The sequence below is a fragment of the Amblyomma americanum genome, chromosome 9 (genome assembly GCF_052857255.1).
Source record: "Amblyomma americanum isolate KBUSLIRL-KWMA chromosome 9, ASM5285725v1, whole genome shotgun sequence".
Classification (NCBI taxonomy): domain Eukaryota; kingdom Metazoa; phylum Arthropoda; class Arachnida; order Ixodida; family Ixodidae; genus Amblyomma; species Amblyomma americanum.
Window position 1 is genome coordinate 10700 of NC_135505.1, and position 72089 is coordinate 82788.

Below are 72089 nucleotides of genomic sequence, written 5' to 3' on the forward strand. Positions count from 1 at the left end.
CAAGCGGTGCGCTTATGCAAGGCCGTAAAACTAGATACCCTAGGACGTGACCTAATATCCATGAATCGTTTGAGCGAAAATGTTTTGTTTTCTGCGAAAACCCCTCAAACAGGGCACCCGTTAAGTGTTACGGTGTCTGAGAAATATTGCTGGCGGAAGCCACTAGCTGTTTTCATCAAAGACAAACTAAGATTCTCTAAAATCGACGAGCCCCGACGCGGTGGCTCAGTGGTTAGGGCGCTCGACTACTGATCCGGAGTTCCCGGGTTCGAACCCGACCGCGGCGGCTGCGTTTTTATGGAGGAAAAACGATAAGGCGCCCGTGTGCTGTGCGATGTCAGTGCACGTTAAAGATCCCCAGGTGGTCGAAATTATTCCGGAGCCCTCCACTACGGCACCTCTTCTACCTTTCTTCTTTCACCCCCTCCTTTATCCCTTCCCTTACGGCGCGGTTCAGGTGTCCAACGATATATGAGACAGATACTGCGCCATTTCCTTTCCCCCCAAAAAACAATTATAATTATATATAAATCGACGACCTTGTGGTCGTAAACGGATAGTACCAGATTATCAAATGTTTAAATACTACACTAAAAAGACGATAAGGCCTTCATTGGCAGCAGTGGCAGCGCAACGAGGCAACGTTTCTCAGCTTCCCTCTTATCTGCGCAAGCATCTGCCAGAGCAAGCAAGAAGGAAATCATCAGAGTCGACGTCAGTACTTTGCTGGCTCCAGGACTGTCGAAGTGCATAAAAGGAACTGTCCACCACACGCACCATTTATTGGAAGCAGTGGCAGCGCAGCTGGCTACGTTTCTCAGCTTCTTTCTCTCTGTATTTACAGAATCGAAATATTCATTCCTGCGCAAGCCTTTCCCAGAGCAAGCAAGAAGTAAATCATCAGAGTCAACGTCAGTACCGATTGGGCTTGCGGAAACAACATTCGCTTCTGCGCAGTGGTACTTTGGTGGCGACAGGACAATCGACGTGCATAAAAGGAACAGTCCGGCACACGTACCGTTCATTGGCAGCAGTGGCACCGCCGCTGGCTACGTTTTTCAACTTTCATTTCAACTTTTTATACAGAATCCCCATATTCATTTCTGCACAAGCCTCTGACAGAGGAAGCAGGTAGGAAATTATCATGGTCGGCATCAGTACCGACTGGGCGTGCGGAAGCTTCTATCTCTTCTGCGAATTGGGACATTGGTGGCTTGAGGACCGTCGACGTGCATAAAAGTAGCAGTCCGGCACACGCACCGTTCATTGGCAGCAGTGGCAGCGCAGCTGGCTACGTTTTTCAGCTTTAATTTCAACTGTTTTGCAGAATCACCATATTCTTTCCTGCCCAACCCTCAGCCAGAGGAAGCAGGCAGGAAATCATCATGGTCATCAGTGCCGACTGGGCGTGCGGAAACTTCTTCCTCTTCTGCGAATTGGGACATTGGTGGCGCGAGGACCGTCGACGTGCATAAAAGGAGCAGTCCGGCACACGCACCGTTCATTGGCAGCAGTGGCAGCGCCGCTGGTTACGTTTTCAAGCTTTCATTTCATCTGTTTTTACAGAATCCCACTATTCATTCCTGCGCAAGCCTCTGCCAGAGCAAGCAAGAAGGAAATCATCAGAGTCGACGTCAGTACCGATTGGGCGTGCGGAAACTGCCTTCGCTTCTGCGCAGTGGTACTTTGGTGGCGCCAGGACCGTAAAAGCGCATAAAAGGATCTGTCCACCGAACGAACCGTTCATTGGCAGCAGAGGCAGCGAAGCTGGCTACGTTTCCCAGCTTCTATCTCCTCTGTATTTACAGAATACCACTATTCATTCCTGCCCAAGCCTCTGCCAGAGCAAGCAAGAAGGAAATCGTCAGAGTCGACGTCAGTACCGATTGGGCGTGCGGAAACTGCCTTCGCTTCTACGCAGTGGTACTTTGGTGGCGACAGGACAATCGATGTGCATAAAAGGAACAGTCCGGCACACGTACCGTTCATTGGCAGCAGTGGCACCGCCACTGGCTACGTTTTTCAACTTTCATTTCAACTGTTTTTACCGAATCCCCATATTCATCCCTGCCCAAGCCTCTGCTAGAGGAAGCAGGCAGAAAATCATCATGGTCGGCATCAGTACCGACTGGGTGTGCGGAAACTTCTTTCTCTTCTGCAAATTGGGGCATTGGTGGCGCCAGGACCGTCGACGTGCATAAAACGAACAGTACGGCACACGTACCGTTCATTGGCAGCAGTGGCACCTCCGCTGGCTACGTTTTTCAACTTTCATTTCAACTTTTTATACAGAATCTCCATATTCATTTCTGCACAAGCCTCTGTCAGAGGAAGCAGGTAGGAAATTATCATGGTCGGCATCAGTACCGACTGGGCGTGTGGAAACTTCATTCTCTTCTGAAAATTGCGGCATTGGTGGCGCCAGGACCGTCGACGTGCATAAAATGAACAGCCCGGCACACACACCGTCCATTGGCAGCAGTGGGAGCGCAGCTGGCTGCATTTCCAAAGTTTCATTTCAAGTGTTTTTACAGAATCCCCATATTCATTCCTGCCCAACCCTCTGCTAGAGGAAGCAGGCAGGAAATCATCATGGTCGGCATCAGTACCGACTGGGTGTGCGGAAACTTCTTTCTCTTCTGCAAATTGGGGCATTGGTGGCGCCAGGACCGTCGACGTGCATAAAACGAACAGTCCGGGACACGCACCGTTCATTGGCAGCAGTGGGAGCGTAGCTGGCTACGTTTCTCAGCTTCCATCTCCTCTGTATTTACAGAATCCCAATATTCATTCCTACGCAATCCTCTCCCAGAGCAAATAAGAAGGAAATCGTCAGAGTCGACGTCAGTACCGATTGGGCGTGCGGAAACTACCTTCGCTTCTGCGCAGCGGTACTTTGGTGGTACAAGGCCTGTCGAATTGCATAAAAGAAACTGTCCACCACACGCACCGTTCATTGGCAGCAGTGGCAGCGCAAGTGGCTACGTTTCTCAGCTTCCATCTCATCTGTATTTACAGAATCCCAATATTCATTCCTGCGCTAGCCTCTTCCAGAGCAAGCAAGAAAGAAATCATCAGAGTCGACGTCAGTACCGATTGGGCGTGCGGAAACTTCTTTCTTTTCTGCGAATTGGGACATTGGGGGCGCCAGGACCGTCGATGTGCATAAAAGGAACAGTCCGGCACACGCACCGTTCATTGGCAGAAGTTGCAGCGCCGCTGGCTACGTTTCCAAGCTTTCATTTCAACTGTTTTACAGAATCCCCATATTCTTTCCTGCCCAACCCTCAGCCAGAGGAAGCAGGCAGGAAATCATCATGGTCGGCAACAGTACCGACTGGGCGTGCGGAAAATTTTTCTGTTCTGCGACTTGGGACATTGGTGGCGCCAGGACCGTCGACGTGCATAAAAGGAACAGACCGGCACACGCACCGTTCATTGGCAGCAGTGGGAGCGCAGCTGGCTACGTTTCTCAGCTTCCATCTCCTCTGTATTTACAGAATCCCAATATTCACTCCTGCGCAAGCCTCTGCCAGAGCAAGCAAGAAGGAAATCATCAGTGTCGACGTCAGTACCGATTGGGCATCTGGAAACTTCTTTCTGTTCTGCGAATTGGGAGATTGGTGGCACCAGGACCATGGACGTGCATAAAAGGAACAGTCCGGCACACGCACCGTTCATTGGCAGCAGTAGCAGCGCCGCTGGGTACGTTTTCAAGGCTTCATTTCATCTGTTTTTACAGAATCCCCATATTCATTCCTGCGCAAGCCTCTGCCAGTGCAAGCAAGAAGCAAATCATCAGAGTTGGCGTCAGTACCGATCGGGCGTGCGGAAACTATCTTCGCAACTGCGCAGTGATACATTGGTGGCGCCAGTACCACCGAAGTGCATAAAAAGAACTGTCCATTATACGCACCGTTCATTGGAAGCAGTGGCAGCGCATGTGGCTACGTTTCTCAGCTTACATCTCCTCTGTATTTTCAGAATCCCAATATTCATTCCTGCGCAAGCCTCTGCCAGAGCAAGCAAGAAGGGAATCATCAGAGTCGACGTCAGTACCGATTGGGCGTGCGGAAACTGCCTTCGCTTTTGCGCAGTGGTATTCTGGTGGCACCAGGAGCGTCGAAGTCCATAAAAAGAACTGTCCATTATACGCACCGTTCATTGGAAGCAGTGGCTGCGCAAGTGGCTACGTTTCTCAGCTTCCATCTCATCTGTACTTACAGAATCCCACTATTCATTCCTGCGCAAGCATCTGACAGAGCAAGCAAGAAGGAAATGATCATGGTCGGCATCAGTACCGACTGGGCGTGCGGAAACTTCTTCCTCTTCTGCAAATTGGGACATTGGTGGCGCCAGGACCGTCGACGTGCATAAAAGGAACAGTCCGGCATACGCACCGTTCATTGGCAGCAGTGGGAGCGTAGCTGGCTACGTTTCTCAGCTTCCATCTCCACTGTATTTACAGAATCCCACTATTCATTCCTGCGCAAGCCTCTGCCAGAGCAAGCAAGAAGGATATCATCAGAGTCGACATCAGTACCGATTGGGCGTGCGGAACAGCCTTCGCTTCTGCGCAGTGGTACATTGGTGGCGCCAGGACCACCGAAGTGCATAAAAAAAACTGTCCATTATACGCACCGTTCATTGGAAGCAGTGGCAGCGCAAGTGGCTACGTTTCTCAGCTTCCATCTCATCTGTATTTACAGAATCCCAATATTCATTCCTGCGCAAGCCTCTGACAGAGCAAGCAAGAAGGAAATCATCATGGTCGGCATCAGTACCGACTGGGCGTGCGGAAACTTCTTCCTCTTCTGCAAATTGGGACATTGTTGGCGCCAGGACCGTCGACGTGCATAAAAGGAACAGTCCGGCATACGCACCGTTCATTGGCAGCAGTGGGAGCGTAGCTGGCTACGTTTCTCAGCTTCCATCTCCTATGTATTTACAGAATCCCAATATTCACTCCTGCGCAAGCCTCTGCCAGAGCAAGCAAGAAGGAAATCATCAGTGTCGACGTCAGTACCGATTGGGCATCTGGAAACTTCTTTCTGTTCTGCGAATTGAGAGATTGGTGGCACCAGGACCATGGACGTGCATAAAAGGAACAGTCCAGCACACGCACCGTTCATTGGCAGCAGTAGCAGCGCCACTGGGTACGTTTTCAAGGTTTCATTTCATCTGTTTTTACAGAATCCCCATATTCATTCCTGCGCAAGCCTCTGCCAGTGCAAGCAAGAAGCAAATCATCAGAGTTGGCGTCAGTACCGATCGGGCGTGCGGAAACTACCTTTGCAACTGCGAAGTGGTACTTTGGTGGCGCCAGGAGCGTCGAAGTGCATAAACGGAACTATCCACCACACGCACCGTTCATTGGCAGCAGTGGTAGCGCGAGTGGCTACGTTTCTCAGCTTTCATTTCATCTGTTTTTACAGAATCCCCATATTCATTCCTGCGCAAGCCTCTGCCAGTGCAAGCAAGAAGCAAATCATCAGAGTCGGCGTCAGTACCAATTGGGCGTGCGGAAACTATCTTCGCAACTGCGCAGTGATACATTGGTGGCGCCAGGACCACCGAAGTGCATAAAAAGAACTGTCCATTATACGCACCGTTCATTGGAAGCAGTGGCAGCGCAAGTGGCTACGTTTCTCAGCTTCCATCTCATCTGTACTTACAGAATCCCACTATTCATTCCTGCGCAAGCATCTGACAGAGCAAGCAAGAAGGAAATGATCATGGTGGGCATCAGTACCGACTGGGCGTGCGGAAACTTCTTCCTCTTCTGCAAATTGGGACATTGATGGCGCCAGGACCGTCGACGTGCATAAAAGGAACAGTCCGGCATACGCACCGTTCATTGGCAGCAGTGGGAGCGTAGCTGGCTACGTTTCTCAGCTTCCATCTCCACTGTATTTACAGAATCCCAATATTCATTCCTACGCAAGCCTCTGCCAGAGCAAGCAAGAAGGAAATCATCAGAGTCGACGTCAGTAGCGATTGGGCATCCGGAAACTTCTTTCTTTTCTGCGAATTGGGAGATTGGTGGCGCCAGGACCGTGGACGTGCATAAAAGGAACAGTCCGGCACACGCACCGTTCATTGGCAGCAGTAGCAGCGCCGCTGGGTACGTTTTCAAGCTTTCATTTCATCTGTTTTTACAGAATCCCCATATTCATTCCTGCGCAAGCCTCTGCCAGTGCAAGCAAGAAGCAAATCATCAGAGTCGGCGTCAGTACCAATTGGGCGTGCGGAAACTATCTTCGCAACTGCGCAGTGATACATTGGTGGCGCCAGGACCACCGAAGTGCATAAAAAGAACTGTCCATTATACGCACCGTTCATTGGAAGCAGTGGCAGCGCAAGTGGCTACGTTTCTCAGCTTCCATCTCCTCTGTATTTTCAGAATCCCAATATTCATTCCTGCGCAAGCCTGTGGCAGAGCAAGCAAGAAGGGAATCATCAGAGTCGACGTCAGTACCAATTGGGCGTGCGGAAACTGCCTTCGCTTCTGCGCAGTGGTACTTTGGTGGCGCCAGGACCATCGAAGTCCATAAAAAGAACTGTCTATTATACGCACCGTTCATTGGAAGCAGTGGCAGCGCAAGTGGCTACGTTTCTCAGCTTCCATCTCATCTGTACTTACAGAATCCCACTATTCATTCCTGCGCAAGCCTCTGCCAGAGCAAGCAAGAAGGAAATCATCAGAGTCGACGTCAGTACCGATTGGGCGTGCGGAAACTGCCTTCGCTTCTGCGCAGTGGTACTTTGGTGGCGCCAAGACCGTAAAAGCGCATAAAAGGAACTGTCCACCGAACGCACCGTTCATTGGCAGCAGTGGCAGCAAAGCTGGCTACGTTTCTCAGCTTCCATCTCCTCTGTATTTACAGAATCCCACTATTCATTCCTGCCCAAGCCTCTGCCAGAGCAAGCAAGAAGGAAATCGTCAGAGTCGACGTCAGTACCGATTGGGCGTGCGGAAACTGCCTTCGCTTCTACGCAGTGATACTTTGGTGGCGACAGGACAATCGATGTGCATAAAAGGAACAGTCCGGCACACGTACCGTTTATTGGCAGCAGTGGCAGCGCCGCTGGCTACGTTTTTCAACGTTCATTTCAACTTTTTATACAGAATCCCCGTATTCATTTCTGCACAAGCCTCTGACAGAGGAAGCAGGAAGGAAATTATCATGGTCGGCATCAGTACCGACTGGGCGTGCGGAAGCTTCTATCTCTTTTTCGAATTTGGACATTGGTGGCGCCAGGACCATCGACGGGCATAAAATGAACAGCCCGGCACACACACCGTCCATTGGCAGCAGTGGGAGCGCAGCTGGCTGCATTTCCAAAGTTTCATTTCAACTGTTTTTACAGAATCCCCATATTCATTCCTGCCCAACCCTCTGCCAGAGGAAGCAGGCAGGAAATCATCATGGTCGGCATCAGTACTGACTGGGTGTGCGGAAACTTCTTTCTCTTCTGCAAATTGGGGCATTGGTGGCGCCAGGACCGTCGACGTGCATAAAAGGAACAGTCCGGCACACGCACCGTTCTTTGGCAGCAGTGGGAGCGCAGCTGGCTACGTTTCTCAGCTTCCATCTCCTCTGTATTTACAGAATCCCAATATTCATTCCTACGCAATCCTCTCCCAGAGCAAGCAAGAAGGAAATCGTCAGAGTCGACGTCAGTACCGATTGGGCGTGCGGAAACTACCTTCGCGTCTGCGCAGTGGTACATTGGTGGCGCCAGGACCACCGAAGTGCATAAAAAGAACTGTCCATTATACGCACCGTTCATTGGAAGCAGTGGCAGCGCAAGTGGCTACGTTTCTCAGCTTCCATCTCATCTGTATTTACAGAATCCCAATATTCATTCCTGCGCAAGCCTCTGACAGAGCAAGCAAGAAGGAAATCATCAGAGTCGACGTCAGTAGCGATTGGGCATCCGGAAACTTCTTTCTTTTCTGCGAATTGGGAGATTGGTGGCGCCAGGACCGTGGACGTGCATAAAAGGAACAGTCCGGCACACGCACCGTTCATTGGCAGCAGTAGCAGCGCCGCTGGGTACGTTTTCAAGCTTTCATTTCATCTGTTTTTACAGAATCCCCATATTCATTCCTTCGCAAGCCTCTGCCAGTGCAAGCAAGAAGCAAATCATCAGAGTCGGCGTCAGTACCAATTGGGCGTGCGGAAACTATCTTCGCAACTGCGCAGTGATACATTGGTGGCGCCAGGACCACCGAAGTGCATAAAAAGAACTGTCCATTATACGCACCGTTCATTGGAAGCAGTGGCAGCGCAAGTGGCTACGTTTCTCAGCTTCCATCTCCTCTGTATTTTCAGAATCCCAATATTCATTCCTGCGCAAGCCTGTGGCAGAGCAAGCAAGAAGGGAATCATCAGAGTCGACGTCAGTACCGATTGGGCGTGCGGAAACTGCCTTCGCTTCTGCGCAGTGGTACTTTGGTGGCGCCAGGACCATCGAAGTCCATAAAAAGAACTGTCTATTATACGCACCGTTCATTGGAAGCAGTGGCAGCGCAAGTGGCTACGTTTCTCAGCTGCCATCTCATCTGTACTTACAGAATCCCACTATTCATTCCTGCGCAAGCCTCTGCCAGAGCAAGCAAGAAGGAAATCATCAGAGTCGACGTCAGTACCGATTGGGCGTGCGGAAACTGCCTTCGCTTCTGCGCAGTGGTACTTTGGTGGCGCCAAGACCGTAAAAGCGCATAAAAGGAACTGTCCACCGAACGCACCGTTCATTGGCAGCAGTGGCAGCAAAGCTGGCTACGTTTCTCAGCTTCCATCTCCTCTGTATTTACAGAATCCCACTATTCATTCCTGCCCAAGCCTCTGCCAGAGCAAGCAAGAAGGAAATCGTCAGAGTCGACGTCAGTACCGATTGGGCGTGCGGAAACTGCCTTCGCTTCTACGCAGTGATACTTTGGTGGCGACAGGACAATCGATGTGCATAAAAGGAACAGTCCGGCACACGTACCGTTCATTGGCAGCAGTGGCAGCGCCGCTGGCTACGTTTTTCAACGTTCATTTCAACTTTTTATACAGAATCCCCGTATTCATTTCTGCACAAGCCTCTGACAGAGGAAGCAGGAAGGAAATTATCATGGTCGGCATCAGTACCGACTGGGCGTGCGGAAGCTTCTATCTCTTCTGCGAATTGGGACATTGGTGGCGCCAGGAAAATCGATGTGCATAAAAGGAACAGTCCGGCACACGTACCGTTCATTGGCAGCAGTGGCAGCGCCGCTGGCTACGTTTTTCAACCTTCATTTCAACTTTTTATACAGAATCCCCATATTCATTTCTGCACAAGCCTCTGACAGAGGAAGCAGGTAGGAAATTATCATGGTCAGCATCAGTACCGACTGGGCGTGCGGAAGCTTCTATCTCTTTTCCGAATTTGGACATTGGTGGCGCCAGGACCATCGACGGGCATAAAATGAACAGCCCGGCACTCACACCGTCCATTGGCAGCAGTGGGAGCGCAGCTGGCTGCATTTCCAAAGTTTCATTTCAACTGTTTTTACAGAATCCCCATATTAATTCCTGCCCAACCCTCTGCCAGAGGAAGCAGGCAGGAAATCATCATGGTCGGCATCAGTACTGACTGGGTGTGCGGAAACTTCTTTCTCTTCTGCAAATTGGGGCATTGGTGGCGCCAGGACCGTCGACGTGCATAAAAGGAACAGTCCGGCACACGCACCGTTCTTTGGCAGCAGTGGGAGCGCAGCTGGCTACGTTTCTCAGCTTCCATCTCCTCTGTATTTACAGAATCCCAATATTCATTCCTACGCAATCCTCTCCCAGAGCAAGCAAGAAGGAAATCGTCAGAGTCGACGTCAGTACCGATTGGGCGTGCGGAAACTACCTTCGCTTCTGCGCGGCGGTACTTTGGTGGTAAAAGGCCTGTCGAATTGCATAAAAGAAACTGTCCACCACACGCACCGTTCATTGGCAGCAGTGGCAGCGCAAGTGGCTACGTTTCTCAGCTGCCATCTCATCTGTAATTACAGAATCCCAATATTCATTCCTGCGCAAGCCTCTTCCAGAGCAAGCAAGAAGGAAATCATCAGAGTCGACGTCAGTACCGATTGGGCGTCTGAAACTTCTTTCTTTTCTGCGAATTGGGACATTGGGGGCGCCAGGACCGTCGACGTGCATAAAAGGAACAGTCCGGCACACAGACCGTTCATTGGCAGAAGTTGCAGCGCCGCTGGCTACGTTTCCAAGCTTTCATTTCAACTGTTTTTACAGAATCCACATCTTCATTTCTGCACAAGCCTCTGCCAGAGGAAGCAGGCAGGAAATCATCATGGTCATCAGTGCCGACTGGGCGTGCGGAAACTTCTTTCTCTTCTGCGATTTGGGACATTGGTGGCGCGAGAACCGTCGATGTGCATAAAAGGAACAGTCCGGCACATGCACCGTTCATTGGCAGCAGTGGCAGCGCAGCTGGCTACGTTTCTCAGCTTTCATTTCAACTGTTTTACAGAATCCCCATATTCTTTCCTGCCCAACCCTCAGCCAGAGGAAGCAGGCAGGAAATCACCATGGTCGGCAACAGTACCGACTGGGCGTGCGGAAACATTTTTCTGTTCTGCGAATTGGGAGATTGGTGGCGCCAGGACCATGGACGTGCATAAAAGGAACAGTCCGGCACACGCACCGTTCATTGGCAGCAGTAGCAGCGCCGCTGGGTACGTTTTCAAGCTTTCATTTCATCTGTTTTTACAGAATCCCCATATTCATTCCTGCGCAAGCCTCTGCCAGTGCAAGCAAGAAGCAAATCATCAGAGTCGGCGTCAGTACCGATTGGGCGTGCGGAAACTATCTTCGCAACGGCGCAGTGGTACATTGGTGGCGCCAGGACCACCGAAGTGCATAAAAAGAACTGTCCATTATACGCACCGTTCATTGGAAGCAGTGGCAGCGCATGTGGCTACGTTTCTCAGCTTAAATCTCCTCCGTACTTTCAGAATCCCAATATTCATTCCTGCGCAAGCCTCTGCCAGAGCAAGCAAGAAGGGAATCATCAGAGTCGACGTCAGTACCGATTGGGCGTGCGGAAACTGCCTTCGCTTTTGCGCAGTGGTATTCTGGTGGCACCAGGAGCGTCGAAGTCCATAAAAAGAACTGTCCATTATACGCACCGTTCATTGGAAGCAGTGGCAGCGCAAGTGGCTACGTTTCTCAGCTTCCATCTCATCTGTACTTACAGAATCCCACTATTCATTCCTGCGCAAGCCTCTGACAGAGCAAGCAAGAAGGAAATCATCATGGTCGGCATCAGTACCGACTGGGCGTGCGGAAACTTCTTCCTCTTCTGCAAACCCCTCAAACAGGGCACCCGTTAAGTGTTACGGTGTCTGAGAAATATTGCTGGCGGAAGCCACTAGCTGTTTTCATCAAAGACAAACTAAGATTCTCTAAAATCGACGAGCCCCGACGCGGTGGCTGAGTGGTTAGGGCACTCGACTACTGATCCGGAGTTCCCGGGTTCGAACCCGACCGCGGCGGCTGCGTTTTTATGGAGGAAAAACGATAAGGCGCCCGTGTGCTGTGCGATGTCAGTGCACGGTAAAGATCCCCAGGTGGTCGAAATTATTCCGGAGCCCTCCACTACGGCACCTCTTCTTCCTTTCTTCTTTCACCCCCTCCTTTATCCCTTCACTTACGGCGCGGTTCAGGTGTCCAACGATATATGAGACAGATACTGCGCCATTTCCTTTCCCCCAAAAACCAATTATAATTATATATAAATTGACGACCTTTTGGTCGTAAACGGATAGTACCAGATTATCAAATGTTTAAATACTACACTAAAAAGACGATAAGGCCTTCATTGGCAGCAGTGGCAGCGCAACGAGGCAACGTTTCTCAGCTTCCCTCTTATCTGCGCAAGCATCTGCCAGAGCAAGCAAAAAGGAAATCATAAGAGTCGACGTCAGTACTTTGCTGGTTCCAGGACTGTCGAAGTGCATAAAAGGAACTGTCCACCACACGCACCATTTATTGGAAGCAGTGGCAGCGTAGCTGGCTACGTTTCTCAGCTTCTTTCTCTTCTGTATTTACAGAATCGCAATATTCATTCCTGCGCAAGCCTATCCCAGAGCAAGCAAGAAGTAAATCATCAGAGTCAACGTCAGTACCGATTGGGCTTGCCGAAACAACATTCGCTTCTGCGCAGTGGTACTTTGGTGGCGACAGGACAATCGACGTGCATAAAAGGAACGGTCCGGCACACGTACCGTTCATTGGCAGCAGTGGCACCGCCGCTGGCTACGTTTTTCAACTTTCATTTCAACTTTTTATACAGAATCCCCATATTCATTTCTGCACAAGCCTCTGACAGAGGAAGCAGGTAGGAATTTATCATGGTCGGCATCAGTACCGACTGGGCGTGCGGAAGCTTCTATCTCTTCTGCGAATTGGGACATTGGTGGCACCAGGACCATCGACGGGCATAAAAGGAACAGTCCGGCACACGCACCGTTCATTGCCAGCAGCAGTAGCAGCGCCGCTGGGTACGTTTCCAAGCTTTCATTTCAACTGTTTTTACAGAATCCCCATATCCATTCCAGCCCAAGCCTCTGCTAGAGGAAGCAGGAAGGAAATCATCATGGTCATCAGAACCGACTGGGCGTGCGGAAACTTCTTTCTCTTCTGCGAATTGGGACATTGGTGGCTTGAGGACCGTCGACGTGCATAAAAGTAGCAGTCCGGCACACGCACCGTTCATTGGCAGCAGTGGCAGCGCAGCTGGCTACGTTTTTCAGCTTTAATTTCAACTGTTTTGCGGAATCACCATATTCTTTCCTGCCCAACCCTCAGCCAGAGGAAGCAGGCAGGAAATCATCATGGTCGGCAACTGTACCGACTGGGCGTGTGGAAACTTCATTCTCTTCTGCGAATTGCGGCATTGGTGGCGCCAGGACCGTCGACGCGCATAAAATGAACAGCCCGGCACACACACCGTCCATTGGCAGCAGTGGGAGCGCAGCTGGCTGCATTTCCAAAGTTTCATTTAAACTGTTTTTACAGAATCACCATATTCATTCCTGCCCAACCCTCTGCCAGAGGAAGCAGGCAGGAAATCATCATGGTCGGCATCAGTACCGACTGGGCGTGCGGAAACTTCTTTCTCTTCTGCAAATTGGGACATTGGTGGCACCAGGACCATCGACGGGCATAAAAGGAATAGTCTGGCACACGCACCGTTCATTGCCAGCAGCAGTAGCAGCGCCGCTGGGTACGCTTCCAAGCTTTCATTTCAACTGTTTTTACAGAATCCCCATATTCATTCCTGCCCAACTCTCTGCAAGAGGAAGCAGGCAGGAAATCATCATGGTCATCAGAACCGACTGGGCGTGCGGAAACTTCTTTCTCTTCGGCGAATTGGGACATTGGTGGCTTGAGGACCGTCGACGTGCATAAAAGTAGCAGTCCGGCACACGCACCGTTCATTGGCAGCAGTGGCAGCGCAGCTGGCTACGTTTTTCAGCTTTCATTTCAACTGTTCTGCAGAATCACCATATTCTTTCCTGCCCAACCCTCAGCCAGAGGAAGCAGGCAGGAAATCATCATGGTCGGCAACTGTACCGACTGGGCGTGCGGAAACTTTTTTCTGTTCTGCAAATTGGGACATTGGTGGCGCCAGGACCGTCGACGTGCATAAAAGGAACAGCCCGGCATACGCACCGTTCATTGGCAGCAGTGGGAGCGTAGCTGGCTACGTTTCTCAGCTTCCATCTCCACTGTATTTACAGAATCCCAATATTCATTCCTACCCAAGCCTCTGCCAGAGCAAGCAAGAAGGAAATCATCAGAGTCGACGTCCGTACCGATTGGGCGTGCGGAAACTTCTTTCTTTTCTGCGAATTGGGACTTTGGTGGCGTCAGGACCGTCGACGTGCATAAAAGCAACAGTCCGGCACACGCACCGTTCATTGGCAGAAGTGGCACCGCCGCTGGCTACGTTTTTCAACTTTCATTTCAACTTTTTATACAGAATCCCCATATTCATTTCTGCACAAGCCTCTGCCAGAGGAAGCAGGCAGGAAATCATCATGGTCATCAGTGCCGACTGGGTGTGCGGAAACTTTTTTCTCTTCTGCGAATTGGGACATTGGTGGCGCGAGGACCGTCGACGTGCGTAAAAGGAGCAGTCCGGCACGCGCACCGTTCATTGGCAGCAGTGGCAGCGCAGCTGGCTACGTTTCTCAGCTTTCATTTCAACTGTTTTGCAGAATCCCCATATTCTTACCTGCCCAACCCTCAGCCAGAGGATTGCAGGCAGGATATCATCATGGTCGGCATCAGTCCCTACTGGGCGTGCGGAAACTTTTTTCTGTTCTGCGACTTGGGACATTGGTGGCGCCAGGACTGTCGACGTGCATAAAAAGAACAGTCCGGCACACGCACCGTTCATTGGCAGCAGTGGGAGCGTAGCTGGCTACGTTTCTCAGCTTCCATCTCCTCTGTATTTACAGAATCCCAATATTCACTCCTGCGCAAGCCTCTGCCAGAGCAAGCAAGAAGGAAATCATCAGAGTCGACGTCAGTACCGATTGGGCATCCGGAAACTTCTTTCTGTTCTGCGAATTGGGAGATTGGTGGCGCCAGGACCGTGGACGTGCATTAAAGGAACAGTCCGGCACACGCACCGTTCATTGGAAGCAGTAGCAGCGCCGCTGGGTACGTTTTCAAGCTTTCATTTCATCTGTTTTTACAGAATCCCCATATTCATTCCTGCGCAAGCCTCTGCCAGTGCAAGCAAGAAGAAATCATCAGAGTGGGCGTCAGTACCGATTGGCTGTGCGGAAACTATCTTCGCAACTGCGCAGTGGTACATTGGTGGCGCCAGGACCACCGAAGTGCATAAAAAGAACTGTCCATTATACGCACCGTTCATTGGAAGCAGTGGCAGCGCAAGTGGCTACGTTTCTCAGCTTCCATCTCCTCTGTATTTTCAGAATCCCAATATTCATTCCTGCGCAAGCCTGTGGCAGAGCAAGCAAGAAGGGAATCATCAGAGTCGACGTCAGTACCGATTGGGCGTGCGGAAACTGCCCTCGCTTCTGCGCAGTGGTACTTTGGTGGCGCCAGGACCGTCGAAGTCCATAAAAAGAACTGTCTATTATACGCACCGTTCATTGGGAGCAGGGGCAGCGCAAGTGGCTACGTTTCTCAGCTTCCATCTCATCTGTACTTACAGAATCCCACTATTCTTTCCTGCGCAAGCCTCTGCCAGAGCAAGCAAGAAGGAAATCATCAGAGTTGACGTCAGTACCGATTGGGCGTGCGGAAACTGCCTTCGCTTTTGCGCAGTGGTACTTTGGTGGCGCCAGGACCGTAAAAGCGCATAAAAGGATCTGTCCACCGAACGCACCGTTCATTGGCAGCAGTGGCAGCGAAGCTGGCTACGTTTCTCAGCTTCCATCTCCTCTGTATTTACAGAATCCCACTATTCATTCCTGCCCAAGCCTCTGCCAGAGCAAGCAAGAAGGAAATTGTCAGAGTCGACGTCAGTACCGATTGGGCGTGCGGAAACTGCCATCGCTTCTACGCAGTGGTACTTTGGTGGCGACAGGACAATCGATGTGCATAAAAGGAACAGTCCGGCACACGTACCGTTCATTGGCAGCAGTGGCACCGCCGCTGGCTACGTTTTTCAACTTTAATTTCAACTGTTTTTACCGAATCCCCATATTCATCCCTGCCCAAGCCTCTGCTAGAGGAAGCAGGCAGGAAATCATCATGGTCGGCATCAGTACCGACTGGGTGTGCGGAAACTTCTTTCTCTTCTGCAAATTGGGGCATTGGTGGCGCCAGGACCGTCGACGTGCATAAAACGAACAGTCCGGCACATGTACCGTTCATTGGCAGCAGTGGCACCGCCGCTGGCTACGTTTTTCAACTTTCATTTCAACTTTTTATACAGAATCCCCATATTCATTTCTGCACAAGCCTCTGACAGAGGAAGCAGGTAGGAAATTATCATGGTCGGCATCAGTACCGACTGGGCGTGTGGAAACTTCATTCTCTTCTGCAAATTGCGGCATTGGTGGCGCCAGGACCGTCGACGTGCATAAAATGAACAGCCCGGCACACACACCGTCCATTGGCAGCAGTGGGAGCGCAGCTGGCTGCATTTCCAAAGTTTCATTTCAACTGTTTTTACAGAATCCCCATATTCATTCCTGCCCAACCCTCTGCTAGAGGAAGCAGGCAGGAAATCATCATGGTCGGCATCAGTACCGACTGGGTGTGCGGAAACTTCTTTCTCTTCTGCAAATTGGGGCATTGGTGGCGCCAGGACCGTCGACGTGCATAAAACGAACAGTCCGGGACACGCACCGTTCATTGGCAGCAGTGGGAGCGCAGCTGGCTACGTTTCTCAGCTTCCATCTCCTCTGTATTTACAGAATCCCAATATTCATTCCTACGCAATCCTCTCCCAGAGCAAGCAAGAAGGAAATCGTCAGAGTCGACGTCAGTACCGATTGGGCGTGCGGAAACTACCTTCGCTTCTGCGCGGCGGTACTTTGGTGGTACAAGGCCTGTCGAATTGCATAAAAGAAACTGTCCACCACACGCACCGTTCATTGGCAGCAGTGGCAGCGCAAGTGGCTACGTTTCTCAGCTTCCATCTCATCTGTAATTACAGAATCCCAATATTCATTCCTGCGCAAGCCTCTTCCAGAGCAAGCGAGAAGGAAATCATTAGAGTCGACGTCAGTACCGATTGGGCGTCTGAAACTTCTTTCTTTTCTGCGAATTGGGACATTGGGGGCGCCAGGACCGTCGATGTGCATAAAAGGAACAGTCCGGCACACGCACCGTTCATTGGCAGAAGTTGCAGCGCCGCTGGCTACGTTTCCAAGCTTTCATTTCAACTGTTTTTACAGAATCCACATCTTCATTTCTGCACAAGCCTCTGCCAGAGGAAGCAGGCAGGAAATCATCATGGTCATCAGTGCCGACTGGGCGTGCGGAAACTTCTTTCTCTTCTGCGAATTGGGACATTGGTGGCGTGAGAACCGTCGATGTGCATAAAAGGAACAGTCCGGCACACGCACCGTTCATTGGCAGCAGTGGAAGCGCAGCTGGCTACATTTCTCAGCTTTCATTTCAACTGTTTTACAAAATCCCCATATTCTTTCCTGCCCAACCCTCAGCCAGAGGAAGCAGGCAGGAAATCATCATGGTCCGCAACAGTACCGACTGGGCGTGCGGAAACTTTTTTCTGTTCTGCGACTTGGGACATTGGTGGCGCCAGGACCGTCGACGTGCATAAAAGGAACAGACCGGCACACGCACCGTTCATTGGCAGCAGTGGGAGCGCAGCTGGCTACGTTTCTCAGCTTCCATCCCCTCTGTATTTACAGAATCCCAATATTCACTCCTGCGCAAGCCTCTGCCAGAGCAAGCAAGAAGGAAATCATCAGTGTCGACGTCAGTACCGATTGGGCATCCGGAAACTTCTTTCTGTTCTGCGAATTGGGAGATTGGTGGCGCCAGGACCATGGACGTGCATAAAAGGAACAGTCCGGCACACGCACCGTTCATTGGCAGCAGTAGCAGCGCCGCTGGGTACGTTTTCAAGCTTTCATTTCATCTGTTTTTACAGAATCCCCATATTCATTCCTGCGCAAGCCTCTGCCAGTGCAAGCAAGAAGCAAATCATCAGAGTTGGCGTCAGTACCGATTGGGCGTGCGGAAACTACCTTCGCTTCTGCGCAGTGGTACTTTGGTGGCGCCAGGACTGTCGAAGTCCATAAAAAGAACTGTCCATTATACGCACCGTTCATTGGAAGCAGTGACAGCGCAAGTGGCTACGTTTCTCAGCTTCCATCTCATCTGTATTTACAGAATCCCAATATTCATTCCTGCGCAAGCCTCTGACAGAGCAAGCAAGAAGGAAATCATCATGGTCGGCATCAGTACCGACTGGGCGTGCGGAAACTTCTTCCTCTTCTGCAAATTGGGACATTGGTGGCGCCAGGACCGTCGACGTGCATAAATGGAACAGTCCGGCATACGCACCGTTCATTGGCAGCAGTGGGAGCGTAGCTGGCTACGTTTCTCAGCTTCCATCTCCACTGTATTTACAGAATCCCAATATTCATTCCTACGCAAGCCTCTGCCAGAGCAAGCAAGAAGGAAATCATCAGAGTCGACGTCAGTAGCGATTGGGCATCCGGAAACGTTTTTCTTTTCTGCGAATTGGGAGATTGGTGGCGCCAGGACCGTGGACGTGCATAAAAGGAACAGTCCGGCACACGCACCGTTCATTGGCAGCAGTGGCAGCGAAGCTGGCTACGTTTCTCAGCTTCCATCTCCTCTGTATTTACAGAATCCCACTATTCATTCCTGCCCAAGCCTCTGCCAGAGCAAGCAAGAAGGAAATCGTCAGAGTCGACGTCAGTACCGATTGAGCGTGCGGAAACTGCCTTCGCTTCTACGCAGTGATACTTTGGTGGCGACAGGACAATCGTTGTGCATAAAAGGAACAGTCCGGCACACGTACCGTTCATTGGCAGCAGTGGCAGCGCCGCTGGCTACGTTTTTCAACGTTTATTTCAACTTTTTATACAGAATCCCCGTATTCATTTCTGCACAAGCCTCTGTCAGAGGAAGCAGGAAGGAAATTATCATGGTCGGCATCAGTAGCGACTGGGCGTGCGGAAGCTTCTATCTCTTCTGCGAATTGGGACATTGGTGGCGCCAGGACAATCGATGTGCATAAAAGGAACAGTCCGGCACACGTACCGTTCATTGGCAGCAGTGGCAGCGCCGCTGGCTGCGTTTTTCAACTTTCATTTCAACTTTTTATACAGAATCCCCATATTCATTTCTGCACAAGCCTCTTACAGAGGAAGCAGGTAGGAAATTATCATGGTCAGCATCAGTACCGACTGGGCGTGCGGAAGCTTCTATCTCTTCTGCGAATTGGGACATTGGTGGCGACAGGACCATCGACGGGCATAAAATGAACAGCCCGGCACACACACCGTCCATTGGCAGCAGTGGGAGCGCAGCTGGCTGCATTTCCAAAGTTTCATTTCAACTGTTTTTACAGAATCCCCATATTCATTCCTGCCCAACCCTCTGCCAGAGGAAGCAGGCAGGAAATCATCATGGTCGGCATCAGTACTGACTGGGTGTGCGGAAACTTCTTTCTCTTCTGCAAATTGGGGCATTGGTGGCGCCAGGACCGTCGACGTGCATAAAAGGAACAGTCCGGCACACGCACCGTTCTTTGGCAGCAGTGGGAGCGCAGCTGGCTACGTTTCTCAGCTTCCATCTCCTCTGTATTTACAGAATCCCAATATTCATTCCTACGCAATCCTCTCCCAGAGCAAGCAAAAAGGAAATCGTCAGAGTCGACGTCAGTACCGATTGGGCGTGCGGAAACTACCTTCGCTTCTGCGCGGCGGTACTTTGGTGGTACAAGGCCTGTCGAATTGCATAAAAGAAACTGTCCACCACACGCACCGTTCATTGGCAGCAGTGGCAGCGCAAGTGGCTACGTTTCTCAGCTTCCATCTCATCTGTAATTACAGAATGCCAATATTAATTCCTGCACAAGCCTCTTCCAGAGCAAGCAAGAAGGAAATCATCAGAGTCGACGTCAGTACCGATTGGGCGTCCGAAACTTCTTTCTTTTCTGCGAATTGGGACATTGGGGGCGCCAGGACCGTCGACGTGCATAAAAGGAACAGTCCGGCACACACACCGTTCATTGGCAGAAGTTGAAGCGCCGCTGGCTACGTTTCTAAGCTTTCATTTCAACTGTTTTTACAGAATCCACATCTTCATTTCTGCACAAGCCTCTGCCAGAGGAAGCAGGCAGGAAATCATCATGGTCATCAGTGCCGACTGGGCGTGCGGAAACTTCTTTCTCTTCTGCGATTTGGGACATTGGTGGCGCGAGAACCGTCGATGTGCATAAAAGGAACAGTCCGGCACACGCACCCTTCATTGGCAGCAGTGGCAACGCAGCTGGCTACGTTTCTCAGCTTTCATTTCAACTGTTTTACAGAATCCCCATATTCTTTCCTGCCCAACCCTCAGCCAGAGGAAGCATGCAGGAAATCATCATGGTCGGCAACAGTACCGACTGGGCGTGCGGAAACATTTTTCTGTTCTGCGACTTGGGACATTGTTGGCGCCAGGACCGTCGACGTGCATAAAAGAAACAGACCGGCACACGCACCGTTCATTGGCAGCAGTGGGAGCGCAGCTGGCTACGTTTCTCAGCTTCCACCTCCTCTGTATTTACAGAATCCCAATATTCACTTCTGCGCAAGCCTCTGCCAGAGCAAGCAAGAAGGAAATCATCAGAGTCGACGTCAGTACCGACTGGGCATCCGGAAACTTCTTTCTTTTCTGCGAATTGGGAGATTGGTGGCGCCAGGCCCATGGACGTGCATAAAAGGAACAGTCCGGCACACGCACCGTTCATTGGCAGCAGTAGCAGCGCCGCTGGGTACGTTTTCAAGCTTTCATTTCATCTGTTTTTACAGAATCCCCATATTCATTCCAGCGCAAGCCTCTGCCAGTGCAAGCAAGAAGCAAATCATCAGAGTCGGCGTCAGTACCGATTGGGCGTGCGGAAACTATCTTCGCAACTGCGCAGTGGTACATTGGTGGCGCCAGGACCACCGAAGTGCATAAAAAGAACTGTCCATTATACGCACCGTTCATTGGAAGCAGTGGCAGCGCATGTGGCTACGTTTCTCAGCTTACATCTCCTCTGTACTTTCAGAATCCCAATATTCATTCCTGCGCAAGCCTCTGCCAGAGCAAGCAAGAAGAAAATCATTAGAGTCGACGTCAGTACCGATTGGGCGTGCGGAAACTGCCTTCGCTTTTGCGCAGTGGTAGTTTGGTGGCACCAGGAGCGTCGAAGTGCCTAAACGGAACTATCCACCACACGCACCGTTCATTGGCAGCTGTGGTAGCGCTAGTGGCTACGTTTCTCAGCTTCAATCTCATCTGCACTTACAGAATCCCACTATTCATTCCTGCGCAAGCCTCTGCCAGAGCAAGCAAGAAGGAAATCGTCAGAGTCGACGTCAGTACCGCATGGGCGTGCGGAACAGCCTTCGCTTCTGCGCAGTGGTACATTGGTGGCGCCAGGACCGTCGAAGTCCATAAAAACAACTGTCCATTATACGCACCGTTCATTGGAAGCAGTGGCAGCGCAAGTGGCTACATTTCTCAGCTTCCATCTCATCTGTACTTACAGAATCCAACTATTCATTCCTGCGCAAGCCTCTGCCAGAGCAAGCAAGAAGGAAATCATCAGAGTCGACGTCAGTACCGATTGGGCGTGCGGAACAGCCTTCGCTTCTGCGCAGTGGTACATTGGTGGCGCCAGGACCACCGAAGTGCATAAAAAGAACTGTCCATTATACGCACCGTGCATTGGAAGCAGTGGCAGCGCTAGTGGCTACGTATCTCAGCTTCCATCTCATCTGTATTCACAGAATCCCAATATTCATTCCTGCGCAAGCCTCTGACAGAGCAAGCAAAAAGGAAATCATCATGGTCGGCATCAGTACCGACTGGGCGTGCGGAAACTTCTTCCTCTTCTGCAAATTGTGACATTGGTGGCTCCAGGACCGTCGACGTGCATAAAAGGAACAGTCCGGCATACGCACCGTTCATTGGCAGCAGTGGGAGCGTAGCTGGCTACGTTTCTCAGCTTCCATCTCCACTGTATTTACAGAATCCCAATATTCATTCCTACGCAAGCCTCTGCCAGAGGAAGCAAGAAGGAAATCATCAGAGTCGACGTCAGTACCGATTGGGCGTGCGGATACTTGTTTCTTTTCTGCGAATTGGGACTTTGGTGGCGTCAGGACCGTCGACGTGCACAAAAGCAACAGTCCGGCACATGCACCGTTCATTGGCAGAAGTTGCAGCGCCGCTGGCTACGTTTCCAAGCTTTCATTTCAACTGTTTTTACAGAATCCACATCTTCATTTCTGCACAAGCCCCTGCCAGAGGAAGCAGGCAGGAAATCATCATGGCCATCAGTGCCGACTGGGCGTGCGGAAAAATATTTCTCTTCTGCGATTTGGGACATTGGTGGCGCGAGAACCGTCGATGTGCATAAAAGGAACAGACCGGCACACGCACCGTTCATTGGCGGCAGTGGGAGCGCAGCTGGCTACGTTTCTCAGCTTACATCTCCTCTGTATTTTCAGAATCCCAATTTTCATTCCTGCGCAAGTCTCTGCCAGAGCAAGCAAGAAGGAAATCATCAGAGTCGACGTCAGTACCGATTGGGCGTGCGGAAACGTCTTTCTTTTCTGCGAATTGGGACTTTGGTGGCGCCAGGACCGTCGACGTGCATAAAAGCAACAGTCCGGCACATGCACCGTTCATTGGCAGCAGTGGGAGCGCAGCTGGCTACATTTCCCAGCTTCCATCTCTTCTGTATTTACAGAATCCCAATATTCATTCCTGCGCATGCCTCTGCCAGAGCAAGCAAGAAGGAAATCATCAGAGTCGACGTCAGTACCGATTGGGTATCCAGAAACTTCTTTCTTTTCTGCGAATTGGGAGATTGGTGGCGCCAGGACCGTGGACGTGCATAAAAGGAACAGTCCGGCACACGCACCGTTGATTGGCAGCAGTAGCAGCGCCGCTGGGTACGTTTCCAAGCTTTCATTTCATCTGTTTTTACCGAATCCCCATATTCATTCCTGCGCAAGCCTCTGCCAGTGCAAGCAAGAAGCAAATCACCAGAGTCGGCGTCAGTACCGATTGGGCGTGCGAAAACTACCTTCGCAACAGCGCAGTGGTACATTGGTGGCGCCAGGACCACCGAAGTGCATAAAAAGAACTGTCCATTATACGCACCGTTCATTGGAAGCAGTGGCAGCGCAAGTGGCTACGTTTCTCAGCTTCCATCTCCTCTGTATTTGCAGAATCCCAATATTCATTCCTGCGCAAGCCTCTGCCAGAGCAAGCAAGAAGGGAATCATCAGAATCGACGTCAGTACCGAATGGGCGTGCGGAAACTGCCTTCGCTTTTGCGCAGTGGTATTTTGGTGGCGCCAGGAGCGTCGAAGTGCATAAACGGAACTACCCACCACACGCACCGTTCATTGACAGCAGTAGTAGCGCTAGTGGCTACGTTTCTCAGCTTAATAATAATTAATAATTGGTTTTTTGGGGAAAGGAAATGGCGCAGTATCTGTCTCATATATCGTTGGACACCTGAACCGCGCCGTAATGGAAGGGATAAGAGAGGGAGTGAAAGAAGAAAGAAAGAATTAGGTGCCGTAGTGGAGGGCTCCGGAAAAATTTCGACCACCTGGGGATCTTTAACGTGCGCTGACATCGCACAGCACACGGGCGCCTTAGCGTTTTTCCTCCATAAAAACGCAGCCGCCGCGGTCGGGTTTGAACCCGGGAACTCCGGATCAGAAGTCGAGCACCCTAACAACTGAGCCACCGCGGCGGGTCGTTTCTCAGCTTCCATCTCATCTGTACATACAGAATCCCACTATTCATTCCTGAGCAAGCCTCTGCCAGAGCAAGCAAGAAGGAAATCATTAGAGTCGACGTCAGTACCGATTGGGCGTGCGGAAACTACCTTCGCTTCTGCGCAGTGGTACTTTGGTGGCGCCAGGATTGTCGAAGTCCATAAAAAGAACTGTCCATTATACGCACCGTTCATTGGAAGCAGTGGCAGCGCAAGTGGCTACGTTTCTCAGCTTCCATCTCATCTGTACTTACAGAATCCCACTATTCATTCCTGCGCAAGCCTCTGCCAGAGCAAGCAAGAAGGATATCATCAGAGTCGACATCAGTACCGATTGGGCGTGCGGAACAGCCTTCGCTTCTGCGCAGTGGTACATTGGTGGCGCCAGGACCACCGAAGTGCATGAAAAGAACTGTCCATTATACGCACCGTTCATTGGAAGCAGTGGCAGCGCAAGTGGCTACGTTTCTCAGCTTCCATCTCATCTTTATTTACAGAATCCCAATATTCATTCCTGCGCAAGCCTCTGACAGAGCAAGCAAGAAGGAAATCATCATGGTCGGCATCAGTACCGACTGGGCGTGCGGAAACTTCTTCCTCTTCGGCAAATTGGGACATTGGTGGCGCCAGTACCGTCGAAGTGCATAAAAGAAACAGTCCGGCATACGCACCGTTCATAGGCAGCAGTGGGAGCGTAGCTGGCTACGTTTCTCAGCTTCCATCTCTACTGTACTTACAGAATCCCAATATTCATTCCTACGCAAGCCTCTGCCAGAGCAAGCAAGAAGGAAATCATCAGAGTCGACGTCAGTACCGATTGGGCGTGCGGAAACTTGTTTCTTTTCTGCGAATTGGGACTTTGGTGGCGTCAGGACCGTCGACGTGCATAAAAGCAACAGTCCGGCACATGAACCGTTCATTGGCAGAAGTGGTAGCGCCGCTGGCTACGTTTCTGAGCTTTCATTTCAACTTTTTGTACAGAATCCACACTTCATTTCTGCACAAGCCTCTGCCAGAGGAAGCAGGCAGGAAATCATCAAGGTCATCAGTGCCGACTGGGCGTGCGGAAACTTTTTTCTGTTCTGCGAATTGGGACATTGGTGGCGCCAGGACCGACGACGTGCATAAAAGGAACAGACCGGCACACGCACCGTTCATTGGCGGCAGTGGGAGCGCAGCTGGCTACGTTTCTCAGCTTACATCTCATCTGTACTTGCAGAATCCCACTATTCATTCCTGCGCAAGCCTCTGCCAGAGCAAGCAAGAAGGAAATCATCAGAGTCGACGTCAGTACCGATTGGGCGTGCGGAAACTGCCTTCGCTTCTGCGCAGTGGTACTTTGGTGGCGCCAGGACCGTCGAAGTCCATAAAAAGAACTGTCCATTATACGCACCGTTCATTGGAAGCAGTGGCAGCGCAAGTGGCTACGTTTCTCAGCTTCCATCTCATCTGTACTTACAGAATCCCACTATTCATTCCTGCGCAAGCCTCTGCCAGAGCAAGCAAGAAGGAAATCATCAGAGTCGACGTCAGTACCGATTGGGCGTGCGGAAACTGCCTTCGCTTCTGCGCAGCGGTACTTTGATGGTACAAGGCCTGTCGAATTGCATAAAAGAAACTGTCCACCACACGCACCGTTCATTGGCAGCAGTGGCAGCGGAAGTGGCTACGTTTCTCAGCTTCCATCTCATCTGTATTTACAGAATCCCAATATTCATTCCTGCGCAAGCCTCTTCCAGAGCAAGCAAGAAGGAAATCATCAGAGTCGACGTCAGTACCGACTGGGCGTGCGGAAACTTCTTTCTCTTCTGCAAATTGGGACATTGGTGGCGCCAGGACCGTCGACGTGCATAAAAGGAACAGTGCGGCATACGCACCGTTCATTGGCAGCAGTGGGAGCGTAGATGGCTACGTTTCTCAGCTTCCATCTCATCTGTACTTACAGAATCCCACTATTCATTCCTGCGCAAGCCTGTGCCAGAGCAAGCAAGAAGGAAATCATCAGAGTCGACGTCAGTACCGATTGGGCGTGCGGAAACTGCCTTCGCTTCTGCGCAGCGGTACTTTGATGGTACAAGGCCTGTCGAATTGCATAAAAGAAACTGTCCACCACACGCACCGTTCATTGGCAGCAGTGGCAGCGCAGCTGGCTACGTTTCTCAGCTTTCATTTCAACTGTTTTGCAGAATCCCCATATTCTTACCTGCCCAACCCTCAGCCAGAGGAAGCAGGCAGGAAATCATCATGGTCGGCATCAGAACCGACTGGGCGTGCGGAAACGTTTTTCTGTTCTGCGACTTGGGACATTGGTGGCGCCAGGACCGTTGACGTGCATAAAAGGAACAGACCGGCACACGCACCGTTCATTGGCAGCAGTGGGAGCGCAGCTGGCTACGTTTCTCAGCTTCCATCTCCTCTGTATTTACAGAATCCCAATATTCATTCCTGCGCATGCCTCTGCCAGAGCAAGCAAGAAGGAAATCATCAGAGTCGACGTCAGTACCGATTGGGCATCCGGAAACTTCTTTCTTTTCTGTGAATTGGGCGATTGGTGGCGCCAGGACCGTGCACGTGCATAAAAGGAACAGTCCGGCACACGCACCGTTGATAGGCAGCAGTAGCAGCGCCGCTGGGTACGTTTCTAAGCTTTCATTTCATCTGTTTTTACCGAATCCCCATATTCATTCCAGCGCAAGCCTCTGCCAGTGCAAGCAAGAAGCAAATCATCAGAATCGACGTCAGTACCGATTGGGCGTGCGGAAACTGCCTTCGCTTTTGTGCAGTGGTATTTTGGTGGCGCCAGGAGCGTCGAAGTGCATAAACAGAACTATCCACCACACGCACCGTTCATTGACAGCAGTGGTAGCGCTAGTGGCTACGTTTCTCAGCTTAATAATAATTAATAATTGGTTTTTTGGGGAAAGGAAATGGCGCAGTATCTGTCTCATATATCGTTGGACACCTGAACCGCGCCGTAAGGGAAGGGATAAGAGCGGGAGTGAAAGGAGAAAGAAAGAATTAGGTGCCGTAGTGGAGGGCTGCGGAAAAATTTCGACCAACTGGGGATCTTTAACGTGCGCTGACATCGCACAGCACACGGGCGCCTTAGCGTTTTTCCTCCATAAAAACGCATCCGCCGTGGTCGGGTTCGAACCCGGGAACTCCGGATCAGTAGTCGAGCACCCTAACCACTGAGCCACCGCGGCGGGTCGTTTCTCAGCTTCCATCTCATCTGTACTTACAGAATCCCACTATTCATTCCTGCGCAAGCCTCTGCCAGAGCAAGAAAGAAGGAAATCATCAGAGTCGACGTCAGTACCGATTGGGCGTGCGGAAACTACCTTCGCTTCTGCGCAGTGGTACGTTGAGGCGCGAGGACCGTCGAAGTCCATAAAAAGAACTGTCCATTATACGCACCGTTCATTGGAAGCCGTGGCAGCGCAAGTGGCTACATTTCTCAGCTTCCATCTCATCTGTACTTACAGAATCCCACTATTCATTCCTGCGCAAGCCTCTGCCAGAGCAAGCAAGAAGGAAATCATCAGAGTCGACGTCAGTACCGATTGGGCGTGCGGAAACTGCCTTCGCTTCTGCGCAGTGGTACTTTGGTGGCGACAGGACAATCGACGTGCATAAAAGGAACAGTCCGGCACACGTACCGTTCATTGGCAGCAGTGGCAGCGCCGCTGGCTACGTTTTTAAACTTTCATTTCAACATTTTATACAGAATCCACATATTCATTTCTGCACAAGCCTCTGACAGAGGAAGCAGGTAGGAAATTATCATGGTCGGCATCAGAACCGACTGGGCGTGCGGAAGCTTCTATCTCTTCTGCGATTTGGACATTGGTGGCGCCAGGACAATCTACGGGCATAAGAGAAACAGTCCGGCACACGCACCGTTCATTGGCAGCAGTAGCAGCGCCGCTGGGTACGTTTCCAAGCTTTCATTTAAACTGTTTATACAGAATCCCCATATTCATTCCTGCCCAAGCCTCTGCTAGAGGAAGCAGGCAGGAAATCATCATGGTCGGCATCAGTACCGACTGGGCGTGCGGAAACTTCTTTCTCGTCTGCAGATTGGGACATTGGTGGCGCCAGGACCGTCGACGTGTGTAAAAGAAACAGTCCGGCACACGCACCGTTCATTGGCAGCAGTGGGAGCGCAGCTGGCTACGTTTCTCAGCTTCCATCTCCTCTGTATTTACAGAATGCCAATATTCATTCCTACGCAATCCTCTCCCAGAGCAAGCAAAACGGAAATCGTCAGAGTCGACGTCAGTACCGATTGGGCGTGCGGAAATTGCCTTCGCTTTTGCGCAGTGGTAATTTGATGGCGCCAGGAGCGTCGAAGTGCATAAGCGGAACTATCCACCACACGCACCGTTCATTGGCAGCAGTGGCAGAGCAAGTGGCTATGTTTCTCAGCTTCCATCTCATCTGTATTTACAGAATCCCAATATTCCTTCCTGCGCAAGCCTCTTCTAGAGCAAGCAAGAAGGAAATCATCAGAGTCGACGTCAGTACCGACTGGGCGTGCGGAAACTTCTTTCTCTTCTGCAAATTGGGACATTGGTGGCGCCAGGACCGTCGACGTGCATAAAAGGAACAGTCCGGCATACGCACCGTTCATTTTCAGCAGTGGGAGCGTAGCTGGCTACGTTTCTCAGCTTCCATCTCCTCTGTATTTAAAGGATCCCAATATTCATTCCTACGCAAGCCTCTGCCAGAGCAAGCAAGAAGGAAATCATCAGAGTCGACGTCAGTACCGATTGGGCGTGCGGAAACGTGTTTCTTTTCTGCGAATTGGGACTTTGGTGGCGCCAGGACCGTCGACGTGCATAAAAGCAACAGTCCGGCACACGCACCGTTCATTGGCAGAAGTGGTAGCGCCACTGGCTACGTTTCTCAGCTTTCATTTCAACTGTTTTGCAGAATCCCCATATTCTTACCTGCCCAACCCTCAGCCAGAGGAAGCAGGCAGGAAATCATCATGGTCGGCATCAGTACCGACTGGGCGTGCGGAAACTTTTTTCTGTTCCGCGACTTGGGACATTGGTGGCTCCAGAACCGTCGACGTGCATAAAAGGAACAGACCGGCACATGCACCGTTCATTGGCAGAAGTGGCAGCGCAGCTGGCTACGTTTCTCAGCTTTCATTTCAACTGTTTTGCAGAATCCCCATATTCTTACCTGCCCAACCCTCAGCCAGAGGAAGCAGGCAGGAAATCATCATGGTCGGCATCAGTACCGACTGGGCGTGCGGAAACTTTTTTCTGTTCCGCGACATGGGACATTGGTGGCGCCAGAACCGTCGACGTGCATAAAAGGAACAGACCGGCACATGCACCGTTCATTGGCAGCAGTGGGAGCGCAGCTGGCTACGTTTCCCAGCTTCTATCTCTTCTGTATTTACAGAATCCCAATATTCATTCCTGCGCATGCCTCTGCCAGAGCAAGCAAGAAGGAAATCATCTGAGTCGACGTCAGTACCGATTGGGTATCCAGAAACTTCTTTCTTTTCTGCGAATTGGGAGATTGGTGGCGCCAGGACCGTGGACGTGCATAAAAGGAACAGTCCGGCACACGCACCGTTGATTGGCAGCAGTAGCAGCGCCGCTGGGTACGTTTCCAAGCTTTCATTTCAACTGTTTTTACCGAATCCCCATATTCATTCCTGCGCAAGCCTCTGCCAGTGCAAGCAAGAAGCAAATCACCAGAGTCGGCGTCAGTACTGATTGGGCGTGCGAAAACTACCTTCGCAACTGCGCAGTGGTACATTGGTGGCGCCAGGACCACCGAAGTGCATAAAAAGAACTGTCCATTATACGCACCGTTCATTGGAAGCAGTGGCAGCGCAAGTGGCTACGTCTCTCAGCTTCCATCTCCTCTGTATTTACAGAATCCCAATATTCATTCCTGCGCAAGCCTCTGCCAGAGCAAGCAAGAAGGGAATCATCAGAATCGACGTCAGTACCGAATGGGCGTGCGGAAACTGCCTTCGCTTTTGCGCAGTGGTATTTTGGTGGCGCCAGGAGCGTCGAAGTGCATAAACGGAACTATCCACCACACGCACCGTTCATTGACAGCAGTGGTAGCGCTAGTGGCTACGTTTCTCAGCTTAATAATAATTAATAATTGGTTTTTTGGGGAAAGGAAATGGCGCAGTATCTGTCTCATATATCGTTGGACACCTGAACCGCGCCGTAATGGAAGGGATAAGAGAGGGAGTGAAAGAAGAAAGAAAGAATTAGGTGCCGTAGTGGAGGGCTCCGGAAAAATTTCGACCACCTGGGGATCTTTAACGTGCGCTGACATCGCACAGCACACGGGCGCCTTAGCGTTTTTCCTCCATAAAAACGCAGCCGCCGCGGTCGGGTTCGAACCCGGGAACTCCGGATCAGAAGTCGAGCACCCTAACAACTGAGCCACCGCGGCGGGTCGTTTCTCAGCTTCCATCTCATCTGTACATACAGAATCCCACTATTCATTCCTGAGCAAGCCTCTGCCAGAGCAAGCAAGAAGGAAATCATCAGGGTCGACGTCAGTACCGATTGGGCGTGCGGAAACTACCTTCGCTTCTGCGCAGTGGTACTTTGGTGGCGCCAGGATTGTCGAAGTCCATAAAAAGAACTGTCCATTATACGCACCGTTCATTGGAAGCAGTGGCAGCGCAAGTGGCTACGTTTCTCAGCTTCCATCTCATCTGTACTTACAGAATCCCACTATTCATTCCTGCGCAAGCCTCTGCCAGAGCAAGCAAGAAGGATATCATCAGAGTCGACATCAGTACCGAATGGGCGTGCGGAACAGCCTTCGCTTCTGCGCAGTGGTACATTGGTGGCGCCAGGACCACCGAAGTGCATAAAAAGAACTGTCCATTATACGCACCGTTCATTGGAAGCAGTGGCAGCGCAAGTGGCTACGTTTCTCAGCTTCCATCTCATCTTTATTTACAGAATCCCAATATTCTTTCCTGCGCAAGCCTCTGACAGAGCAAGCAAGAAGGAAATCATCATGGTCGGCATCAGTACCGACTGGGCGTGCGGAAACTGCCTTCGCTTCTGCGCAGTGGTACTTTGGTGGCGACAGGACAATCGACGTGCATAAAAGGAACAGTCCGGCACACGTACCGTTCATTGGCAGCAGTGGCAGCGCCGCTGGCTACGTTTTTAAACTTTCATTTCAACATTTTATACAGAATCCACATATTCATTTCTGCACAAGCCTCTGACAGAGGAAGCAGTTAGGAAATTATCATGGTCGGCATCAGAACCGACTGGGCGTGCGGAAGCTTCAATCTCTTCTGCGATTTGGACATTGGTGGCGCCAGGACAATCTACGGGCATAAGAGAAACAGTCCGGCACACGCACCGTTCATTGGCAGCAGTAGCAGCGCCGCTGGGTACGTTTCCAAGCTTTCATTTAAACTGTTTATACAGAATCCCCATATTCATTCCTGCCCAAGCCTCTGCTAGAGGAAGCAGGCAGGAAATCATCATGGTCGGCCTCAGTATCGACTGGGCATGTGGAAACTTCATTCTCTTCTGCAAATTGCGGCATTGGTGGCGCCAGGACCGTCGATGTGCATAAAATGAACAGCCCGGCACACACACCGTCCATTGGCAGAAGTGGGAGCGCAGCTGGCTGCATTTCCAAAGTTTCATTTCAACTGTTTTTACAGAATCCCCATATTCAATCCTGCCCAACCCTCTGCCAGAGGAAGCAGGCAGGAAATCATCATGGTCGGCATCAGTACCGACTGGGCGTGCGGAAACTTCTTTCTCCTCTGCAGATTGGGACATTGGTGGCGCCAGGACCGTCGACGTGTGTAAAAGAAACAGTCCGGGACACGCACCGTTCATTGGCAGCAGTGGGAGCGCAGCTGGCTACGTTTCTCAGCTTCCATCTCCTCTGTATTTACAGAATGCCAATATTCATTCCTACGCAATCCTCTCCCAGAGCAAGCAAAACGGAAATCGTCAGAGTCGACGTCAGTACCGATTGGGCGTGCGGAAATTGCCTTCGCTTTTGCGCAGTGGTAATTTCATGGCGCCAGGAGCGTCGAAGTGCATAAGCGGAACTATCCACCACACGCACCGTTCATTGGCAGCAGTGGCAGAGCAAGTGGCTATGTTTCTCAGCTTCCATCTCATCTGTACTTACAGAATCCCACTATTCATTCCTGCGCAAGCCTCTGCCAGAGCAAGCAAGAAGGATATCATCAGAGTCGACATCAGTACCGAATAGGCGTGCGGAACAGCCTTCGCTTCTGCGCAGTGGTACATTGGTGGCGCCAGGACCACCGAAGTGCATAAAAAGAACTGTCCATTATACGCACCGTTCATTGGAAGCAGTGGCAGCGCAAGTGGCTACGTTTCTCAGCTTCCATCTCATCTTTATTTACAGAATCCCAATATTCTTTCCTGCGCAAGCCTCTGACAGAGCAAGCAAGAAGGAAATCATCATGGTCGGCATCAGTACCGACTGGGCGTGCGGAAACTGCCTTCGCTTCTGCGCAGTGGTACTTTGGTGGCGACAGGACAATCGACGTGCATAAAAGGAACAGTCCGGCACACGTACCGTTCATTGGCAGCAGTGGCAGCGCCGCTGGCTACGTTTTTAAACTTTCATTTCAACATTTTATACATAATCCACATATTCATTTCTGCACAAGCCTCTGACAGAGGAAGCAGTTAGGAAATTATCATGGTCGGCATCAGAACCGACTGGGCGTGCGGAAGCTTCTATCTCTTCTGCGATTTTGACATTGGTGGCGCCAGGACAATCTACGGGCATAAGAGAAACAGTCCGGCACACGCACCGTTCATTGGCAGCAGTAGCAGCGCCGCTGGGTACGTTTCCAAGCTTTCATTTAAACTGTTTATACAGAATCCCCATATTCATTCCTGCCCAAGCCTCTGCTAGAGGAAGCAGGCAGGAAATCATCATGGTCGGCCTCAGTATCGACTGGGCATGTGGAAACTTCATTCTCTTCTGCAAATTGCGGCATTGGTGGCGCCAGGACCGTCGACGTGCATAAAATGAACAGCCCGGCACACACACCGTCCATTGGCAGAAGTGGGAGCGCAGCTGGCTGCATTTCCAAAGTTTCATTTCAACTGTTTTTACAGAATCCCCATATTCAATCCTGCCCAACCCTCTGCCAGAGGAAGCAGGCAGGAAATCATCATGGTCGGCATCAGTACCGACTGGGCGTGCGGAAACTTCTTTCTCCTCTGCAGATTGGGACATTGGTGGCGCCAGGACCGTCGACGTGTGTAAAAGAAACAGTCCGGCACACGCACCGTTCATTGGCAGCAGTGGGAGCGCAGCTGGCTACGTTTCTCAGCTTCCATCTCCTCTGTATTTACAGAATGCCAATATTCATTCCTACGCAATCCTCTCCCAGAGCAAGCAAAACGGAAATCGTCAGAGTCGACGTCAGTACCGATTGGGCGTGCGGAAATTGCCTTCGCTTTTGCGCAGTGGTAATTTGATGGTGCCAGGAGCGTCGAAGTGCATAAGCGGAACTATCCACCACACGCACCGTTCATTGGCAGCAGTGGCAGAGCAAGTGGCTATGTTTCTCAGCTTCCATCTCATCTGTATTTACAGAATCCCAATATTCCTTCCTGCGCAAGCCTCTTCTAGAGCAAGCAAGAAGGAAATCATCAGAGTCGACGTCAGTACCGACTGGGCGTGCGGAAACTTCTTTCTCTTCTGCAAATTGGGACATTGGTGGCGCCAGGACCGTCGACGTGCATAAAAGGAACAGTCCGGCATACGCACCGTTCATTGGCAGCAGTGGGAGCGTAGCTGGCTACGTTTCTCAGCTTCCATCTCCTCTGTATTTAAAGAATCCCAATATTCATTCCTACGCAAGCCTCTGCCAGAGCAAGCAAGAAGGAAATCATCAGAGTCGACGTCAGTACCGATTGGGCGCGCGGAAACGTGTTTCTTTTCTGCGAATTGGGACTTTGGTGGCGCCAGGACCGTCGACGTGCATAAAAGCAACAGTCCGGCACACGCACTGTTCATTGGCAGAAGTGGTAGCGCCGCTGGCTACGTTTCTGAGCTTTCATTTCAACTTTTTTTACAGAATCCACATCTTCATTTCTGCACAAGCCTCTGACATAGGATGCAGGCAGGAAATCATTATGGTCATCAGTGCCGACTGGGCGTGCGGAAACTTCTTTTTCTTCTGCGAATTGGGACATTGGTTGCGCGAGGACCGTCGATTTGCATAAAAAGGAACAGTGCGACACACGCACCGTTTATTGGTAGTAGTGGCATCGCCGCTGGCTACGTTTCTGAGCTTTCATTTCAACTGTTTTGCAGAATCCCCATATTCTTACCTGCCCAACCCTCAGCCAGAGGAAGCAGGCAGGAAATCATCATGGTCGGCATCAGAACCGACTGGGCGTGCGGAAACTTTTTTCTGTTCTGCGACTTGGGACATTGGTGGCGCCAGGATCGTCGACGTGCATAAAAGGAACCGACCGGCACACGCACCGTTCATTGGCAGCAGTGGGAGCGCAGCTGGCTACGTTTCTCAGCTTCCATCTCCTCTGTATTTACAGAATCCCAATATTCATTCCTGCGCATGCCTCTGCCAGAGCAAGCAAGAAGGAAATCATCAGAGTCGACGTCAGTACCGATTGCGCGTGCGGAAACTGCCTTCGCTTCTGCGCAGTGGTACTTTGGTGGCGACAGGACAATCGACGTGCATAAAAGGAACAGTCCGGCACACGTACCGTTCATTGGCAGCAGTGGCAGCGCCGCTGGCTACGTTTTAAACTTTCATTTCAACATTTTATACAGAATCCACATATTCATTTCTGCACAAGCCTCTGACAGAGGAAGCAGGTAGGAAATTATCATGGTCGGCATCAGAACCGACTGGGCGTGCGGAAGCTTCTATCTCTTCTGCGATTTGGACATTGGTGGCGCCAGGACAATCTACGGGCATAAAAGGAACAGTCCTGCACACGCACCGTTCATTGGCAGCAGTAGCAGCGCCGCTGGGTACGTTTCCAAGCTTTCATTTAAACTGTTTATACAGAATCCCCATATTCATTCCTGCCCAAGCCTCTGCTAGAGGAAGCAGGCAGGAAATCATCATGGTCGGCCTCAGTATCGACTGGACATGTGGAAACTTCATTCTCTTCTGCAAATTGCGGCATTGGTGGCGCCAGGACCGTCGACGTGCATAAAATGAACAGCCCGGCACACACACCGTCCATTGGCAGAAGTGGGAGCGCAGCTGGCTGCATTTCCAAAGTTTCATTTCAACTGTTTTTACAGAATCCCAATATTCCTTCCTGTGCAAGCCTCTTCTAGAGCAAGCAAGAAGGAAATCCTCAGAGTCGACGTCAGTACCGATTGGGCGTGCGGAAATTGCCTTCGCTTTTGCGCAGTGGTAATTTGATGGCGCCAGAAGCGTCGAAGTCCATAAAGGGAACTATCCACCACACGCACCGTTCATTGGCAGCAGTGGCAGAGCAAGTGGCTATGTTTCTCAGCTTCCATCTCATCTGTATTTACAGAATCCCAATATTCCTTCCTGTGCAAGCCTCTTCTAGAGCAAGCAAGAAGAAAATCATCAGAGTCGACGTCAGTACCGATTGGGCGTGCGGAAACTTCTTTCTTTTCTGCGAATTGGGACATTGGAGGCGCCAGGACCGTCGGCGTGCAAAAAGGGAACAGTCCGGCACACGCACCGTTCATTGGCAGAAGTTGCAGTGCCGCTGGCTACGTTTCTGAGCTTTCATTTCAGCTGTTTTTACAGAATCCACATCTTCATTCCTGCCCAACCCTCTGCAAGAGGAAGCAGGCAGGAAATCATCATGGTCATCAGTACCGACTGGGCGTGCGGAAACTTCTTTCTCTTCTGCAAATTGGGACATTGGTGGCGCCAGGACCGTCGACGTGCATAAAAGGAACAGTCCGGCATACGCACCGTTTATTGGCAGCAGTGGGAGCGTAGCTGGCTACGTTTCTCAGCTTCCATCTCCTCTGTATTTAAAGAATCCCAATATTCATTCCTACGCAAGCCTCTGCCAGAGCAAGCAAGAAGGAAATCATCAGAGTCGACGTCAGTACCGATTGGGCGTGCGGAAACGTCTTTCTTTTCTGCGAATTGGGACATTGGTGGCGCCAGGACCGTGGACGTGCATAAAAGGAACAGTCCGGCACACGCACCGTTGATTGGCAGCAGTAGCAGCGCCGCTGGGTACGTTTCCAAGCTTTCATTTCATCTGTTTTTACCGAATCCCCATATTCATTCCTGCGCAAGCCTCTGCCAGTGCAAGCAAGAAGCAAATCACCAGAGTCGGCATCAGTACCGATTGGGCGTGCGGAACAGCCTTCGCTTCTGCGCAGTGGTACATTGGTGGCGCCAGGACCACCGAAGTGCATAAAAAGAACTGTCCATTATACGCACCATTCATTGGAAGCAGTGGCAGCGCAAGTGGCTACGTTTCTCAGCTTCCATCTCATCTGTACTTACAGAATCCCACTATTCATTCCTGCGCAAGCCTCTGCCAGAGCAAGCAAGAAGGAAATCATCAGAGTCGACGTCAGTACCGATTGGGCGTGCGGAAACTTCTTTCTTTTCTGCGAATTGGGACATTGGGGGCGCCAGGACCGTCGACGTGCAAAAAAGGAACAGTCCGGCACACGCACCGTTCATTGGCAGAAGTTGCAGTGCCGCTGGCTACATTTCTGAGCTTTCATTTCAGCTGTTTTTACAGAATCCACATCTTCATTCCTGCCCAACCCTCTGCCAGTGCAAGCAAGAAGCAAATCACCAGAGTCGGCGTCAGTACCGATTGGGCGTGCGGAACAGCCTTCGCTTCTGCGCAGTGGTACATTGGTGGCGCGAGGACCGTCGACGTGCATAAAAGGAACAGTCCGGCACACGCACCGTTCATTGGCAGCAGTGGCAGCGCAGCTGGCTACGTTTCTCAGCTTTCATTTCAACTGTTTTGCAGAATCCCCATATTCTTACCTGCCCAACCCTCAGCCAGAGGAAGTAGGCAGGAAATAATCATGGTTGGCATCAGTCCCGACTGGGCGTGCGGAAACTTTTTTCTGTTCTGCACTTGGGACATTGGCGGCGCCAGGACCGTCGACGTGTCTAAAAGGAACAGCCCGGCACACGCACCATACATTGGCAGCAGTGGCAGCGCAGCTGGCTACGTTTCTCAGCTTCCATCTCCTCTGTTTTTACGGTATCCCCATATTCATTCCTGCGCAAGCCTCTGCCAGTGCAAGCAAGAAGCAAATCATCAGAGTCGGCGTCAGTACCGATTGGGCGTGCGGAAAATAACTTCGCAACTGCGCAGTGGTACATTGGTGGCACCAGGACCACCGAAGTGCATAAAAAGAACTGTCTATTATACGCACCGTTCATTGGAAGCAGTGGCAGTGCAAGTGGCAACGTTTCTCAGCTTCCATCTCATCTGTATTTACAGAATCCCAATATTCATTCCTGCGCAAGCCTCTGACAGAGCAAGCACGAAGGAAATCATCAGAGTTGACATCAGTACCGATTGGACGTGCGGAAACTGCCTTCGGTTCTACGCAGTGGTACTTCGCTGGCTCCAGGACCGCCGAAGTGCATAAAAGGAACTGTCCACCACACGCACCGTTCATTGGCAGCAGTGGCAGCGCCACCGGCTACGTTTCTCAGCTTTCATTTAAACTGTTTTTACAGAAACCCCATATTCATTCCTGCCCAAGTCTCTGCCAGAGGAAGCAGGCAGGAAATCATCATGGTCATGAGTATCGACTGGGCGTGTGGAAACTTCTTTCTCTTCTGCGAATTGGGACATTGGTTGCGCGAGGACCGTCGATGTGCATAAAAAGGAACAGTGCGACACACGCACCGTTTATTGGTAGTAGTGGCATCGCCGCTGGCTACGTTTCTGAGCTTTCATTTCAACTTTTTTTACAGAATCCACATCTTCATTTCTGCTCAAGCCTCTGCCAGAGGATGCAGGCAGGAAATCATCATGGCCATCAGTGCCGACTGGGCGTGCGGAAACTTCTTTCTCTTCTGCGAATTGGGACAATGGTGGCGCGAGGACCGTCGACGTGCTTAAAAGGAGCAGTCAGGCACACGCACCGTTGATTGGCAGCAGTGGCAGCGCAGCTGGCTACGTTTCTCAGCTTTTATTTCAACTGTTTTGCAGAATCCCCATATTCTTACCTGCCCAACCCTCAGCCAGAGGAAGCAGGCAGGAAATCATCATGGTCGGCATCAGTCCCGACTGGGCGTGCGAAAACTTTTTTCTGTTCTGCACTTGGGACATTGGTGGCGCCAGGACCGTCGACGTGCATAAAAGGAACAGTCAGGCACACGCACCGTTCATTGGCAGCTGTGGGAGCGCAGCTGGCTACGTTTCTCAGGTTCCATCTCCTCTGTATTTACAGAATCCCAATATTCACTCCTGCGCAAGCCTCTGCCAGAGCAAGCAAGAAGGAAATCATCAGAGTCGACGTCAGTACCAATTGGGCGTGCGGAAACTGCCTTCGCTTCTTCGCAGTGGTACTTTGGTGGCGACAGGACAATCGACGTGCATAAAAGGAACAGTCCGGCACACGTACCGTTCATTGGCAGCAGTGGCAGCGCCGCTGGCTACGTTTTTAAACTTTCATTTCAACATTTTATACAGAATCCACATATTCATTTCTGCACAAGCCTCTGACAGAGGAAGCAGGTAGGAAATTATCATGGTCGGCATCAGAACCGACTGGGCGTGCGGAAGCTTCTATCTCTTCTGCGATTTGGACATTGGTGGCGCCAGGACAATCTACGGGCATAAAAGGAACAGTCCGGCACACGCACCGTTCATTGGCAGCAGTAGCAGCGCCGCTGGGTACGTTTCGAAGCTTTCATTTAAACTGTTTATACAGAATCCCCATATTCATTCCTGCCCAAGCCTCTGCTAGAGGAAGCAGGCAGGAAATCATCATGGTCGGCCTCAGTATCGACTGGACATGTGGAAACTTCATTCTCTTCTGCAAATTGCGGCATTGGTGGCGCCAGGACCGTCGACGTGCATAAAATGAACAGCCCGGCACACACACCGTCCATTGGCAGAAGTGGGAGCGCAGCTGGCTGCATTTCCAACGTTTAATTTCAACTGTTTTTACAGAATCCCCATATTCAAAACTGCCCAAACCTTTGCCAGAGGAAGCAGGCAGGAAATCATCATGGTCGGCATCAGTACCGACTGGGCGTGCGGAAACTTCTTTCTCCTCTGCAGATTGGGACATTGGTGGAGCCAGGACCGTCGACGTGTGTAAAAGGAACAGTCCGGCACACGCACCGTTAATTGGCAGCAGTGGCAGAGCAAGTGGCTATGTTTCTCAGCTTCCATCTCATCTGTATTTACAGAATCCCAATATTCATTCCTACGCAAGCCTCTGCCAGAGCAAGCAAGAAGGAAATCATCAGAGTCGACGTCAGTACCGATTGGGCGTGCGGAAACGTCTTTCTTTTCTGCGAATTGGGACTTTGGTGGCGCCAGGACCGTCGACGTGCATAAAAGCAACAGTCCGGCACACGCACCGTTCATTGGCAGCAGTAGCAGCGCCGCTGGGTACGTTTCTCAGCTTTCATTTCAACCTTTTTTACCGAATCCCCATATTCATTTCTGCACAAGCCTCTGACATAGGATGCAGGCAGGAAATCATTATGGTCATCAGTGCCGACTGGGCGTGCGGAAACTTCTTTCTCTTCTGCGAATTGGGACATTGGTTGCGCGAGGACCGTCGACGTGCATAAAAGGAACAGACCGGCACATGCACCGTTCATTGGCAGCAGTGGGAGCGCAGCTGGCTACGTTTCCCAGCTTCCATCTCTTCTGTGTTTACAGAATCCCAATATTCATTCCTGCGCATGTCTCTGCCAGAGCAAGCAAGAAGGAAATCATCACAGTCGACGTCAGTACCGATTGGGTATCCAGAAACTTCTTTCTTTTCTGCGAATTGGGAGATTGGTGGCGCCAGGACCGTGGACGTGCATAAAAGGAACAGTCCGGCCCACGCACCGTTGATTGGCAGCAGTAGCAGCGCCGCTGGGTACGTTTCCAAGCTTTCATTTTATCTGTTTTTACCGAATCCCCATATTCATTCCTGCGCAAGCCTCTGCCAGTGCAAGCAAGAAGCAAATCACCAGAGTCGGCGTCAGTACCGATTGGGCGTGCGGAACAGCCTTCGCTTCTGCGCAGTGGTACATTGGTGGCGCCAGGACCACCGAAGTGCATAAAAAGAACTGTCCATTGTACGCACCATTCATTGGAAGCAGTGGCAGCGCAAGTGGCTACGTTTCTCAGCTTCCATCTCATCTGTACTTACAGAATCCCACTATTCATTCCTGCGCAAGCCTCTGCCAGAGCAAGCAAGAAGGAAATCATCAGAGTCGACGTCAGTACCGATTGGGCGTGCGGAAACTTCTTTCTTTTCTGCGAATTGGGACATTGGGGGCGCCAGGACCGTCGACGTGCAAAAAAGGAACAGTCCGGCACACGCACCGTTCATTGGCAGAAGTTGCAGTGCCGCTGGCTACGTTTCTGAGCTTCCATTTCAGCTGTTTTTACAGAATCCACATCTTCATTCCTGCCCAACCCTCTGCAAGAGGAAGCAGGCAGGAAATCATCATGGTCATCAGTACCGACTGGGCGTGCGGAAACTTCTTTCTCTTCTGCAAATTGGGACATTGGTGGCGCCAGGACCGTCGACGTGCATAAAAGGAACAGTCCGGCATACGCACCGTTCATTGGCAGCAGTGGGAGCGTAGCTGGCTACGTTTCTCAGCTTCCATCTCCTCTGTATTTAAAGAATCCCAATATTCATTCCTACGCAAGCCTCTGCCAGAGCAAGCAAGAAGGAAATCATCAGAGTCGACGTCAGTACCGATTGGGCGTGCGGAACAGCCTTCGCTTCTGCGCAGTGGTACATTGGTGGCGCCAGGACCACCGAAGTGCATAAAAAGAACTGTCCATTATACGCACCGTTCATTGGAAGCAGTGGCAGCGCAAGTGGCTACGTATCTCAGCTTTTCTCATCTGTATTCACAGAATCCCAATATTCATTATTGCGCAAGCCTCTGACAGAGCAAGCAAAAAGGAAATCATCATGGTCGGCATCAGTACCGACTGGGCGTGCGGAAACTTCTTCCTCTTCTGCAAATTGGGACATTGGTGGCTCCAGGACCGTCGACGTGCATAAAAGGAACAGTGCGGCATACGCACCGTTCATTGGCAGCAGTGGGAGCGTAGCTGGCTACGTTTCTCAGCTTCCATCTCCACTGTATTTACAGAATCCCAATATTCATTCTTACGCAAGCCTCTGCCAGAGCAAGCAAGAAGGAAATCATCAGAGTCGACGTCAGTACCGATTGGGCGTGCGGAAACTTGTTTCTTTTCTGCGAATTGGGACTTTGGTGGCGTCAGGACCGTCGACGTGCATAAAAGCAACAGTCCGGCACATGCACCGTTCATTGGCAGAAGTGGTAGCGCCGCTGGCTACGTTTCTGAGCTTTCATTTCAACTTTTTGTACAGAATCCACACTTCATTTCTGCACAAGCCTCTGCCAGACGAAGCAGGCAGGAAATCATCATGGTCATCAGTGCCAACTGGGCGTGCGGAAAGTTCTTTCTCTTCTGCGAATTGGGACATTGGTGGCGCGAGGACCGTCGACGTGCATAAAAGGAACAGTCCGGCACACGCACCGTTCATTGGCAGCAGTGGCAGCGCAGCTGGCTACGTTTCTCAGCTTTCATTTCAACTGTTTTGCAGAATCCCCATATTCTTACCTGCCCAACCCTCAGCCAGAGGAAGCAGGCAGGAAATCATTATGGTCGGCATCAGTCCCGACTGGGTGTGCGGAAACTTCTTTCTCTTCTGCAAATTGGGGCATTGGTGGCGCCAGGACCGTCGACGTGCATAAAAGGAACAGTCAGGCACACACACCGTCCATTGGCAGAAGTGGGAGCGCAGCTGGCTACGTTTCTCAGCTTCCATCTCCTCTGTATTTACAGAATCCCAATATTCATTCCTACGCAATCCTCTCCCAGAGCAAGCAAGAAGGAAATCGTCAGAGTCGACGTCAGTACCGATTGGGCGTGCGGAAACTACCTTCGCTTCTGCGCAGCGGTACTTTGGTGGTTCAAGGCCTGTCGAATTGCATAAAAGAAACTGTCCACCACACGCACCGTTCATTGGCAGCAGTGGGAGTGCAGCTGGCTACGTTTCTCAGCTTCCATCTCCTCTGTATTTACAGAATCCCAATATTCATTCCTACGCAATCCTCTCCCAGAGCAAGCAAGGAAATCGTCAGAGTCGACATCAGTACCGATTGGGCGTGCGGAAACTACCTTCGCTTCTGCGCAGCGGTACTTTGGTGGTTCAAGGCCTGTCAAATTGCATAAAAGAAACTGTCCACCACACGCACCGTTCATTGGCAGCAGTGTCAGCGCAAGTGGCTACGTTTCTCAGCTTCCATCTCATCTGTATTTACAGAATCCCAATATTCATTCCTGCGCAAGCCTCTTCCAGAGCAAGCAAGAAGGAAATCATCAGAGTCGACGTTAGTACCGATTGGGCGTGCGGAAACTTCTTTCTTTTCTGCGAATGGGGACAATGGGGGCGCCAGGACCGTCGACGTGCATAAAAGGAACAGTCCGGCACACGCACCGTTCATTGGCAGAAGTTGCAGCGCCGCTGGCTACGTTTCCAAGCTTTCATTTCAACTGTTTTTACAGAATCCACATCTTCATTTCTGCACAAGCCCCTGAGAGAGGAAGCAGGCAGGAAATCATCATGGCCATCAGTGCCGACTGGGCGTGCGGAAAATTATTTCTCTTCTGCGATTTGGGACATTGGTGGCGCGAGAACCGTCGACGTGCATAAAAGGAACAGTCCGGCACACGCACCGTTCATTGGCGGCAGTGGGAGCGCAGCTGCCTACGTTTCTCAGCTTACATCTCCTCTGTATTTTCAGAATCCCAATATTCATTCCTGCGCAAGCCTCTGCCAGAGCAAGCAAGAAGGAAATCATCAGAGTCGACGTCAGTACCGATTGGGCGTGCGGAAACTACCTTCGTTTCTGCGCAGTGGTACTTTGGTGGCGCCAGGACCGTCGAAGTCCATAAAAAGAACTGTCCATTATACGCACCGTTCATTGGAAGCAGTGGCAGCGAGAGTGGCTACGTTTCTCAGCTTCCATCTCATCGGTACTTACAGAATCCCACTATTCATTCCTGCGCAAGCCTCTGCCAGAGCAAGCAAGAAGGAAATCATCAGAGTCGACGTCAGTACCGATTGGGCGTGCGGAAACTGCCTTCGCTTCTGCGCAGTGGTACTTTGGTGGCGCCAGGACCGTCGAAGTCCTTAAAAGAACTGTCCATTATACGCACCGTTCATTGGAAGCAGTGGCAGCGCAAGTGGCTACGTTTCTCAGCTTCCATCTCATCTGTACTTACAGAGTCCCACTATTCATTCCTGCGCAAGCCTCTGCCAGAGCAAGCAAGAAGGAAATCATCAGAGTCGACGTCAGTACCGATTGGGCGTGCGGAAACTGCCTTCGCTTCTGCGCAGCGGTACTTTGATGGTACAAGGCCTGTCGAATTGCATAAAAGAAACTGTCCACCACACGCACCGTTCATTGGCAGCAGTGGCAGCGGAAGTGGCTACGTTTCTCAGCTTCCATCTCATCTGTATTTACAGAATCCCAATATTCAATCCTGCGCAAGCCTCTTCCAGAGCAAGCAAGAAGGAAATCATCAGAGTCGACGTTAGTACCGACTGGGCGTGCGGAAACTTCTTTCTCTTCTGCAAATTGGGACATTGGTGACGCCAGGACCGTCGACGTGCATAAAAGGAACAGTGCGGCATACGCACCGTTCATTGGCAGCAGTGGGAGCGTAGATGGCTACGTTTCTCAGCTTCCATCTCCTCTGTAATTACAGAATGCCAATATTCATTCCTACGCAATCCTCTCCCAGAGCAAGCAAAACGGAAATCGTTAGAGTCGACGTCAGTACCGATTGGGCGTGCGGAAATTGCCTTCGCTTTTGCGCAGTGGTAATTTGATGGCGCCAGGAGCGTCGAAGTGCATAAACGGAACTATCCACCACACGCACCGTTCATTGGCAGCAGTGGCAGAGCAAGTGGCTATGTTTCTCACCTTCCATCTCATCTGTATTTACAGAATCCCAATATTCCTTCCTGCGCAAGCCTCTTCTAGAGCAAGCAAGAAGGAAATCACCAGATCGACGTCAGTACCGATTGGGCGTGCGGAAACGTCTTTCTTTTCTGCGAATTGGGACATTGGGGGCGCCAGGACCGTCGACGTGCAAAAAAGGAACAGTCCGGCACACGCACCGTTCATTGGCAGAAGTTGCAGTGCCGCTGGCTACGTTTCTGAGCTTTCATTTCAGCTGTTTTTACAGAATCCACATCTTCATTCCTGTCCAACCCTCTGCAAGAGGAAGCAGGCAGGAAAGCATCATGGTCATCAGTACCGACTGGGCGTGCGGAAACTTCTTTCTCTTCTGCAAATTGGGACATTGGTGGCGCCAGGACCGTCAACGTGAAAAAAAGGAACAATCCGGCACACGCACCGTTCATTGGCAGCAGTGGTAGCGCGAGTGGCTACGTTTCTCAGCTTCCATCTCATATGTACTTACAGAATCCCACTATTCATTCCTGCGCAGGCCTCTGCCAGAGCAAGCAAGAAGGAAATCATCAGAGTCGACGTCAGTACCGATTGGGCGTGCGGAAACTACCTTCGCTTCTGCGCAGTGGTACTTTGGTGGCGCCAGGACCGTCGAAGTCCATAAAAAGAACTGTCCATTATACGCACCGTTCATTGAAAGCAGTGGCAGCGCAAGTGGCTACGTTTATCAGCTTCCATCTCATCTGTACTTACAGAATCCCACTATTCATTCCTGCGCAAACCTCTGCCAGAGCAAGCAAGAAGGAAATCGTCAGAGTCGACGTCAGTACCGATTGAGCGTGCGGAAACTACCTTCGCTTCTGCGCAGTGGTACTTTGGTGGCGCCAGGACCGTCGAAGTCCATAAAAACAACTGTCCATTATACGCACCGTTCATTGAAAGCAGTGGCAGCGCAAGTGGCTACGTTTCTCAGCTTCCATCTCATTTGTACTTACAGAATCCCACCATTCATTTCCTGCGCAAACCTCTGCCAGAGCAAGCAAGAAGGAAATCGTCAAAGTCGACGTCAGTACCGATTGGGCGTGCGGAAACTGCCTTCGCTTGTGCGCAGTGGTACTTTGGTGGCGCCAGGAGCGTCGAGGTGCATAAAAGGAACTATCCACCACACGCACCGTTCATTGGCAGCAGTGATAGCGCAAGTGGCTACGTTTGTCAGCTTCCATCTCATCTGTATTATCTCAACATTCATTCCTTCGCAAGGCTCTGCCAGAGCAAGCAAGAAGAAAATCATCAGAGTCGACGTCAGTACCGATTGGGCGTGCGGAAACTACCTTCGCTTCTGCGCAGTGGTACTTTGGTGGCACCAGGACCGTCGAAGTGCATAAAAGGAACTGTCCACCACACGCACCGTTCATTGGCAGCAGTGACAGCGCAGCTGGCTACGTTTCTCAGCTTCCATCTCATCTGTATTTACAGAATACCAACATTCATTCCTGCTCAAGCATCTGCCAGAGCAAGCAAGAAGGAAATCATCAGAGTCGACGTCAGTACCGATTGAGCGTGCGGAAACTTCTTTCTTTTCTGCGAATTTGGACATTGGTGGCGCCAGGACCGTTGACGTGCATAAAAGGAACAGTCCGGCACACGCACCGTTCATTGGCAGAAGTGGCAGCGCCGCTGGCTACGTTTCTCAGCTTTCATTTCAACGTTTTTTACAGAATTCCCATCTTCATTTCTGCCAAGCCTCTGCAAGAGGAAGCAGGCAGGAAATCATCATGGTCATCAGTGCCGACTGGGCGTGCGGAAACTTCTTTCTCTTCTGCGAATTGGGACATTGGTTGCGCGAGGACCGTCGATGTGCATAAAAGGAACAGTCCGGCACACGCACCGTTTATTGGTAGCAGTGGCAGCGCCACTGGCTACGTTTCTCAGCTTTCATTTCAACTGTTTTTACAGAATCCCCATATTCATTCCTGCCCAAGTCTCTGCCAGAGGAAGCAGGCAGGAAATCATCATGGTCATCAGTACCGACTGGGCGTGCGGAAACTTCTTTCTGTTCTGCGAATTGGGACATTGGTGGCGCCAGGACCGTCAACGTGCAAAAAAGGAACAATCCGGCACACGCACCGTTCATTGGCAGTAGTGGCAGCGCAGCGGGCTACGTTTCTCAGCTTTCATCTCAAATTTTTTTTTACAGAATCCCCATCTTCATTTCTGCAGAAGCCTCTGCCAGAGGAAGCTGGCAGGAAATCATCATGGTCATCAGTGCCGACTGGGCGTGCGGAAACTTCTTTCTGTTCTGCGAATTGGGACATTGGTGGCGCCAGGACCGTCGACGTGCATAAAAGGAACAGACCGGCACACGCACCGTTCATTGGCAGCAGTGGGAGGGCTGCTGGCTACGTTTCTCAGCTTCCATCTCATCTGTACTTGCAGAATCCCACTATTCATTCCTGAGCAAGCCTCTGCCAGAGCAAGCAAGAAGGAAATCATCAGAGTCGACGTCAGTACCGATTGGGAGTGCGGAAACTGCCTTCGCTTCTGCGCAGTGGTACTTTAGTGGCGCCAGGACGGTCAAACTGCATAAAAGGAACTGTCCACCGCACGCACCGTTCATTGGCAGCAGTGGCAGCGCAGCTGCTACGTTGCTCAGCTTCCATCTCCTCTGTATTTACAGAATCCCTTTATTCATTCCTGCCCAAACCTCTGCCAGAGCAAGCAAGAAGGAAATCGTCAGAGTCGACGTCAGTACCGATTGGGCGTGCGGAAACTGCCTTCGCTTCTGCGCAGTGGTACTTTGGTGGCGCCAGGACCGTCAAAACACATAAAAGGAACTGTCCACCGCACGCACCGTTCATTGGCAGCAGTGGCAGCGCAGCTGGCTACGTTTCTCAGCTTCCATCTCCTCTGTATTTACAGAATCCCACTATTCATTCCTGCGGAAGCCTCTGCCAGAGCAAGCAAGAAGGAAATAATCAGAATCGACGTCAGTACCGATTGAGCGTGCGGAAACTTCTTTCTTTTCTGCAAATTGGGACATTGGTGGCTCCAGGACCGTCGATGTGCATAAAAGGAACAGTCCGGCACACGTACCGTTCATTGGCAGCAGTAGCAGCGCCACTGGGTATGTTTGCAAGCTTTCATTTCAACTGTTTTTACAGAATCCCCATATTCATTCCTGCCGAACCCTCTGCAAGAGGAAGCAGGCAGGAAATCATCATGGTCATCAGTACCGACTGGGCGTGCGGAAACTTCTTTCTGTTCTGCGAATTGGGACATTGGTGGCGGCAGGACCGTAAACGCGCAAAAAAGGAACAATCCGGCACACGCACCGTTCATTGGCAGCAGTGGCAGCGCAGCGGGCTACGTTTCTCAGCTTTCATCTCAAATTTTTTTACAGAATCCCCATATTCATTCCTGCCCAAGTCTCTGCCAGAGGAAGCAGGCAGGAAATCATCATGGTCATCAGTACCGCCGAGCGTGCGGAAACTTCTTTCTGTTCTGCGAATTGGGACATTGGTGGCTCCAGGACCGTCGATGTGCATAAAAGGAACAGTCCGGCACACGTACCGTTCATTGGCAGCAGTAGCAGCGCCGCTGGGTATGTTTTCAAGCTTTCATTTCAACTGTTTTTAGAGAATCCCCATATTCATTCCTGCCGAACCCTCTGCAAGAGGAAGCAGGCAGGAAATAATCATGGGCATCAGTAGCGACTGGGCGTGCAGAAACTTCTTTCTCTTCTGCGAATTGGGACATTGGTGGCGCTAGGACCGTCGACGTGCATCAAAGGAACAGTCCGGCACACGCACCGTTCATTGGCAGCAGTTGCAGCGCCGCTGGCTACGTTTCTCAGCTCTCATTTCAGCTTTTTTTACAGAATCCCCATATTCATTCCTGCGCAAGCCTCTGCCAGTGCAAACAAGAAGCAAATCAACAGAGTCGGCGTCAGTACCGATTGAGCGTGCGGAAACTACCTTTGCAACTGCCAAGTTGTACTTTGGTGGCGCCAGGAGCGTCGAAGTGCATAAACGGAACTATACACCACACGCACCGTTCATTGGCAGCAGTGGTAGCGCGAGTGGCTACGTTTCTCAGCTTCCATCTCATATGAACTTACAGAATCCCACTATTCATTCCGGCGCAAGCCTCTGCCAGAGCAAGCAAGAAGGAAATCATCACAGTCGACGTCAGTACCGATTGGGCGTGCGGAAACTGCCTTCGCTTCTGCGCAGTGGTACTTTGGTGGCGCCAGGACCGTAAAAGCGCATAAAAGGAACTGTCCACCGCACGCACCGTTCAATGGCAGCAGTGGCAGCGCAGCTGGCTACGTTTCTCAGCTTCCATCTCCTCTGTATTTACAGAATCCCTTTATTCATTCCTGTAAAGCATCTGCCAGAGCAAGCAAGAAGGAAATCGTCAGAGTCGACGTCAGTACCGATTGGGCGTGCGGGAACTGCCTTCGCTTCTGCGCAGTGGTATTTTAGTGGCGCCAGGACCGTCAAAGCGCATAAAAGGAACTGTCCACCGCACGCACCGTTCATTGGAAGCAGTGGCAGCGCAGCTGGCTACGTTTCTCAGCTTCCTTCTCCTCTGTATTTACAGAATCCCACTATTCATTCCTGCGGAAGCCTCTGCCAGAGCAAGCAAGAAGGAAATCATCAGAGTCGACGTCAGTACCGATTGGGCGTGCGGAAACCAACTTCGCTTCTGCGCAGCGGTACATCAGTGGCGCCAGGGCCGTCGAAGTCCGTAAAAAGAACTGTCCATTATACGCACCGTTCATTGAAAGCAGTGGCAGCGCATGTGGCTACGTTTCACAGCTTCCATCTCATCTGTACTTACAGAATCCCACTATTCATTCCTGCTCAAACCTCTGCCAGAGCAAACAAGAAGGAAATCATCAGAATCGACGTCAGTACCGATTGAGCGTGCGGAAACTTCTTTCTTTTCTGCAAATTGGGACATTGGTGGCGCCAGGACCGTCGATGTGCATAAAAGGAACAGTCCGGCACACGTACCGTTCATTGGCAGCAGTAGCAGCGCCGCTGGGTATGTTTGCAAGCTTTCATTTCAACTGTTTTTACAGAATCCCCATATTCATTCCTGCCGAACCCTCTGCAAGAGGAAGCAGGCAGGAAATCATCATGGTCATCAGTACCGACTGGGCGTGCAGAAACATCTTTCTGTTCTGCGAATGGGACATTGGTGGCGGCAGGACCGTAAACGCGCAAAAAAGGAACAATCCGGCACACGCACCGTTCATTGGCAGCAGTGGCAGCGCAGCGGGCTACGTTTCTCAGCTTTCATCTCAAATTTTTTTACAGAATCCCCATATTCATTCCTGCCCAAGTCTCTGCCAGAGGAAGCAGGCAGGAAATCAACAGAGTCGGCGTCAGTACCGATTGAGCGTGCGGAAACTACCTTTGCAACTGCGAAGTGGTACTTTGGTGGCGCCAGGAGCGTCGAAGTGCATAAACGGAACTATCCACCACACGCACCGTTCATTGGCAGCAGTGGTAGCGCGAGTGGCTACGTTTCTCAGCTTCCATCTCATATGTACTTACAGAATCCCACTATTCATTCCTGCGCAAGCCTCTGCCAGAGCAAGCAAGAAGGAAATCATCACAGTCGACGTCAGTACCGATTGGGCGTGCGGAAACTACCTTCGCTTCTGCGCAGTGGTACTTTGGTGGCGCCAGGACCGTCGAAGTCAATAAAAAGAACTGTCCATTATACGCACCGTTCATTGGAAGCAGTGGCAGCGCAAGTGGCCACGTTTCTCAGCTTCCATCTCATCTGTAGGTACAGACTCCCAATATTCATTCCTACGCAATCCTCTCCCAGAGCAAGCAAGAAGAAAATCATCAGAGTCGACGTCAGTACCGATTGGGCATCCGGAAACTTCTTTCTTTTCTGCAAATTGGGAGATTGGTGGCGCTAGGACCGTGGACGTGCATAAAAGGAACAGACCGGCACACGCACCGTTCATTGGCAGCGCCGCTGGGTACGTTTTCAAGCTTTCATTTCATCTGTTTTTACCTAATCCCCATATTCATTCCTGCGCAAGCCGCTGCCAGTGCAAGCAAGAACCAAATCATCAGAGTCGGCGTCAGTACCGATTGGGCGTGCGGAAGCTACCTTCGCAACTGCGCAGTGGTATATTGGTGGCGCCAGGACCACCGAAGTGCATAAAAAGAACTGTCCAATATACGCACTGTTCATTGGAAGCAGTGGCAGCGCAAGTGGCTACGATTCTCAGCTTCCATCTCATCTGTACTTACAGAATCCCACTATTCATTCCTGCTCAAACCTCTGCCAGAGCAAGCAAGAAGGAAATCATCAGAATCGACGTCAGTACCGATTGAGCGTGCGGAAGCTTCTTTCTTTTCTGCGAATTGGGACATTGGTGGTGCCAGGACCGTCGATGTGCATAAAAGGAACAGTCCGGCACACGTACCGTTCATTGGCAGCAGTAGCAGCGCCGCTGTGTATGTTTGCAAGCTTTCACTTCAACTGTTTTTACAGAATCCCCATATTCATTCCTGCCGAACCCTCTGGAAGAGGAAGCAGGCAGGAATTCATCATGGTCATCAGTACCTACTGGGCGTGCAGAAACTTCTTTCTGTTCTGCGAATGGGACATTGGTGGCGGCAGGACCGTAAACGCGCAAAAAAGGAACAATCCGGCACACGCACCGTTCATTGGCAGCAGTGGCAGTGCAGCGGGCTACGTTTCTCAGCTTTCATCTCAAATTGTTTTACAGAATCCCCATATTCATTCCTGCCCAAGTCTCTGCCAGAGGATGCAGGCAGGAAATCATCATGGTCATCAGTACCGCCGAGCGTGCGGAAACTTCTTTCTGTTCTGCGAATTGGGACATTGGTGGCGCCAGGACCGTCGACGTGCATAAAAGGAACAGTCCGGCACACGTACCGTTCGTTGGCAGCAGTAGCAGCGCCGCTGGGTATGTTTTCAAGCTTTCATTTCAACTGTTTTTACAGAATCCCCATATTCATTCCTGCCGAACCCTCTGCAAGAGGAAGCAGGCAGGAAATAATCATGGGCATCAGTAGCGACTGGGCGTGCAGAAACTTCTTTCTCTTCTGCGAATTGGGACATTGGTGGCGCCAGGGCCGTCGACGTGCATCAAAGGAACAGTCCGGCACACGCACCGTTCATTGGCAGCAGTGGCAGCGCCGCTGGCTACGTTTCTCAGCTCTCATTTCAGCTTTTTTTACAGCATCCCCATATTCATTCCTGCGCAAGCCTCTGCCAGTGCAAACAAGAAGCAAATCAACATAGTCGGCGTCAGTACCGATTGAGCGTGCGGAAACTACCTTTGCAACTGCGAAGTGGTACTTTGGTGGCGCCAGGAGCGTCGAAGTGCATAAACGGAACTATCCACCACACGCACCGTTCATTGGCAGCAGTGGTAGCGCGAGTGGCTACGTTTCTCAGCTTCCATCTCATATGTACTTACAGAATCCCACTATTCATTCCTGCGCAAGCCTCTGCCAGAGCAAGCAAGAAGGAAATCATCACAGTCGACGTCAGTACCGATTGGGCGTGCGGAAACTACCTTCGCTTCTGCGCAGTGGTACTTTGGTGGCGCCAGGACCGTCGAAGTCAATAAAAAGAACTGTCCATTATACGCACCGTTCATTGGAAGCAGTGGCAGCGCAAGTGGCCACGTTTCTCAGCTTCCATCTCATCTGTAGTTACAGAATCCCAATATTCATTCCTACGCAATCCTCTCCCAGAGCAAGCAAGAAGGAAATCATCAGAGTCGACGTCAGTACCGATTGGGCATCCGGAAACTTCTTTCTTTTCTGCAAATTGGGAGATTGGTGGCGCCAGGACCGTGGACGTGCATAAAAGGAACAGACCGGCACACGCACCGTTCATTGGCAGCGCCGCTGGGTACGTTTTCAAGCTTTCATTTCATCTGTTTTTACCTAATCCCCATATTCATTCCTGCGCAAGCCGCTGCCAGTGCAAGCAAGAAGCAAATCATCAGAGTCGGCGTCAGTACCGATTGGGCGTGCGGAAGCTACCTTCGCAACTGCGCAGTGGTATATTGGTGGCGCCAGGACCACCGAAGTGCATAAAAAGAACTGTCCATTATACGCACTGTTCATTGGAAGCAGTGGCAGCGCAAGTGGCTACGATTCTCAGCTTCCATCTCATCTGTACTTACAGAATCCCACTATTCATTCCTGCGCAAGCTTCTGCCAGAGCAAGCAAGAAGGAAATCATCAGAGTCGACGTCAGTACCGATTGGGCGCGCGGAAACTGCCTTCGCTTCTGCGCAGTGGTACTTTAGTGGCGCCAGGACGGTCAAAGTGCATAAAAGGAGCTGTCCACCGCACGCACCGTTCATTGGCAGCAGTGGCAGCGCAGCTGGCTACGTTGCTCAGCTTCCATCTCCTCTGTATTTACAGAATCCCTTTATTCATTCCTGCCCAAGCCTCTGCCAGAGCAAGCAAGAAGGAAATCGTCAGAGTCGACGTCAGTACCGATTGGGCGTGCGGAAACTGCCTTCGCTTCTGCACAGTGGTACTTTGGTGGCGCCAGGACCGTCAAAGCGCATAAAAGGAACTGTCCACCGCACGCACCGTTCATGGGCAGCAGTGGCAGCGCAGCTGGGTACGTTTCTCAGCTTCCATCTCATCTGTACTTACAGAATCCCACTATTAATTCCTGCGGAAGCCTCTGCCAGAGCAAGCAAGAAGGAAATCATCAGAGTCGACGTCAGTACCGATTGGGCGTGCGGAAACCAACTTCGCTTCTGCGCAGCGGTACTTCAGTGGCGCCAGGACCGCAAAAGCGCATAAAATGGACTGTCCACCGCACGCACCGTTCATTGGCAGCAGTGGCAGCGCAGCTGGCTACGTTTCTCAGCTTCCATCTCCTCTGTATTCACAGAATCCCTTTATTCATTCCTGCCCAAGCTCTGCCAGAGCAAGCAAGAAGGAAATCGTCAGAGTCGACGTCAGTACCGATTGGGCGCGCGGAAGCTGCCTTCGCTTCGGCGCAGTGGTACTTTAGTGGCGCCAGGGCCGTCGAAGCGCATAAACGGACCTATGCACCACACGAACCGTTCATTGGCAGCAGTGGTAGCGTTAGTGGCCACGTTTCTCAGCTTCCATCTCATCTGTACTTACAGAATCCCACTATTCATTCCTGCGCAGGCCTCTGCCAGAGCAAGCAAGAAGGAAATCATCAGAGTCGACGTCAGTACCGATTGGGCGTGCGGAAAATGCCTTCGCTTCTGCGCAGTGGTACTTTGGTGGCACCAGGACCGCAAAAGCGCATAAAAGGAACTGTCCACCGCACGCACCGTTCATTGGCAGCACTGGAAGCGCAGCTGGGTACGTTTCTCAGCTTCCATCTCCTCTGTGCTTACAGAATCCCAATATTCATTCCTGCGCAAGCCTCTGCCAGAGCAAGCAAGAAGGAAATCGTCAGAGTCAACGTCAGTACCGATTGGGCGTGCGGAAACTACCTTCGCTTCTGCGCAGTGGTACTTTGGTGGCGCCAGGACCGTCGAAGTCCATAAAAAGAACTGTCCATTATACGCACCGTTCATTGAAAGCAGTGGCAGCGCAAGTGGCTACGTTTATCAGCTTCCATCTCATGGGTACTTACAGAATCCCACTATTCATTCCTGCGCAAGCCTCTGCTAGAGCAAGCAAGAAGGACATCGTCAGAGTCGACGTCAGTACCGATTGAGCGTGCGGAAACTACCTTCGCTTCTGCGCAGTGGTACTTTGGTGGCGCCAGGACCGTCGAAGTCCATAAAAAGAACTGTCCATTATACGCACCGTTCTTTGAAAGCAGTGGCAGCGCAAGTGGCTACGTTTCTCAGCTTCCATCTCATCTGAACTTCCAGAATCCCACTATTCATTCCTGCGCAAACCTCTGCCAGAGCAAGCAAGAAGGAAATCGTCAGAGTCGACGTCAGTACCGATTGGGCGTGCGGAAACTGCCTTCACTTCTGCGCAGTGGTACTTTGGTGGCGCCAGGGCCGTCGAAGTGCATAAACGGAACTATCCACCACACGCACCGTTCATTGGCAGCAGTGGTAGCGCTAGTGGCTACGTTTCTCAGCTTCCATCTCATCTGTACTTACAGAATCCCACTATTCATTCCTGCGCAAGCCTCTGCCAGAGAAAGCAAGAAGGAAATCATCAGAGTCGACGTCAGTACCGATTGGGCGTGCGGAAACTGCCTTCGCTTCTGCGCAGTGGTACTTTGGTGGCGCCAGGACCGTAAAAGCGCATAAAAGGAACTGTCCACCGCACGCACCGTTCATTGGCAGCAGTGGCAGCGCAGCTGGCTACGTTTCTCAGCTTCCATCTCCTCTGTACACACAGAATCCCAATATTCATTCCTGCGCAAGCCTCTGCCAGAGCAAGCAAGAAGGAAATCGTCAGAGTCGACGTCAGTACCAATTGGGCGTGCGGAAACTGCCTTCGCTTCTGCGCAGTGGTACTTTAGTGGCGCCAGGACCGTCAAAGTGCATAAAAGGAACTGTCCACCGCACGCACCGTTCAATGGCAGCAGTGGCAGCGCAGCTGGCTACGTTTCTCAGCTTCCATCTCCTCTGTATTTACAGAATCCCACTATTCATTCCTGCGGAAGCCTCTGCCAGAGCAAGCAAGAAGGAAATCATCAGAGTCGACGTCAGTACCGATTGGGCGTGCGGAAACCAACTTCGCTTCTGCGCAGCGGTACATCAGTGGCGCCAGGGCCGTCGAAGTCCGTAAAAAGAACTGTCCATTATACGCACCGTTCATTGAAAGCAGTGCAGCGCATGTGGCTACGTTTCACAGCTTCCATCTCATCTGTACTTACAGAATCCCACTATTCATTCCTGCTCAAACCTCTGCCAGAGCAAACAAGAAGGAATCATCAGAATCGACGTCAGTACCGATTGAGCGTGCGGAAACTTCTTTCTTTTCTGCAAATTGGGACATTGGTGGCGCCAGGACCGTCGATGTGCATAAAAGGAACAGTCCGGCACACGTACCGTTCATTGGCAGCAGTAGCAGCGCCGCTGGTATGTTTGCAAGCTTTCATTTCAACTGTTTTTACAGAATCCCATATTCATTCCTGCCGAACCCTCTGCAAGAGGAAGCAGGCAGGAAATCATCGTGGTCATCAGTACCGACTGGGCGTGCAGAAACATCTTTCTGTTCTGCGAATGGGACATTGGTGGCGGCAGGACCGTAAACGCGCAAAAAAGGAACAATCCGGCACACGCACCGGTCATTGGCAGCAGTGGCAGCGCAGCGGGCTACGTTTCTCAGCTTTCATCTCAAATTTTTTTACAGAATCCCCATATTCATTCCTGCCCAAGTCTCTGCCAGAGGAAGCAGGCAGGAAATCATCATGGTCATCAGTACCGCCGAGCGTGCGGAAACTTCTTTCTGTTCTGCGAATTGGGACATTGGTGGCGCCAGGACCGTCGACGTGCATAAAAGGAACAGTCCGGCACACGTACCGTTCATTGGCAGCAGTAGCAGCGCCGCTGGGTATGTTTTCAAGCTTTCATTTCAACTGTTTTTACAGAATCCCCATATTCATTCCTGCCGAACCCTCTGCAAGAGGAAGCAGGCAGGAAATAATCATGGGCATCAGTAGCGACTGGGCGTGCAGAAACTTCTTTCTCTTCTGCGAATTGGGACATTGGTGGCGCCAGGACCGTCGACGTGCATCAAAGGAACAGTCCGGCACACGCACCGTTCATTGGCAGCAGTGGCAGCGCCGCTGGCTACGTTTCTCAGCTCTCTTTCAGCTTTTTTTACAGAATCCCCATATTCATTCCTGCGCAAGCCTCTGCCAGTGCAAACAAGAAGCAAATCAACAGAGTCGGCGTCAGTACCGATTGAGCGTGCGGAAACTACCTTTGCAACTGCGAAGTGGTACTTTGGTGGCGCCAGGAGCGTCGAAGTGCATAAACGGAACTATCCACCACACGCACCGTTCATTGGCAGCAGTGGTAGCGCGAGTGGCTACGTTTCTCAGCTTCCATCTCATATGTACTTACAGAATCCCACTATTCATTCCTGCGCAAGCCTCTGCCAGAGCAAGCAAGAAGGAAATCATCACAGTCGACGTCAGTACCGATTGGGGCGTGCGGAAACTACCTTCGCTTCTGCGCAGTGGTACTTTGGTGGCGCCAGGACCGTCGAAGTCAATAAAAAGAACTGTCCATTATACGCACCGTTCATTGGAAGCAGTGGCAGCGCAAGTGGCCACGTTTCTCAGCTTCCATCTCATCTGTAGTTACAGAATCCCAAAATTCATTCCTACGCAATCCTCTCCCAGAGCAAGCAAGAAGGAAATCATCAAAGTCGACGTCAGTACCGATTGGGCATCCGGAAACTTCTTTCTTTTCTGCAAATTGGGAGATTGGTGGCGCCAGGACCGTGGACGTGCATAAAAGGAACAGACCGGCACACGCACCGTTCATTGGCAGCGCCGCTGGGTACGTTTTCAAGCTTTCATTTCATCTGTTTTTACCTAATCCCCATATTCATTCCTGCGCAAGCCGCTGCCAGTGCAAGCAAGAAGCAAATCATCAGAGTCGGCGTCAGTACCGATTGGGCGTGCGGAAGCTACCTTCGCAACTGCGCAGTGGTATATTGGTGGCGCCAGGACCACCGAAGTGCATAAAAAGAACTGTCCATTATACGCACTGTTCATTGGAAGCAGTGGCAGCGCAAGTGGCTACGATTCTCAGCTTCCATCTCATCTGTACTTAGAGAATCCCACTATTCATTCCTGCTCAAACCTCTGCCAGAGCAAGCAAGAAGGTAATCATCAGAATCGACGTCAGTACCGATTGAGCGTGCGGAAACTTCTTTCTTTTCTGCGAATTGGGACATTGGTGGTGCCAGGACCGTCGATGTGCATAAAAGGAACAGTCCGGCACACGTACCGTTCATTGGCAGCAGTAGCAGCGCCGCTGTGTATGTTTGCAAGCTTTCACTTCAACTGTTTTTACAGAATCCCCATATTCATTCCTGCCGAACCCTCTGCAAGAGGAAGCAGGCAGGAAATCATCATGGTCATCAGTACCTACTGGGCGTGCAGAAACTTCTTTCTGTTCTGCGAATGGGACATTGGTGGCGGCAGGACCGTAAACGCGCAAAAAAGGAACAATCCGGCACACGCACCGTTCATTGGCAGCAGTGGCAGCGCCGCTGGCTACGTTTCTCAGCTCTCTTTCAGCTTTTTTTACAGAATCCCCATATTCATTCCTGCGCAAGCCTCTGCCAGTGCAAACAAGAAGCAAATCAACAGAGTCGGCGTCAGTACCGATTGAGCGTGCGGAAACTACCTTTGCAACTGCGAAGTGGTACTTTGGTGGCGCCAGGAGCGTCGAAGTGCATAAACGGAACTATCCACCACACGCACCGTTCATTGGCAGCAGTGGTAGCGCGAGTGGCTACGTTTCTCAGCTTCCATCTCATATGTACTTACAGAATCCCACTATTCATTCCTGCGCAAGCCTCTGCCAGAGCAAGCAAGAAGGAAATCATCACAGTCGACGTCAGTACCGATTGGGCGTGCGGAAACTACCTTCGCTTCTGCGCAGTGGTACTTTGGTGGCGCCAGGACCGTCGAAGTCAATAAAAAGAACTGTCCATTATACGCACCGTTCATTGGAAGCAGTGGCAGCGCAAGTGGCCACGTTCTCAGCTTCCATCTCATCTGTAGTTTACAGAATCCCAAATTCATTCCTACGCAATCCTCTCCCAGAGCAAGCAAGAAGGAAATCATCAAAGTCGACGTCAGTACCGATTGGCATCCGGAAACTCTTCTTTCTTTTCTGCAATTGGGAGATTGGTGGCGCCAGGACCGTGGACGTGCATAAAAGGAACAGACCGGCACACGCACCGTCATTGGCAGCGCCGCTGGGTACGTTTTCAAGCTTTCATTTCATCTGTTTTTACCCTAATCCCCATATTCATTCCTGCGCAAGCCGCTGCCAGTGCAAGCAAGAAGCAAATCATCAGAGTCGGCGTCAGTACGATTGGGCGTGCGGAAGCTACCTTCGCAACTGCGCAGTGGTATATTGGTGGCGCCAGGACCACCGAAGTGCATAAAAAGAACTGTCCATTATACGCACTGTTCATTGGAAGCAGTGGCAGCGCAAGTGGCTACGATTCTCAGCTTCCATCTCATCTGTACTTAGAGAATCCCACTATTCATTCCTGCTCAAACCTCTGCCAGAGCAAGCAAGAAGGTAATCATCAGAATCGACGTCAGTACCGATTGAGCGTGCGGAACTTCTTTCTTTTCTGCGAATTGGACATTGGTGGTGCCAGGACCGTCGATGTGCATAAAAGGAACAGTCCGGCACACGTACCGTTCATTGGCAGCAGTAGCAGCGCCGCTGTGTATGTTTGCAAGCTTTCACTTCAACTGTTTTTACAGAATCCCCATATTCATTCCTGCCGAACCCTCTGCAAGAGGAAGCAGGCAGGAAATCATCATGGTCATCAGTACCTACTGGGCGTGCAGAAACTTCTTTCTGTTCTGCGAATGGGACATTGGTGGCGGCAGGACCGTAAACGCGCAAAAAAGGAACAATCCGGCACACGCACCGTTCATTGGCAGCAGTGGCAGTGCAGCGGGCTACGTTTCTCAGCTTTCATCTCAAATTGTTTTACAGAATCCCCATATTCATTCCTGCCCAAGTCTCTGCCAGAGGATGCAGGCAGGAAATCATCATGGTCATCAGTACCGCCGAGCGTGCGGAAACTTCTTTCTGTTCTGCGAATTGGGACATTGGTGGCGCCAGGACCGTCGACGTGCATAAAAGGAACAGTCCGGCACACGTACCGTTCGTTGGCAGCAGTAGCAGCGCCGCTGGGTATGTTTTCAAGCTTTCATTTCAACTGTTTTTACAGAATCCCCATATTCATTCCTGCCGAACCCTCTGCAAGACGAAGCAGGCAGGAAATAATCATGGGCATCAGTAGCGACTGGGCGTGCAGAAACTTCTTTCTCTTCTGCGAATTGGGACATTGGTGGCGCCAGGACCGTCGACGTGCATCAAAGGAACAGTCCGGCACACGCACCGTTCATTGGCAGCAGTGGCAGCGCCGCTGGCTACGTTTCTCAGCTCTCATTTCAGCTTTTTTTACAGCATCCCCATATTCATTCCTGCGCAAGCCTCTGCCAGTGCAAACAAGAAGCAAATCAACAGAGTCGGCGTCAGTACCGATTGAGCGTGCGGAAACTACCTTTGCAACTGCGAAGTGGTACTTTGGTGGCGCCAGGAGCGTCGAAGTGCATAAACGGAACTATCCACCACACGCACCGTTCATTGGCAGCAGTGGTAGCGCGAGTGGCTACGTTTCTCAGCTTCCATCTTATATGTACTTACAGAATCCCACTATTCATTCCTGCGCAAGCCTCTGCCAGAGCAAGCAAGAAGGAAATCATCACAGTCGACGTCAGTACCGATTGGGCGTTCGGAAACTACCTTCGCTTCTGCGCAGTGGTACTTTGGTGGCGCCAGGACCGTCGAAGTCAATAAAAAGAACTGTCCATTATACGCACCGTTCATTGGAAGCAGTGGCAGCGCAAGTGGCCACGTTTCTCAGCTTCCATCTCATCTGTAGTTACAGAATCCCAATATTCATTCCTACGCAATCCTCTCCCAGAGCAAGCAAGAAGGAAATCATCAGAGTCGACGTCAGTACCGATTGGGCATCCGGAAACTTCTTTCTTTTCTGCAAATTGGGAGATTGGTGGCGCCAGGACCGTGGACGTGCATAAAAGGAACAGACCGGCACACGCACCGTTCATTGGCAGCGCCGCTGGGCACGTTTTCAAGCTTTCATTTCATCTGTTTTTACCTAATCCCCATATTCATTCCTGCGCGCCGCTGCCAGTGCAAGCAAGAAGCAAATCATCAGAGTCGGCGTCAGTACCGATTGGGCGTGCGGAAGCTACCTTCGCAACTGCGCAGTGGTATATTGGTGGCGCCAGGACCACCGAAGTGCATAAAAAGAACTGTCCATTATACGCACTGTTCATTGGAAGCAGTGGCAGCGCAAGTGGCTACGATTCTCAGCTTCCATCTCATCTGTACTTACAGAATCCCACTATTCATTCCTGCGCAAGCTTCTGCCAGAGCAAGCAAGAAGGAAATCATCAGAGTCGACGTCAGTACCGATTGGGCGCGCGGAAACTGCCTTCGCTTCTGCGCAGTGGTACTTTAGTGGCGCCAGGACGGTCAAAGTGCATAAAAGGAGCTGTCCACCGCACGCACCGTTCATTGGCAGCAGTGGCAGCGCAGCTGGCTACGTTGCTCAGCTTCCATCTCCTCTGTATTTACAGAATCCCTTTATTCATTCCTGCCCAAGCCTCTGCCAGAGCAAGCAAGAAGGAAATCGTCAGAGTCGACGTCAGTACCGATTGGGCGTGCGGAAACTGCCTTCGCTTCTGCACAGTGGTACTTTGGTGGCGCCAGGACCGTCAAAGCGCATAAAAGGAACTGTCCACCGCACGCACCGTTCATTGGCAGCAGTGGCAGCGCAGCTGGGTACGTTTCTCAGCTTCCATCTCATCTGTACTTACAGAATCCCACTATTCATTCCTGCGGAAGCCTCTGCCAGAGCAAGCAAGAAGGAAATCATCAGAGTCGACGTCAGTACCGATTGGGCGTGCGGAAACCAACTTCGCTTCTGCGCAGCGGTACTTCAGTGGCGCCAGGACCGCAAAAGCGCATAAAATGAACTGTCCACCGCAAACACCGTTCATTGGCAGCAGTGGCAGCGCAGCTGGCTACGTTTCTCAGCTTCCATCTCCTCTGTATTTACAGAATCCCTTTATTCATTCCTGCCCAAGCTCTGCCAGAGCAAGCAAGAAGGAAATCGTCAGAGTCGACGTCAGTACCGATTGGGCGCGCGGAAGCTGCCTTCGCTTCTGCGCAGTGGTACTTTAGTGGCGCCAGGGCCGTCGAAGCGCATAAACGGACCTATCCACCACACGCACCGTTCATTGGCAGCAGTGGTAGCGTTAGTGGCCACGTTTCTCAGCTTCCATCTCATCTGTACTTACAGAATCCCACTATTCATTCCTGCGCAGGCCTCTGCCAGAGCAAGCAAGAAGGAAATCATCAGAGTCGACGTCAGTACCGATTGGGCGTGCGGAAAATGCCTTCGCTTCTGCGCAGTGGTACTTTGGTGGCACCAGGACCGCAAAAGCGCATAAAAGGAACTGTCCACCGCACGCACCGTTCATTGGCAGCACTGGAAGCGCAGCTGGGTACGTTTCTCAGCTTCCATCTCCTCTGTGCTTACAGAATCCCAATATTCATTCCTGCGCAAGCCTCTGCCAGAGCAAGCAAGAAGGAAATCGTCAGAGTCAACGTCAGTACCGATTGGGCGTGCGGAAACTACCTTCGCTTCTGCGCAGTGGTACTTTGGTGGCGCCAGGACCGTCGAAGTCCATAAAAAGAACTGTCCATTATACGCACCGTTCATTGAAAGCAGTGGCAGCGCAAGTGGCTACGTTTATCAGCTTCCATCTCCTCTGTATTTACAGAATCCCACTATTCATTCCTGCGGAAGCCTCTGCCAGAGCAAGCAAGAAGGAAATCATCAGAGTCGACGTCAGTACCGATTGGGCGTGCGGAAACCAACTTCGCTTCTGCGCAGCGGTACTTCAGTGGCGCCAGGACCGTCAAAGCGCATAAAAGGAACTGTCAACCGCACGCACCGTTCATTGGCAGCAGCGGCAGCGCAGCTGGCTACGTTTCTCAGCTTCCATCTCATCTGTACTTACAGAATCCCACTATTCAATCCTGCGGAAGCCTCTGCCAGAGCAAGCAAGAAGAAAATCATCAGAGTCGACGTCAGTACCGATTGGGCGTGCGGAAACTACCTTTGCTTCTGCGCAGTGGTACTTTGGGGGCGCCAGGACCGTCGAAGTTCATAAAAAGAACTGTCCATTATACGCACTGTTCATTGAAAGCAGTGGCAGCGCATGTGGCTACGTTTCTCAGCTTCCATCTCATCTGTATTTACAGAATCCCACTATTCATTCCTGCGCAAACCTCTGCCAGAGCAAGCAAGAAGGAAATCATCAGAGTCGACGTCAGTACCGATTGAGCGTGCGGAAACTACCTTCGCTTCTGCGCAGTGGTACTTTGGTGGCGCCAGGACCGTCGAAGTCCATAAAAAGAACTGTCCATTATACGCACCGTTCATTGAAAGCAGTGGCAGCGCAAGTGGCTACGTTTATCAGCTTCCATCTCATCGGTACTTACAGAATCCCACTATTCATTCCTGCGCAAGCCTCTGCTAGAGCAAGCAAGAAGGACATCGTCAGAGTCGACGTCAGTACCGATTGAGCGTGCGGAAACTACCTTCGCTTCTGCGCAGTGGTACTTTGGTGGCGCCAGGACCGTCGAAGTCCATAAAAAGAACTGTCCATTATACGCACCGTTCTTTGAAAGCAGTGGCAGCGCAAGTGGCTACGTTTCTCAGCTTCCATCTCATCTGTACTTACAGAATCCCACTATTCATTCCTGCGCAAGCCTCTGCCAGAGAAAGCAAGAAGGAAATCATCAGAGTCGACGTCAGTACCGATTGGGCGTGCGGAAACTGCCTTCGCTTCTGCGCAGTGGTACTTTGGTGGCGCCAGGACCGTAAAAGCGCATAAAAGGAACTGTCCACCGCACGCACCGTTCATTGGCAGCAGTGGCAGCGCAGCTGGCTACGTTTCTCAGCTTCCATCTCCTCTGTACACACAGAATCCCAATATTCATTCCTGCGCAAGCCTCTGCCAGAGCAAGCAAGAAGGAAATCGTCAGAGTCGACGTCAGTACCGATTGGGCGTGCGGAAACTGCCTTCGCTTCTGCGCAGTGGTACTTTAGTGGCGCCAGGACCGTCAAAGTGCATAAAAGGAACTGTCCACCGCACGCACCGTTCAATGGCAGCAGTGGCAGCGCAGCTGGCTACGTTTCTCAGCTTCCATCTCCTCTGTATTTACAGAATCCCACTATTCATTCCTGCGGAAGCCTCTGCCAGAGCAAGCAAGAAGGAAATCATCAGAGTCGACGTCAGTACCGATTGGGCGTGCGGAAACCAACTTCGCTTCTGCGCAGCGGTACTTCAGTGGCGCCAGGACCGTCAAAGCGCATAAAAGGAACTGTCAACCGCACGCACCGTTCATTGGCAGCAGCGGCAGCGCAGCTGGCTACGTTTCTCAGCTTCCATCTCATCTGTACCTACAGAATCCCACTATTCATTCCTGCGGAAGCCTCTGCCAGAGCAAGCAAGAAGGAAATCATCAGAGTCGACGTCAGTACCGATTGGGCGTGCGGAAACTACCTTTGCTTCTGCGCAGTGGTACTTTGGGGGCGCCAGGACCACCGAAGTGCATAAAAAGAACTGTCCATTATACGCACTGTTCATTGGAAGCAGTGGCAGCGCAAGTGTCTACGATTCTCAGCTTCCATCTCATCTGTACTTACAGAATCCCACTATTCATTCCTGCGCAAGCCTCTGCCAGAGCAAGCAAGAAGGAAATCATTAGAGTCGACGTCAGTACCGATTGGGCGTGCGGAAACTGCCTTCGCTTCTGCGCAGTGGTACTTTGGTGGCGCCAGGACGGTCAAAGTGCATAAAAGGAGCTGTCCACCGCACGCACCGTTCATTGGCAGCAGTGGCAGCGCAGCTGGCTACGTTTCTCAGCTTCCATCTCATCTGTACTTACAGAATCCCACTATTCATTCCTGCGCAAGCCTCTGCCAGAGAAAGCAAGAAGGAAATCATCAGAGTCGACGTCAGTACCAATTGGGCGTGCGGAAACTGCCTTCGCTTCTGCGCAGTGGTACTTTGGTGGCGCCAGGACCGTAAAAGCGCATAAAAGGAACTGTCCACCGCACGCACCGTTCAATGGCAGCAGTGGCAGCGCAGCTGGCTACGTTTCTCAGCTTCCATCTCCTCTGTATTTACAGAATCCCTTTATTCATTCCTGCACAAGCATCTGCCAGAGCAAGCAAGAAGGAAATCGTCAGAGTCGACGTCAGTACCGATTGGGCGTGCGCGAACTGCCTTCGCTTCTGCGCAGTGGTATTTTAGTGGCGCCAGGGCCGTCGAAGTCCGTAAAAAGAACTGTCCATTATACGCACCGTTCATTGAAAGCAGTGGCAGCGCATGTGGCTACGTTTCTAAGCTTCCATCTCATCTGTACTTACAGAATCCCACTATTCATTCCTGCTCAAACCTCTGCCAGAGCAAGCAAGAAGGAAATCATCAGAATCGACGTCAGTACCGATTGAGCGTGCGGAAACTTCTTTCTTTTCTGCAAATTGGGACATTGGTGGCGCCAGGACCGTCGATGTGCATAAAAGGAACAGTCCGGCACACGTACCGTTCAATGGCAGCAGTAGCAGCGCCGCTGGGTATGTTTGCAAGCTTTCATTTCAACTGTTTTTACAGAATCCCCATATTCATTCCTGCCGAACCCTCTGCAAGAGGAAGCAGGCAGGAAATCATCATGGTCATCAGTACCGACTGGGCGTGCAGAAACTTCTTTCTGTTCTGCGAATGGGACATTGGTGGCGGCAGGAACGTAAACGCGCAAAAAAGGAACAATCCGGCACACGCACCGTTCATTGGCAGCAGTGGCAGCGCAGCGGGCTACGTTTCTCAGCTTTCATCTCAAATTGTTTTACAGAATCCCCATATTCATTCCTGCCCAAGGTTCTGCCAGAGGAAGCAGGCAGGAAATCATCATGGTCATCAGTACCGCCGAGCGTGCGGAAACTTCTTTCTGTTCTGCGAATTGGGACATTGGTGGCGCCAGGATCGTCAACGTGCATAAAAGGAACAGTCCGGCACACGTACCGTTCATTGGCAGCAGTAGCAGCGCCGCTGGGTATGTTTTCAAGCTTTCATTTCAACTGTTTTTACAGAATCCCCATATTCATTCCTGCCGAACCCTCTGCAAGAGGAAGAAGGCAGGAAATAATCATGGGCATCAGTAGCGACTGGGCGTGCAGAAACTTCTTTCTCTTCTGCGAATTGGGACATTGGTGGCGCCAGGACCGTCGACGTGCATCAAAGGAACAGTCCGGCACACGCACCGTTCATTGGCAGCAGTGGCAGCGCCGCTGGCTACGTTTCTCAGCTCTCATTTCAGCTTTTTTTACAGAATCCCCATATTCATTCCTGCGCAAGCCTCTGCCAGTGCAAACAAGAAGCAAATCAACAGAGTCGGCGTCAGTACCGATTGAGCGTGCGGAAACTACCTTTGCAACTGCGAAGTGGTACTTTGGTGGCGCCAGGATCGTCGAAGTGCATAAACGGAACTATCCACCACACGCACCGTTCATTGGCAGCAGTGGTAGCGCGAGTGGCTACGTTTCTCAGCTTCCATCTCATATGTACTTACAGAATCCCACTATTCATTCCTGCGCAAGCCTCTGCCAGAGCAAGCAAGAAGGAAATCATCACAGTCGACGTCAGTACCGATTGGGCGTGCGGAAACTACCTTCGCTTCTGCGCAGTGGTACTTTGGTGGCGCCAGGACCGTCGAAGTCAATAAAAAGAACTGTCCATTATACGCACCGTTCATTGGAAGCAGTGGCAGCGCAAGTGGCCACGTTTCTCAGCTTCCATCTCATCTGTAGTTACAGAATGATAATATTCATTCCTACGCAATCCTCTCCCAGAGCAAGCAAGAAGGAAATCATCAGAGTCGACGTCAGTACCGATTGGGCATCCGGAAACTTCCTTCTTTTCTGCAAATTGGGAGATTGGTGGCGCCAGGACCGTGGACGTGCATAAAAGGAACAGACCGGCACACGCACCGTTCATTGGCAGCGCCGCTGGGTACGTTTTCAAGCTTTCACTTCATCTGTTTTTACCTAATCCCCATATTCATTCCTGCGCAAGCCGCTGCCAGTGCAAGCAAGAAGCAAATCATCAGAGTCGGCGTCAGTACCGATTGGGCGTGCGGAAGCTACCTTCGCAACTGCGCAGTGGTATATTGGTGGCGCCAGGACCACCGAAGTGCATAAAAAGAACTGTCCATTATACGCACTGTTCATTGGAAGCAGTGGCAGCGCAAGTGGCTACGATTCTCAGCTTCCATCTCATCTGTACTTACAGAATCCCACTATTCATTCCTGCGCAAGCCTCTGCCAGAGCAAGCAAGAAGGAAATCATTAGAGTCGACGTCAGTACCGATTGGGCGTGCGGAAACTGCCTTCGCTTCTGCGCAGTGGTACTTTGGTGGCGCCAGGACCATAAAAGCGCATAAAAGGAACTGTCCACCGCACGCACCGTTCATTGGCAGCAGTGGCAGCGCAGCTGGCTACGTTTCTCAGCTTCCATCTCCTCTGTACTTACAGAATCCCACTATTCATTCCTGCGCAAGCTTCTGCCAGAGCAAGCAAGAAGGAAATCATCAGAGTCGACGTCAGTACCGATTGGGCGCGCGGAAACTGCCTTCGCTTCTGCGCAGTGGTACTTTAGTGGCGCCAGGACGGTCAAAGTGCATAAAAGGAGCTGTCCACCGCACGCACCGTTCATTGGCAGCAGTGGCAGCGCAGCTGGCTACGTTGCTCAGCTTCCATCTCCTCTGTATTTACAGAATCCCTTTATTCATTCCTGCCCAAGCCTCTGCCAGAGCAAGCAAGAAGGAAATCGTCAGAGTCGACGTCAGTACCGATTGGGCGTGCGGAAACTGCCTTCGCTTCTGCACAGTGGTACTTTGGTGGCGCCAGGACCGTCAAAGCGCATAAAAGGAACTGTCCACCGCACGCACCGTTCATTGGCAGCAGTGGCAGCGCAGCTGGGTACGTTTCTCAGCTTCCATCTCATCTGTACTTACAGAATCCCACTATTCATTCCTGCGGAAGCCTCTGCCAGAGCAAGCAAGAAGGAAATCATCAGAGTCGACGTCAGTACCGATTGGGCGTGCGGAAACCAACTTCGCTTCTGCGCAGCGTTACTTCAGTGGCGCCAGGACCGCAAAAGCGCATAAAATGAACTGTCCACCGCACGCACCGTTCATTGGCAGCAGTGGCAGCGCAGCTGGCTACGTTTCTCAGCTTCCATCTCCTCTGTATTTACAGAATCCCTTTATTCATTCCTGCCCAAGCTCTGCCAGAGCAAGCAAGAAGGAAATCGTCAGAGTCGACGTCAGTACCGATTGGGCGCGCGGAAGCTGCCTTCGCTTCGGCGCAGTGGTACTTTAGTGGCGCCAGGGCCGCCGAAGCGCATAAACGGACCTATCCACCACACGCACCGTTCATTGGCAGCAGTGGTAGCGTTAGTGGCTACGTTTCTCAGCTTCCATCTCATCTGTACTTACAGAATCCCACTATTCATTCCTGCGCAGGCCTCTGCCAGAGCAAGCAAGAAGGAAATCATCAGAGTCGACGTCAGTACCGATTGGGCGTGCGGAAAATGCCTTCGCTTCTGCGCAGTGGTACTTTGGTGGCACCAGGACCGCAAAAGCGCATAAAAGGAACTGTCCACCGCACGCACCGTTCATTGGCAGCACTGGAAGCGCAGCTGGCTACGTTTCTCAGCTTCCATCTCCTCTGTGCTTACAGAATCCCAATATTCATTCCTGCGCAAGCCTCTGCCAGAGCAAGCAAGAAGGAAATCGTCAGAGTCGACGTCAGTACCGATTGGGCGCGCGGAAACTGCCTTCGCTTCTGCGCAGTGGTACTTTAGTGGCGCCAGGACCGTCGAAGTCCATAAAAAGAACTGTCCATTATACGCACCGTTCATTGAAAGCAGTGGCAGCGCAAGTGGCTACGTTTATCAGCTTCCATCTCATCGGTACTTACAGAATCCCACTATTCATTCCTGCGCAAACCTCTGCTAGAGCAAGCAAGAAGGACATCGTCAGAGTCGACGTCAGTACCGATTGAGCGTGCGGAAACTACCTTCGCTTCTGCGCAGTGGTACTTTGGTGGCGCCAGGACCGTCGAAGTCCATAAAAAGAACTGTCCATTATACGCACCGTTCTTTGAAAGCAGTGGCAGCGCAAGTGGCTACGTTTCTCAGCTTCCATCTCATCTGAACTTCCAGAATCCCACTATTCATTCCTGCGCAAACCTCTGCCAGAGCAAGCAAGAAGGAAATCGTCAGAGTCGACGTCAGTACCGATTGGGCGTGCGGAAACTGCCTTCACTTCTGCGCAGTGGTACTTTGGTGGCGCCAGGGCCGTCGAAGTGCATAAACGGAACTATCCACCACACGCACCGTTCATTGGCAGCAGTGGCAGCGCAGCTGGCTACGTTTCTCAGCTTCCATCTCCTCTGTACTTACAGAATCCCACTATTCATTCCTGCGCAAGCTTCTGCCAGAGCAAGCAAGAAGGAAATCATCAGAGTCGACGTCAGTACCGATTGGGCGCGCGGAAACTGCCTTCGCTTCTGCGCAGTGGTACTTTAGTGGCGCCAGGACGGTCAAAGTGCATAAAAGGAGCTGTCCACCGCACGCACCGTTCATTGGCAGCAGTGGCAGCGCAGCTGGCTACGTTGCTCAGCTTCCATCTCCTCTGTATTTACAGAATCCCTTTATTCATTCCTGCAAAAGCCTCTGCCAGAGCAAGCAAGAAGGAAATCGTCAGAGTCGACGTCAGTACCGATTGGGCGTGCGGAAACTGCCTTCGCTTCTGCACAGTGGTACTTTGGTGGCGCCAGGACCGTCAAAGCGCATAAAAGGAACTGTCCACCGCACGCACCGTTCATTGGCAGCAGTGGCAGCGCAGCTGGGTACGTTTCTCAGCTTCCATCTCATCTGTACTTACAGAATCCCACTATTCATTCCTGCGGAAGCCTCTGCCAGAGCAAGCAAGAAGGAAATCATCAGAGTCGACGTCAGTACCGATTGGGCGTGCGGAAACCAACTTCGCTTCTGCGCAGCGGTACTTCAGTGGCGCCAGGACCGTCAAAGCGCATAAAAGGAACTGTCAACCGCACGCACCGTTCATTGGCAGCAGCGGCAGCGCAGCTGGCTACGTTTCTCAGCTTCCATCTCATCTGTACTTACAGAATCCCACTATTCATTCCTGCGGAAGCCTCTGCCAGAGCAAGCAAGAAGGAAATCATCAGAGTCGACGTCAGTACCGATTGGGCGTGCGGAAACTACCTTTGCTTCTGCGCAGTGGTACTTTGGGGGCGCCAGGACCGTCGAAGTCCATAAAAAGAACTGTCCATTATACGCACTGTTCATTGAAAGCAGTGGCAGCGCATGTGGCTACGTTTCTCAACTTCCATCTCATCTGTATTTACAGAATCCCACTATTCATTCCTGCGCAAACCTCTGCCAGAGCAAGCAAGAAGGAAATCATCAGAGTCGACGTCAGTACCGATTGAGCGTGCGGAAACTTCTTTCTTGTCTGCGAATTGGGACATTGGTGGCGCCAGGACCGTCGATGTGCATAAAAGGTACAGTCCGGCACACGTACCGTTCATTGGCAGCAGTAGCAGCGCCGCTGGGTATGTTTGCAAGCTTTCATTTCAACTGTTTTTACAGAATCCCCATATTCATTCCTGCCGAACCCTCTGCAAGAGGAAGCAGGCAGGAAATCATCATGGTCATCAGTAGCGACTGGGCGTGCAGAAACTTCTTTCTCTTCTGCGAATTGGGACATTGGTGGCGCCAGGACCGTCAACGTGAAAAAAAGGAACAATCCGGCACACGCACCGTTCATTGGCAGCAGTGGTAGCGCGAGTGGCTACGTTTCTCAGCTTCCATCTCATATGTACTTACAGAATCCCACTATTCATTCCTGCGCAAGCCTCTGCCAGAGCAAGCAAGAAGGAAATCATCAGAGTCGACGTCAGTACCGATTGGGCGTGCGGAAACTACCTTCGCTTCTGCGCAGTGGTACTTTGGTGGCGCCAGGACCGTCGAAGTCATTAAAAAGAACTGTCCATTATACGCACCGTTCATTGGAAGCAGTGGCAGCGCAAGTGGCTACGTTTCTCAGCTTCCATCTCATCTGTAGGTACAGAATTCCAATATTCATTCCTACGCAATCCTCACCCAGAGCAAGCAAGAAGGAAATCATCAGAGTCGACGTCAGTACCGATTGGGCATCCGGAAACTTCTTTCTTTTCTGCAAATTGGGAGATTGGTGGCGCCAGGACCGTGGTCGTGCATAAAAGGAACAGACCGGCACACGCACCGTTCATTGGCAGCGCCGCTGGGTACGTTTTCAAGCTTTCATTTCATCTGTTTTTACCTAATCCCCATATTCATTCCTGCGCAAGCCGCTGCCAGTGCAAGCAAGAAGCAAATCATCAGAGTCGGCGTCAGTACCGATTGGGCGTGCGGAAGCTACCTTCGCAACTGCGCAGTGGTATATTGCTGGCGCCAGGACCACCGAAGTGCATAAAAAGAACTGTCCATTATACGCACTGTTCATTGGAAGCAGTGGCAGCGCAAGTGGCTACGATTATCAGCTTCCATCTCATCTGTACTTACAGAATCCCACTATTCATTCCTGCGCAAGCCTCTGCCAGAGCAAGCAAGAAGGAAATCATTAGAGTCGACGTCAGTACCGATTGGGCGTGCGGAAACTGCCTTCGCTTCTGCGCAGTGGTACTTTGGTGGCGCCAGGACCATAAAAGCGCATAAAAGGAACTGTCCACCGCACGCACCGTTCATTGGCAGCAGTGGCAGCGCAGCTGGCTACGTTTCTCAGCTTCCATCTCCTCTGTACTTACAGAATCCCACTATTCATTCCTGCGCAAGCTTCTGCCAGAGCAAGCAAGAAGGAAATCGTCAGAGTCGACGTCAGTACCGATTGGGCGCGCGGAAACTGCCTTCGCTTCTGCGCAGTGGTACTTTAGTGGCGCCAGGACGGTCAAAGTGCATAAAAGGAGCTGTCCACCGCACGCACCGTTCATTGGCAGCAGTGGCAGCGCAGCTGGCTACGTTGCTCAGCTTCCATCTCCTCTGTATTTACAGAATCCCTTTATTCATTCCTGCAAAAGCCTCTGCCAGAGCAAGAAAGAAGGAAATCGTCAGAGTCGACGTCAGTACCGATTGGGCGTGCGGAAACTGCCTTCGCTTCTGCACAGTGGTACTTTGGTGGCGCCAGGACCGTCAAAGCGCATAAAAGGAACTGTCCACCGCACGCACCGTTCATTGGCAGCAGTGGCAGCGCAGCTGGGTACGTTTCTCAGCTTCCATCTCATCTGTACTTACAGAATCCCACTATTCATTCCTGCGGAAGCCTCTGCCAGAGCAAGCAAGAAGGAAATCATCAGAGTCGACGTCAGTACCGATTGGGCGTGCGGAAACCAACTTCGCTTCTGCGCAGCGGTACTTCAGTGGCGCCAGGACCGCAAAAGCGCATAAAAGGAACTGTCCGCCGCACGCACCGTTCATTGGCAGCAGTGGCAGAGCAGCTGGCTACGTTTCTCAGCTTCCATCTCCTCTGTATTTACAGAATCCCTTTATTCATTCCTGCCCAAGCTCTGCCAGAGCAAGCAAGAAGGAAATCGTCAGAGTCGACGTCAGTACCGATTGGGCGCGCGGAAACTGCCTTCGCTTCTGCGCAGTGGTACTTTAGTGGCGCCAGGGCCGTCGAAGCGCATAAACGGACCTATCCACCACACGCACCGTTCATTGGCAGCAGTGGTAGCGCTAGTGGCTACGTTTCTCAGCTTCCATCTCATCTGTACTTACAGAATCCCACTATTCATTCCTGCGCAGGCCTCTGCCAGAGCAAGCAAGAAGGAAATCATCAGAGTCGACGTCAGTACCGATTGGGCGTGCGGAAACTGCCTTCGCTTCTGCGCAGTGGTACTTTGGTGGCACCAGGACCGCAAAAGCGCATAAAAGGAACTGTCCACCACACGCACCGTTCATTGGCAGCACTGGCAGCGCAGCTGGCTACGTTTCTCAGCTTCCATCTCCTCTGTGCTTACACAATCCCAATATTCATTCCTGCGCAAGCCTCTGCCAGAGCAAGCAAGAAGGAAATCGTCAGAGTCAACGTCAGTACCGATTGGGCGTGCGGAAACTACCTTCGCTTCTGCGCAGTGGTACTTTGGTGGCGCCAGGACCGTCGAAGTCCATAAAAAGAACTGTCCATTATACGCACCGTTCATTGAAAGCAGTGGCAGCGCAAGTGGCTACGTTTAACAGCTTCCATCTCATCTGTACATACAGAATCCCACTATTCATTCCTGCGCAAACCTCTGCCAGAGCAAGCAAGAAGGAAATCGTCAGAGTCGACGTCAGTACCGATTGAGCGTGCGGAAACTGCCTTCGCTTCTGCGCAGTGGTACTTTGGTGGCGCCAGGACCGTCGAAGTCCATAAAAAGAACTGTCCATTATACGCACCGTTCATTGAAAGCAG